At 45.0% G+C, this 69,959-nt stretch overlaps 1 protein-coding gene, 1 long non-coding RNA gene and 1 pseudogene across 5 annotated transcripts in view; 2 read left to right on the top strand and 1 right to left on the bottom strand.

Moving 5' to 3' along the window:
- LOC134482784 (sperm motility kinase 3A-like) overlaps positions 1 to 7,552 on the top strand; it is an 8,497-nt gene extending 945 nt beyond the window's left edge. Inside the window, exons 2-3 of one of the 2 annotated variants that reach the window (XR_015645465.1) lie at positions 6,493 to 6,752; positions 7,188 to 7,552. Coding sequence is in view for 1 of the 2 variants with exons in the window: in XM_087598652.1 (XP_087454778.1) it covers positions 5,202 to 6,707 (1,506 nt within the window). In the remaining variant the exon portion in view is untranslated. Of the gene's footprint in view, positions 1 to 5,175; positions 6,753 to 7,187 lie in introns of both variants that reach the window. The other variant, XM_087598652.1, reaches the window with a different exon arrangement.
- A 6,546-nt stretch (positions 7,553 to 14,098) lies between these two features.
- Positions 14,099 to 14,576, bottom strand: LOC148006983 (large ribosomal subunit protein eL24 pseudogene; annotated as a pseudogene).
- A 25,788-nt stretch (positions 14,577 to 40,364) lies between these two features.
- LOC148006982 (uncharacterized) lies at positions 40,365 to 68,617 on the top strand. 3 transcript variants are annotated; one of them, XR_015645661.1, is made up of 6 exons: positions 40,365 to 40,478; positions 43,573 to 43,677; positions 61,057 to 61,104; positions 65,021 to 65,121; positions 67,806 to 67,902; positions 68,339 to 68,617. It is a non-coding gene; the product is annotated as an uncharacterized LOC148006982 (long non-coding RNA). The 3 variants fall into 3 exon arrangements; XR_015645648.1 differs by having other exon boundaries at positions 40,398 to 40,478; positions 60,896 to 61,104; XR_015645655.1 differs by lacking the exon at positions 43,573 to 43,677 and having other exon boundaries at positions 40,432 to 40,478; positions 60,896 to 61,104.
- Positions 68,618 to 69,959: the final 1,342 nt, after the last annotated feature.

The following is a 69,959-nucleotide window of genomic DNA, read 5'->3' as shown; positions in this document are numbered from 1 at the left end:
TGGGTTGGTTAGTGTCCCCCTTCCCCTAGTGAAAATCCTTTCTACCTACAGGACATGGGTATGTCAGTCTCTCCAACCCCAGCTGCTAGTAGGCTCAGCTAGCATCACTCTGACTCCCTGGAACCTCCCACCCCCAGTCTCCTTCATGCCAGAGATGCATTGCCCAAACCCAGCCTTCTCCTTTCCCCTCCCTCTGTGCCCTGCCCTGTTCTTGTCCCCAATCCTCTCCCCATCAGTTGCCTCCCTCCACTCAACTTTTTGAATTTCCCTTTTGAATGAGATTCAAGCATCCTGCCTTGAGTCATCCTTATTCAGCTTTTTTGGGGTCTGTTGATTATAGCATGGTTATCCTGCACTTTGTAGCTAATATCCATTTATAAGTGTATACATACTAGGTTTGTCCTTCTGGGTCTGGGTTACGTCACTCCGGATGACATGTTCAGTTTCTAATCATTGGCGTTCAAGTTTCACGGTGTCCTCCTTTTAATAGCTGAGTAATATTCCATTGTGTAAATGAACCACATTTTCTTATCCATTCTTCATTGAGGGACATCTGGGTGGTTTCACGTTTCTGGCTGTTATGAATAAGGCTGTTATGAATACAGTTGAGGAAGTTGCCTGTGGTATGGTGAAACATCTTTTGGGTATATGCCTGGGAGTGGTATAGGTGGGTCTTGAGTTAGAACTATTCCCGATTTTCTAAGAAACGGCCAAATTGATTTCCAGAGTGGTTGTGCAAGTTGGTACTCCCAGCAACAATGGAAGAGTGTTCTTCTTGCTCCATATCCTCAACAGCATGTGATGTCACTTGAGTTTTAGATCTTACACATTCTGATGGGTGTAAAATGGAATTTCAGAGTCATTTTGATTTGTATTTCGTTGATGACTAAGTACGTTGAACTTTTCTTTAAGTGCTTCTCAGCCTTTAGAGATTCCTCACTTGAGAATTCTCTGGCTCTGTGCCCCTTTTCAATTGGGTTGTTTGCATTCACAATGTCTAGCTTCTTGGCTCCTTTATGTATTTTGGATATTAGCCCTCTGTCAGATGTAGGATCATGCAGATCTTTCCACACTCTTTAGGCTGTTGTTTTGTCCTAAAGACAGTGTCCTCTGCAACTTCAGAAGATTTCAGTTTCATGAGGTCCCATTGTTGATCTTAGTATCTGAGCTATTGGTGTTCTGTTCAGGAAGTTGTCTCCTGAACCAATGAGTTCTCAATACTATTTGTATTACATTTAGTGTGTCTGATTTTATGTTGAGATCTTTGATCTACTTCATAATCCAAAATTAAAATTTTACGGTTGACAGCTTTTATATGGGTTTTAAAGATCAGAACATTTTCCCTTGAGTTTTGCTAATTAACTACTGAACTATCTCCCTAGCCTGGGGATATTGGAGGGTTTGGGTTTGGACTTGGGTTTGGGTTTTTTCTTTGTTTATTTTCCTAAGGATAGGTTTTTCTGCTTAGCCCTGAGTACCCTGGAACTTTCTCTATAGACCAGGCAGTCCTCAAACTCAGAGATCTTCCTGCCTCTGCCTCCTGAGTGCTGGGAGGAAAGGTATGGACCATCACGACCCAGGGATTATCTGAGTTTTAACCTTTTATGCTTCTGATTTTATTTTTTGGTTTTCTTTGCTTGGATTGTTTTTGGCTTTCAGAGTTGTTGAGGTTGTTATTTTTTAATTCTCTTTTGTTTTTCTTATGTTTACAATTTGGAGAATTTTGTGCTAATGTTGGTTTCAATCTTGTATCTGTTGAGACCTGTTTTGTGACTAATTATATGGTCAGTTTGGGGGAAGGTATCTTGAGGTACTGAAAAGAAGGTATATTCTTTTGTTTTACGATGAAATATTCTATAAATATGTTAAATCCATTTGGTTCCTAAACTTCTGTCAGACTAGCTATGTCTCTGTTTAGTTTCTGTTTCCATGATCTGTCCATTGATGAGAGTGGGGTGTTGAAGTCTCCAATGATTATTGTGTGAGGTGCAATGTGTGCTTTGAGCTTGACTAAGTATACTTTTATGAATATAGGTGCCCTTGCATTTGAAGCAGAGATATTCAGGATTGAGAGTTCATCTTGGTGGATTTTTCCATTGATGAATATGAAAGTTTTTTGATAACTTTTGGTTGAAAGTCAATTTTGTTAGACGTTAGAATGGCGACTCCAGCTTGTTCCTTGGGACCATCTGCTTGGAAAATTGTTTTCCAGACTTTTACTCTGAGGTAGAGGCTGTCTTTGACACTGAGGTATGTTTCCTCAATGCAGCAAAATTCTGGGTCCTCTTTTACATGTCCAGCCTGTTGGACTATGTCTTTTTATTGGGGAATTGAGTCCATTGCTGGTACGAGATATTAAGGAATAGGATCTAAGGATTGCTGTCTCCTGTTGTTTTCGTTGCTAGAGGTGGAATTATGTTTGTATAGCTCTCTTTTGTGTGTGTTGCAAGGGGATTACGTTCTTCCTTTTTCTAAGGGGTAGTTTCGCTCCTTGTGTTGGAGTTTTCCATCTGTTATCCTTTTTAGGGATGGATTTGTGGAAAGATATTGTGTAAATTTGGTTTTGCCATGTAATATCTTCTTTTCTCCAGCTATGCTGGTTGAGAATTTTGCTGGATACAGTAACCTGGTCTGGCATTTTTGTTCTCTTAGGGTCTGTTTGACATCTGCCCAGGATCTTCTGGCTTTCAAGGTCTCTGGTGAGGAGTCTGCGGCAATTCTGATAGGTCTGCCTTTATATGTTACGTGACCTTTTACCCTTACTGCTTTTAATATTCTGTCTTTGTTTTGTGCATTTGGTGTTTCTTTTGTGGTCCAATCTATTTGGAGTTCTCTAGGCTTCCTGGATGTTTATGGGCATCTTTTATTTTAGGTTAGGGATGTTACCTTCAATAATTTTTTGAAGATATTTACTGGCCCTTTAAGTTGGGAATCTTTCTCTCTTCCATCCCTATTATCCTTAGGTTGCTGCAATTTTCAATTGCCATCCTGTTGTCTCTGGTGTTATCTGGTCTTGCTGACGATAACAGTGGCTTGACCCTCCTGTAAGCCTGTGTATCAGCAATCCTGGAGACCGGCTTTCACACAGTCATTTCTGGGTACAGAGAGCTTTGGGACTGGCTCAGCTCTGGTTGGAGGCAGGAACTGAAAGGGTTCTATCCCAGACTGCTCCTGGGTTGGTGTGTCCTGAGGGCTTCAGGCAGGACCCTTGGAGCAGAACTGATGGTCTTAGAACTGCTCTCTAGTATGTCTTCGCCCCTTGTGAATGGCTTTCAATTCTTGCACAGGGAGAGACTGCCTGACTGCTCCTAGGATCCTGGGTGCACGGGGCTCTAGGCAGGTTCCTCTTCTGCCAGGAACGTGAGGAGAATTGGTGGCCTCCCCCATGCTCCCAGAATTCTCCTCACTTCTGAGAGTCCAGCTGTCTCCCCCATGGGATTTGGGTACCTCTCATAGGACTCTTTATGCATGGGAGTTTTGGTTATTGCTGTTTTTACTCTAACTGGGGATTTGAGTTTGTGATTATTTGTGGTTTTTAAATGTTATATAAATTCTTGGAGAATTTCATCTTCCACTGAATGTATTTGGATCCTCTTCACTCCCTGCATCCTTCACCAACTCCTCCCACATCCATCTTCACAGTCACCTGCCACAACCCACAAATTCATGGTTTTTTAATAACCTGGTGTCCTGTGTTCCTGAGTGTGGGGAATGACTCTCTTCCCTATGTGTCATCAACTGTCAATGTTCCCACTCTGGGTTAGTCATGCAGGACTGCTTGATTTTGTGGAGATCTGATGCAGGCAGTCACAGCTGTTGGGAGTTTATGAATGAGGTGGTCATGTGTTGAGAAGATATTTTGATACGTCTCTTCCCAACCCCAGAATCTTACAATGTCTCTGCCCTTGTTTTCCATTATAGTCCCTGAGCCATGGAGGGAGGGAGGGAGGGAATGTGGACACACCACCACACCTGTTTTGCCTGAGCACTTTGTCAACAGGTATTCTCCAGTCTTTTAGCAGCTATGAGTTTCTGTGCAATTGCACCAAGAAATTTCTCTGAGATATGAGAGTTGTACTATTAAATCTGAAGACTTCTTGCAAGGATGTGCATATGAGTAAGAACATGCTGTGTTTGTTATCTTGAGTCTGGGTGAGCTCACTTAGTGTAACCTTGTCTAGCTCCAAGCATTTAGTTGGAAACTTGATAATTTCAGTTTCTTTTACATCTGAATGACATTCCACTGTGTGTAGGTACCACACTCGCATTAGTCATTCATCAGCTGGACGGATACCTAGGCTGTCTACATTCCCTGCACCGTGAACAAATGAAACAGTAGTGAACATGGATGAACAAGTGTCTTTGCAGCAGGAAATATTGTTCCTTGAGTATATCCCAGGAATGGCGTAGCTGTATCAGGTGGCACACCTATTTCTAGTTTTCTGAGGAACCCCCACACTCAACAGTGGCCACCTCAGTTTATATCCTCCCACGGACACTGTGCATGAGGGTCTCCATCCCCCACATGCACCCCAGCATTGTTGCCTTTGCCATTCTGATTAGAATAAGATGAAGTCTCAAACTAGTTTTAGTTTTCATCTCCCTAATGGCCCAAGATGGTGAACATATACATATATATTTCTTAGCCATACATTCCTTAGCCATGCATGACTTGTGAGAAAAACCCTTTGAAGACCCCTATCTCAATTAATCCCAATTGTTCACTGGGACGTTTCCTTAGAGTTGTCTCTTTAATACTTTCTATATTCTAGGAGTTTTGATGAGTGCGTTCTATTTTGTTTTAATCTCTAGGTTTTTAGCTTTTATGTAGTTTTGCTTGTTTGGAAGTTGATTTTGTTTCATTTCATTTTCTGTAGCTTGGGTTTTCTAACTGTTAATAGTTTTAATTTCTTTGATCGTTCATTTCATTGTACATTCTTTTTCTTACACAATCAGTGATGTTGATCTTAGTGTGGCTGAGCTGTGCTCCTCCCTCCTAGTGACTAGTATGTAGTTTTTTACTTAGGATTTCCTTGGCTTGGTACGTTGTTTTACTTTTGAGGGTTTCTGTTGTTGTTTTGGTTGGTTTTAGTTTTCTGTTTTTCTTATTTTTCACTATTTTACTTTCCATCTTAGCTCTCTTTCTTCCCTTTATTTCTTTTTCCTTCCTCTTAGGTAGCATTTATACTCTGTTACCTCCAATGAGCTTCCGGAGCAAACGGGAGTCAGAAAGGCTCCGATCTCAGGGCAGCTCTTGCACAGAGAGTTTCTGCTCTCAATATTTGGTTTTGAATACCATCGGCCATGGATTCCACGCGGCCGTGAAGTTGGCCGTGCACCGCCTCACAGGTACCCCCGTGGCTGTCAAAATGCTCCTCAAGAGACAACAGTGGTGCCAGCAGGTCACATCTGAGGTAGAAATCATGATGAGGATCAACCACCCAAATATTGTATCTCTCATACAAGTCATTGACACTGAAAAGATAACATACCTCATCATGGAGTTGGCCAAGGGGAACCAGCTTTATTCTCACATCAAAGAGGCTGGCCATCTGCAGGAGGATGAAGCACGGGGCATATTCAGACAATTATTAAGTGCTGTGGGATACTGCCATGAAGAAGGCATTATACACCGGGACCTTAAACCCGATAATCTGTTAGTCGATACCAAGGGAAGAATTAAAATCATTGATTTTGGTTCTGCCACTCAAGTGCGGCCTGGGCAAAAGTTGAGAAAGCCCTATGGGACTTATGCATTTTCTGCTCCTGAGCTGTTACTCGGGAAATTTTATGAGGGCCCCAAGGTCGACGTGTGGGCCCTAGGAGTAATTCTTTATTATATGACAGTTGGAAAGGTCCCATTTGAGGCTGCCAGCATACCGCTACTCCGAAGGCAAATTGTGTTAGGGACGTACGTTGTCCCACCTGGCCTGTCAGAAGAGCTACAAGACCTGCTGAGTCTTTTATTGAAAGTGAACTCCCAGCAGAGGCCCACAATTCCTGATCTTTTGACTCATCCCTGGCTTAAGATAGACTCAGAGGGGTTCCCAGAACCTTGTAAGGAACTCATCCCCCTCAGGCCAGACCCAGCCATTCTTAGAGCAATGCAGGACATTGGATTTGAAGCCCAAGAGGTTAAAGACTCCCTCGATCAGAAGAAATTCAACCAAAGTATGGCTTGTTATTACCTATTGGAAAAGCAGGCTCTTCAGGAGTGTGACAACCCAACCCGGCCTCATCCATGCATGACCCCATTCCCGACCCTTGATTACCCTGCTACTTCAGTGCGAGGGCTCAGAAGTCGAGGAAGCGAGCCCAGATGGCTCGGGTCATCCTCTGATAGTCAAGGTTCGGACCTCGGCCAGACTCCTAGTCATCGATTAGTCAAGAGGGCCAGTTGGCCTGGCGGTCTTCTCTGCAGGCCACGTCAGATAGCACCCACAGTGGAGCTAACCCACAGAATTTCTATTAGTGACCCCTGCTTTTCTTCAGTGCACAGCAGAGGCAAGAAGACCATCAACACTGAAAGCACAGAAGACAAATCCAGTGACTCAGCAGAGGTTAAGCCTGTCGCAAGCAGGCCCTGGCCCAAAAGATTTAGGGGGTGGCTCAAGAACATCCGAAATGGCCTGATGAACCTGTGTTGCTGCATTCCGTCCAGAAAAAAACCTCCCCTGGGGCACAACAGAGTTGTTCCCCAGAAATGAAGAACATGGAAGGAATCCAGAGAGCAAGCATCCAACACTGCCCAGGTACATTGCTGAATTTGTATCTATTTTGCTCGTGTCTGAGTCAACTGGCAGGTTATCATAGTGTGTATGTCTATGGGACGATGCACGGGGAAGCTAGGTCTAAAACACCGTGGGACGATGGTTAAGTCTAAGCTACCAGCACATCTGTCATTGCCGACAGTAACTCCCATGTTCATCCTGCTCATGGGAATACTAAAATACATTCAACTAGAAAGAGACAGCAGGATACTAACCAATGTAGGAGGATGAAGTTGGAGAAGGAAGAGAAGGAGATGCTGAGGGAGGAGAGGGTGGTATGGGGTGGGGGCTAGGAGATGAGGGGAAGAGGTTCCGAGAAGCTTGGAGAGCAGTTTGGAACAGGGTGACCACAGCTGGAGAGATGCCCTGTCCAGCAGAGGTCCCAGAGTCCCTCTCACATGTGTCATTGCCTTTTAGAAGATCACTAGAGGATGCCGGATGCTGCATCTCTGCAGTCCCAGTATTGAAGTGGACCCACGTGTGGACACGGACCTGCAGAAGGGAGCGCTGTGAGAGCTGTCACCTTCCAGGTCAGCTGTGGAAGGATGAAAGCAAATGAAGAGATGCCAGGTGGCAAGAGAGCACCTCAAAGGCATCACTCTTCCTGGTGGAGGTTGAAAACCAGTCCAAAGCTGGTAAAGACCAGAGCCCTTTTGCCGACCAGGGTCACATCACACACCTCCTCTTGGCACAAGTTCTCGCCTCACTCTTAGTGGAGAATATACGTCTTCTCAATGTGTTTATCCGACTCTGAGAATAAAATAGCTGTTTGTGAAAGATGACCTCGTAGATTTTTCTGCATCTTCTTCACATAGGGAAATTGGCCCTGTGGCATTCCAAGGCCCCAGGAAGCACTGGGTAATAGGGCCCACCTCAGGGTCAAGAAGGTCATGTGTCCTAATGGGGTCCTTACATGCTGGACCACTGTGTGCTGGTCATAGTCTGCCTCTAAGTGGCCTCCATAGGATTGGGCGCTGGGAGTTCCTGTCCCTTCTGTCAAATTTGTTACTCCTTCAGGTGCCTCACCGGCATGCTTCACTGTCACCAGTGACAAGGCAGAGCCCCCTCTTCCGGTATCGCCTCTATGGATGCCCAAAGGCCTCAAAGTGGCTCTGCATCCTCAATCGCCTCATCTGTCAGCCCAGTCTCTGCTCTCTCAGCACAGCTAGCAATGGTGAGACAACCATTGCACAGACCTAGGAGTCTAAAATGACTGAGGCCACGAGCATGGACAGACAGGGCCGTGGACGCAGGAACCCAGCACTGAGCCATGACAACGAACATTCTAAGAGCTCGGTAAGGACACTGTGCTCCTAAGGCCTTCAGTTTTTATAACAGGGTCTCTCCCTTTCTCACTCACAGCCCTCTGAGATCCAGCCTAAACTGGACAGACCCTGGAATTCTCTGAGAGACTGTTGGACTGGGTGTGGTGGGTTCCTCTGTGCAGAGCACTAGGTCCTCAACCCTGGACCCTTAGGTGGCTTCCTCCCAGGAAACCCCTCAGAGCCCCTCCTGACAGGCCCAGCTCTCATTCTTCTACATCAGCAGCTCTCAACCTGTAGGTCGTTCCCCTTTGGGGTTCAAGTCACAGGGGTCACCTAAGACCATCAGAAAACACAGATACTTAGATTAGGATTCATAACAGCAGGAAAATTACAGTTATGAAGTAGCACCAGAAATAGTTTTATGATTAGGGGGCCACCACAATTCAAGGAACGATATTAAAGGGCCGCAGCAATAGGATAGTTGAGAACCACATTATTCACCATCTGAGTCACAGCCTACCTAGGCCAAGTATTCATCTGGGTGAGACAGCACTCTCAGAGATGACCTAGCAGACAGTGGTGGTCGTGTTTAGAGACTGTACTCTGGCAAGGAGGAGGACGCTTGGATTTCTGGGCAATTCTCGAGTTGTAATTGTCCAGTTGAACAACCTTTGTAATAAAAATCTCAGGCAGGTAGAAACTGTCTTTGCTTGCATCAAGTGGCACAAGTTCCTCCGTTCTTTGGAAGTTTCAGGTCCCTTCCTCAGGGTCCCACCTGGGGACCTGCCCTGACAGGAAGACGGGGCAGACGATTCCCATCCTTTGAAAGGGACCACAGCTGGAGAGTGCTATGTGCACAGGAGGCAAGGACGATGGCAGTCTGGGGAGAGCTGGTTGCCTCTTGTCCCGGCTGGACATTTTTCATTAAGGTACAATGTAATGCCCCATCAAGTCGCTCTCTCCTATGTTTTCACAAAACGAATCAAGAGTTGGGAGCTTTTTATTGTTGATGTTGTTTGGCGAGGAACAGAAAGGATTCTCCTTTGCTCCTCTCAGAACTTAGGATTTTTAAATAAAAATTATTCTTTAAACATGTGTCCATTTTAATAATTCTTGACAGTTAAGACAACTATAAGATTTGGAAGTGTTTGCACATGTGTTGAATGGTGCCTACCACCATGTTTAAAACAGTTTTTCAAAATCTTCCCTATCAGGGTCTGGAGAGATGACTCAGTAACAAAGAGCCATTGCTGCTCTTGCAGAGGACCAAGGTTACCCAGCACGCATGGTGACTTACAGTCATCAGTAACTCTAGCCCCAGGATCCAGTGGCCTTTTCTGGCTTCTGTGGGTACTACATATACACATGTGCGCGCGCACGCACACACACACACACACACACACACACACACACACACAAACACTCATACACAAATTTTTTAAAATTATTTACAAATATTTACAGAGTCCTTCGTCAGTTACCAATTCTTCTGCCATCTCTTCCTTTCCTTAGTCCCAATTATTTTGTTTTGCGCCCTGAGACACACCCAGTCCCTCCCAGGCTGTAGCTCTTGGGAGAGTGGACCCAGAGCCTTGACTGAGCAGCACTTGGGAGCTGGCTCTGGACTCTAGAGTAGAGGTGAGCCTGCCCTGAGGGCAGGAGAGCAGGAGAGCTGACCCTGTGCTCTGCCAAGGGCAGCATTGGGTGGCCTATGGAGCAGCCTGGAGAGCTCTCCCTGGGACTGTGGATAAGGGAGAGCCTGTGACTGACCGGTTCATCCATCACAGCCACTTGGGATTGAGTTCCTTGGGTCAGCAGGAGGTTGGAAACACTGACTCCTGTCTTCACAGTCCCTGAGTTAGGTCACAACCTGAGCCAGGCTCCCTCGTGTGGTTAATGGTAAGGACCCGAGACAAGACTGTCTTCCATTGCTAATGAATGACTAGAACTCAGGAATTGCACTGGTAATGAATGACTCACCCTCAGTTCCACCCTCCTCACCATCTCATCCCCATATTCCCTATTAGGAAGCTCCAGCAAACCTCATTTCTAATGAAGTGTGTGGCTACACCATTCCTGGTCTTCCTTTTCCCTCCCCACATACCCTCCCTTTCTCCTTTTTTGTTTTTTGTTTTTTTGACATGAGGTCCTTCAATGACATCCCTGGCTGTCCTGAAATTCATTACATAGGTCAGATTGGCCTTAAACTGGAAGAGCTCCTCCTGCCTCTATCTCCAATGTGCTAGGATTAAAAGTGTGCACCACTACCTCCCAGACCCATTTCAGTTTTCTTCATGAAGCAAAAGCAGCTTGTACAAAGCAAGCACAGACACCCACTGAGACTAATCGTACCTAGAAATACATTGTTTCAAGTAACTTTTCCTTTTCCTGTGTATTGTGTGATACTTGAGAAAACTTCCTTCTCATAAACTTCAACACAAAAGGTTTTTTTTTAATAGCTTGTAAACTTCAAGTCATAAAAGATGCAATTAATTAGTTAATTTGGACACATAGATTTTCTGAAACATTTTATACAAAAGAAAAAATAGCATGTGTCAAAGTAAAGACGAAAAAAATATCATGAGGGGTCGGGGTGGTTGACTGTTCCCAGATAAAAAAGTAGTCTTCCCAGTATCTATGACCAAAAGTGGCCAAGAGGGAAAAAAGTGCTTCAATTACTCAATAGAAAATTAAAGGGGGTAAGAATGCATGGTTTACAGAAACAGCACCAGTCCATAAACATCCAGAAATGCCTGGGTGCACGCACAGTGCTGAGATGCCAATTAAAACACACAGATGGTTTTAATCAGCCGGATGGGTGAAGTCCAGGGCTGTACCACATGATGAGCCCTGTGCACCAGTTTGCACTCTGCTGGAGAACTCTTCGTGGGTACACACCCAGGAAAGCAATCAACACCGCTTACATATTACACATATGTGCCCTCTTTGTCATTCCATGAGCTGGCCAATCTCTTAGAAGCAGCAGCACATGGGAGAGAGGACCCTGAACCTTGATTGTGTGCAGGTGAGCGGGGCCTGAGGACATGAGTATAGAAATGCTGCCCCTGACTCCTGCCAATGGCAACACCAGTTGGCCTGGTCAGAGCATTAGACTGGCCATTTAGCCCCAGGGATTTGCCTGGCTCCATCTTGCCAGTGCCGGGATTGGAAGTGTGCACTACCATGCTTGGATCTTCTCTTCTCTTCTCTTCTCTTCTCTTCTCTTCTCTTCTCTTCTCTTCTCTTCTCTTCTCTTCTCTTCTCTTCTCTTCTCTTCTCTTCTCTTTTTTCTCTACCTCCTCCTCCTCCTCCTCCCCCTCCTCCCCCCTCCTCCCCCCTCCTCTTCCTCCTCCCCCTCCCCCTCCCCCTCCCCCTCTCAATCTTCATGGTGTATTTTGTAGCCACTGCTGTCCTGGAATACTCTCTGTAGACCAGGCTGGCCTCAGGCACACAGAGATCTGCCCGCATCTGCCCATCGAGTGTTGGGATTAAAGGCAGCTCTAGCCCCACCCAGCTGTTTTGCTTTATTAATATGTGTATTAGAGAGTGAACTCAGGTCTTCAGACTTACAAGGCGAGCACTTTACTGAGTATGCTATTCATTTCCCCAGCTTGCTAAAATGAGAAATTGAAAAGATATTTACTATATCATAAAATAAAAATAACTCCATCGCACGGCAATTACACTGTTAGAAATCGGTGGGAAGAGGGCACTGTTTTACATATTACAGTATGTTCATTGTTTGGCCTACTGAGACAGCTGGGTCCCAGTTTTGCTCCTGTCCACAGACAGCGATGTATTGTTTTAGTTGTCTGTAGAGAGAAAATATGGCCTTGCTTAGGATTGGAGCTGGAAAAGCAAACCCCATGAGGACGTCGAGGGATATGCTGGAATCAGATTTGAGAAGCTGAGTCTGGGCAGTTGACCATTTGTGAAATCATGGTATCCCTTGCACAATGGGGTTTAAAAGCAAAGGATTGGCAGCCATCCAAACATTCCTTAAAGGGGTCTGGCTGAATAGATTATAGCTCATTTGTAGAAGGGGATTCTATGCAATCGTTAAGACAGCAGAGCAGCAGTGTTCTCTCCAAAGGATGTGGCTCTGCTGTGTGGGGATGAAGGGAGCCTCATCCAGTACAAGCAGAGCACCAGCGGGGCCTGCCGCCCTTTATGTCAGCACCGAGTTCCCTGTGGGACTCCCTGGTGTTGGCAGTTTGTACACACACTGTTCCTTATGAGTCCTTTGTTTCTGCTAATTGTTTAATGTGTGGTGTGTGTGTGTGTGTGTGTGTGTGTGTGTGTGTGTATGTGTGTGTGTGATGTGTGTGTGGGTGTGTGTACTCAAAGAATTACCTAATTAAGTGATATAAATTAAAAACTTAATCTACATTGTAGCTTCTTCTAAAAATGAAGTTCATAAGTACGTGGGAAAGCACCCAGCCCATTGAATGCACTCCACAATGGAGAACTCCTATAGTAACAAAGGCAATCACTAAGTCTAAATAGCAGAACAGCTCTAACTCTGTTCTTTAACTTTCCCTCCTCAAGTTACATATTGGAATGGGCCCCTACTTGTCTCTCTTGAGGTGATCCTAAGGTGGTCTAAAAGCACTGTGTGGTCACATCCCCAAAGTAGCTGGTAAGCTGCTATTATCAAGTGCTAACCAGTCTGTGTGTACTGTTTGCTATTCATAGTCAGAGCACTGCCTTTTCTTTTGCCCTGGGGTTATAGTGTCAACCTCCATTGGAGAAAGCCCTCTGCAGTCCCAGGACCTTCCCACCCACTTCCATCACTGCTGGGTCTCCTCCCCTCCCCTCCCCTGGGATGTCCAATTCTCACTGAGGATTCGCCTCTCTCTTGAGGTTTTCATACTTGTGAATGTCCCGTGGACACTCTCTTGTCCCAAGAGCACACTAGTGCTCAAGTCCTCATTCTGTGCTTCAGCTGCTCTTAGTGACTGAAGCTCTCAGATAACACAGATGCTTCCCACCACACACAACACCCACATTTACATTTAAGATTCCGTCTGTGAAGAAAAATGTCACACAGAGAGAAACTGAAGTTTACCTTATTCCACAGTTAAAACAAATGAAGCAGGATTTAGTCTTCGCCAGCACACAGCTTAATATGCCAGGCTACTGTGTCCAGACTCCTGTGGGTCCTGCTCAGCTGTGGGAATTCCACCGCATCCCCACCCCCACCCATCCTACTGATGCACCTTCTGTCTTCGAGTGTGTTCACCCTCTGAAAGCCTGACGTGGGTTAAATTCATAAGGTCTTGGAATCTGACTGGCTGGTCCCTTAGTTTGTCTTGCCTGGTCCTATGTGTCGTTTGCTGAGATTTCTGGACTGTGCTAGCTGCATGCCTTGCTCTCTGCTGCTTGACTGTTACCTTTTTAAGGTAGAATACAGAGATGGAAGACAGAAAGACACAGGAGTCCGACCTTCACCAGATGGGACTGTGTTTATTACTGCACACAGAGAGGGGCAGCCTCTCTCCTGAGGAAGACTGAGGGGCCTGCCAGGGGGGAAACACTGACTATGAATCCTTACACGAGTCAGGTATGGGGCTTGGTACTAAGGAAATGCTGAAGCCATAACCCATGTCTCTCCCTCCTGAAACTGTTTGCCCACGGGTGACAGAAAGCCTCTACAGAGCTTCTTTTCTGTGCTGACCCATGAGGTTGAAAAAGTTGTCTGTAGTCCAGGAATCCGGCTGCTCTATTGTTGACTGTGGTTGCAATGTGACCAGATGAGCCTGCTCCTGCATCTGTGATTGTCCTGTAATAAGGAACGGTTACCTAGAACTGTGAGCAGGAATAAACCCACCGCACTCTGCTAAGGAGCTTCTGTCAGAGTGTTTATTCACAGAAAAGAAACAGAGACATGAAAGGAAGATGGAGGCACATCGACGAGGGGGAGATCTGACCCAACGCAAACCCAGGAACTACTCCAACATCTGATTCCTTTCTTTTTCTTTCTCTCTTTTTTCTTTTTTCTTTTCTTTTATTTTTTTTTTGAGTTAAAGACAAATCTTTATTTTTAAACTCTCATCTACCAAATTAGTATTTCCTACCAACTCGGGGAGCAGAGACCTTCACAGGCTTCACGATCTATTGTTTAGTGGTTGTCTTTGTGGGGGCCTTGGCAGCAGCCATTGCTGTCTTCTTTGATGCCTGCTTAGCCTTTTTTGCTTCCTTGGCAGCTCTGATAGCCTGTTCTCGCTGAGCTTTCCTAACTTCTGGTTTCTGATTCCTCTTGGCCATTATATCAGCCAGAGAAGCGCCCGTGATGGCCTGCTGGAATTTGACTGCAAGCGGGTTCCTTTCTTTTGAATTTCTTCCAACTGTCCTTCCTTGTGTTTTCTTCTGGACAGGACAGTCCAGTTAATTTGCCGAGGGTTCCTTTGGAAAGGAATGCAGACTCACATTTGGCATTAAGAAACTTGAAATCCTTCCCATCGGTCCTGGCATAGCGAGGCCCGTGTCCAGAGTAGATCTTGTACCTGCTAAAACTGCACAGCTCTACCTTCATGGTGACAGATGTCCCTGATTCCTTTCAAACACACCCTCTCTGTGTGCTTTTTCTGATAATGATTTTAAAAAATGCATTCCTTTCTTGGTGTGATTTTAAGTTTAAAATAAACACTGTTGCAAAAAGCCACATAAATTTAGATATTTCTAGCAGAAAATTATCTTGATTTTGAAAGATGTGTTTGATTTACTTTCAATATGAAACCAGCATGAGACTTGATCCCACTGATTCCACAGCTGAGGACAGCATAGACTACATAGTGAGATGTGGTCTCAAAAATAAATAAATAAATAAATAAATAAATAAATAAATAAATATTAATTCACAGCTGCATGCTTTATTAATTGTTACCATTATGTTGCTTGAGACTTATTTTTTAAATACAGAGAACTGTGTTTTGACTCTTCCCTCTCTCTTTTTATTTCTTTTCAACTTAATGGAAGATTTCCAATAAAAGATCAACTTGACTTCACATTGCTTTCATTTTCTTTTTACCGTTTCTCTGTTGTCTATTTTGTTCGGTTTCAACTTCTTTCTCTACTCATTAGGTATCAAGAAACTCACAGTAATTGGCCCTGTATTGGAACAAGGCAGAGAATGGATGGGTGGATAGACCGTGTGAAGAAGGGAGGGACTGAGTAATAAATGCTTGGATAGAGGATGAATGGATCACTGGATTGATGGATGGACTGGTGCGTGAGTTGGTGTATGAATGAATGGTGGATAATGATACATTGATGGATGGATGGATGGATGGATGGATGGATGGATGGATGGTTGGATGGATGGATGGCAGATGGATGGATGGATGATGGATGGATGATAGATGCATGGATGTGTGATGGAGAGATGGATGATGGATGGATTGATGATGAATGGAAGGGTAGTGGATGGAGAGGTGGATAGATGAATGGTCAGGGAGTGTAATGGTTACTACTGTTTGCTAACTGCATGGGATATAGAATCACTTAGGAAAGAACATTCTGGAAATATCTGTAAGGAGTTTCTAAACTGAGTTAACAGATATAGGAAGACCATGTAATAATGTCCTGAGATTCCTAAGATGAATTAAAAGGGAGAAAGCTAGCTGAGTGCTCACATTCATTAACTCTGATTCCTGAATGTGGACACAATGTGAGCAGCTCCCTAACCTGGATGATGGAAGATGGATGGGTGGATGCTTCCCTTTCTGTGATGGACTGTAGTCCAAAACTGTGAGCCAAAACAAATCTGTCCTTAAGTGGCTTTTGTCAGAACACAGAGGAAAGTAAACTAACAGACACAGGCCCAGAAATAAATGCAGTTTCCTATTTTATGCTTCTTAGTGTGTGTGGTCAGGTTGCTGATAGTGCCAGCATGCCACAGTAGCATGTCTTTCTGAGGGACTTGGGTTTACTACCATTGACAGGGTTCAGCAAAGACCCCAGCAGGCTCATTTTAACCAAGAATCTGAGCAAGGAAGGTCTTTAGCCTTCCAGGCCTCTAGCTCCTGAGGCCTAAAGTGTGCTCAGCAATTTCTTTGACGAAGGAAAGAATATCTTCTAAGAAAAACCCTGACTTTTCCAGTCTGGGCATTTATTTGACTTGTGGCAGTGCAGGTTGTTTTCAGGCTGTACACGTATATTTCAAGACAGTGAATCCCATGAGATTCCTCTCTGACAGAGGAAAGAGCTTTATCAGAACTGAAACAGAAGCTGTGCACAGGACTCCCCTGCCTGCTTAGCCTTGCTTCAGGGTGCAGGACCGTCGGGAAAACACAGGCCAGCTGGGGCAGCTCCACTGGGGTGGCCATCATCCCGGGCACTGTCTGCTGGCTTGTCTCAGGCCAGGCCTTGGGTGTTCTACCTGCCTGGGAGTGCTGCAGGTCACAGTGATGCCCACGGCTTCAAACCCAGAGGAAAGGAGCTCGAATGAGTGGCCTCCTGCAGAACACAGATGCTGCCTCTGCCCTGGAGAGCAGGCTCCCTTCTGAGCCTTCTGTCTGGCTTGTGCTGAGCTCTGGGAGGGGAAACTGTCAGAAGGCTTTTTTTTCCTGAAGCCTCAAACAACTGATTCAGCTTTTTTTCTGATGTTTTTGTTACTAAAAGATCAAAGTCTCCATTTCAGCCAAAGCCCTTCCTGGGCTGGGTAAAATCCTGTGAGGAGAACATTCCTCTGAGAAACAGTGAGTTGCCTGTGGGAAAGGCAGTTTCTTGGGCCAGGTGACAAAGGACCACTCCCTGGGCCCTCTTGAAGCCCACAAGTTGATTACATTTGCTCTGGTTCCTCAGTGATGCATCAGTTGCCAGCTGTGTCTCCTGCAGTCTAGGAACTGGAGCTCCCTGTGTTTGAAGTTAAGGAGTCTGAGGCCCTTTGAGCACTTTCTCCACCTTGGTCTCCAGATGTCAGAAGAGAAAACCCTGGCCAGCATGGTTTCTCTGCAAGTTAATGAAGTCATTGATGTCTCCAACCGAGAGAGCAGCAGTGTTTCCCTCTAGGAATGCTGCAGTGGCTGGCATTCACCCAACTTTGCATTGTGATCAAAACCACAGCTAGAACTAACAATGAAGAAAACCCATGAGCATCTAGCATAGAGCAAGCCCCAAGCCCAGTAAAGAATAACAGTCATTGTTCAGGAACATTTAGGGACTGTGTGCATATCTTATAAAACCAGGCACTCCAAATAGACATCAGCATGTGGACCACAGAACTAAGTGAGACACAAAAATGGAATTCCATTAAGTGGGATGTCATAACAGTGGTTCAACCCTCTTGAACCCTTCAGGTCAGTGTTGAAAGTACCTTGGTCCATTATGGCACGGGAATATGTACCACCAGAGAGAGCCAAGCCAACTTTTTCTCCTTATCTGCTCCCATATAGTAAAGAGCCAGTTTGAACATGTTTCTTAAAACCATCACCTGTGTGTGGAGATAGACAAGTCATTAGCAGGAGCCTGCTAGGCCTCAGCTCTTCTTGACCTGCTGAGGAAGTGAGTGCTCCATATCCTGACTCACATGCTCCCCAGCAGCTCAACACCTTCCCTCACACTGAAGACTTCAATTTGGCTATTCAAAGGTCCTTGAAGATTGAGAAGTCAGTCTCCAATGGAGGCTATAGCATTCTCCACAGCAGACTTTCATGTCAGTATTACTACTTTGTATGAAGAATTGTTTCCATCTTCCAAATGAGGAAGCAGTGATGGTCAAAAGGTAGAGAAATCGAGTCATCCCCAAAGCCTGCTTAGATTGGGCTCTACATACACACAAATGTGTGCATGAACACACACGCACGCACACACACACACACACACACACACACACACACACACACACACAAACGCACGCTCACCAACTACCCAGGGCATTTCTGCAGTCACCTGACCAGTGAGAGGAGACAGTTTTACACACACCCCACCCCAACACCCGCACACCACCTTCACCTGGACCCTGGCCCCACTTTTTGTACTAGTTACCACTCAAGGTGCTGTGCTGACAGACTCCGAGGGCTCTTTCTGACACTGAGGAAATCATTTAAGTGCTCACTTCAGTTGACCACAATGTCAGTTGTTGATTCTCTAATATTTTGCTTACTGCATCAGTTTTTTATTCCTGCTATAAGAATGTCCTGTGAGACCCAGTTGCTGCTCAGATCACAATATCTGCAGATGCCACCACTGCCTTTTTGAAGATACTGACAAGCATCCCACTGAGACCCTGTTTCTGGGGCCCTAAGCTGACAGAGTTCCCAGTATCAGGATCTCTCACCTGGGACATCAGGTTAAATCACAGGGCACATTAGAAGCCAGACATTCTATTCCCACCATTTTCCCTGACACCTGCCTAGGAATTAGAACGTATGGCAGCAGACTTGTACTGTGAGACATCCCCTATCTCCAGAAATCAGAAAAAGATATCCCTACTTCTGCAGTGAGGCCATAGTTTCCTCTCTTCCAAGACACCACCACACAGTCTGTCTCTGCTGCTGGGTCCTGAATGATCCTTGAAGCCACAGTGATGCATTTGCCTCTCTGTCTGTCCACAGCTATAATAACTTCTATGAAAAGTTCTTCACTCCCCAGAGATCCATTTCAGTGTCCCTCCCGACGACTCCCCATTCAAAACCTTTCACCTATTCCTTTAAAATCTCCATAAATGTAGAGGTTTAAAAACAAGAATAGTTTATACTTTACAGTCCTGGTAGAATGAATGATGAAATCAAGTCAATAGTGACTGTATTCCTAGATCTCTCTCCCACCTCACTCCCCCCCTCTCCCTTTTTCTCCCTCTCCCACCTGCTCTCTCTCTCTCTCTCTCTCTCTCTCTCTCTCTCTCTCTCTCTCTCTCTCTCTCTTTCCCCTTCCTTCCTTTGTTCCCACCATTTTTCTGTAATGTCCATACTAAATGCGATGTTTAATTTTGATGGTCCTTTTGACAGGATGTAGACTCACTTAGGACGCACACTTCTGGCCAACTTCTATGGATGTATCCAGAGAGGCTTAACTGATGAGAGAAGACTCCCTTCTTCCAATGAATGCAGCAGCATTCTATGAGTTAGGATCCCACCCTGAAGGAGAAAAGGAGAGGGAAAGAGAAGAACACCAGCACTCCATAGCCACTGTTTTGTGACTGCGGTCACCATCTGCCCAACCACTTTATGCTCCCATCACAGCGCCTTCTCTTCTAGATTGTGTTTCCTCAAACCATGAGCCAAAGCAAGCCCCCTCCCTTCCCTCAGCTGCCTTGGGCCATATTTCGTAATGAGAAAATAACTATACTCCAAGCAGTGATGTATGGCTCAGCCACAACCCAGTCCCAGTCATTCACTTCTTTTTTTAATCCCCCCCTTTTTTAATCTTTTTAAAAATTTCGTTCTTATTTACATTTCAATTGTTATTCCCTTTCCTGGTTTCCAGGTCAACATGCCCCTAACCCCTCCCGCTCCCATTCTATATGGGTGTTCCCCTCTCCATCCTCCCTCCATTACCACCCTCCCCAACAATCCCATTGACTGGGGGTTCAGTATTGGCAGGACCAAGGGCTTCCCCTTCCACTGGTGTCCTTTCTAGGCTATTCATTGCTACCTATGCAGTTGAAGCCCAGGGTCAGTCCATGTGTAGTCTTTGGGTAGTGGCTTAGTCCCTGGAAACTCTGGTTGGTTGGCATTGTTGTTCATATGGGGTCTTAAACCCCTTCAAGTTCTTTCAGTCTTTTCTTTGAATCCTTCAGTGGGGATCTCGATCTCAGTTCAGTGGCTTGATGCTGGCATTCGCCTATGTATTTGCCATATTCTGAATGTGTCTCTCAGGAGAGATTACATCCAATTCCTGTCAGCCTGCACTTCTTTGCTTCATCCATCTTATCTAGTTTGGTGACTGTATATGTATGGGTCACATGTGGGGCAGGCTCTGAATGGGCGTTCCTTCAGTCTCTGATATAAACTTTGCCTCCCTATCCCCTCCCAAGGGTATTCTTGATCCCCTTTTAGGTAAGCGCTCTACCACTGAGCTAAATCCCCAGCCCCTTGATCCCCTTTTAAAGAAGGAGTAAAGCATTCACATTTTCGTCATCCTTCTTGAGTTTCATGTGTTCTGTGCATCTAGTCTGGAAGCTGAGGAAGGGAACACGGACATCGTCTCAGTTAGGGGTTTACTGTTGTGAAGAGACACAACACAACCAATGCAGCTCTTATGAGGACAACATTAATGGACACAGGATTGCAGGTTCAGAGGTTCAGTCCAGTATCATCAAGCTGGGAGCATGGCAGCATCCAGGCAGGCATGGTGCCAGAGAGAGTGAGAGTTCCACATCTTTATCTGAAGGCTGCTTGCATGTGGATAGGAAAAGGGTCTTAAAGCCCATGCCCACAGTGACACACCTGCTTTAACAAGGCCATGCCTCCTAATAGTGCCACTCCCTGAGCTAAGCATATACAAACCATCACAGACATCTTGCAGGTGGGTGGCACTGTTCTATCAGACAGAAGTCTCAGCTCCCATTAATATTTTGAGATCAACCCTGGATAGGGCACAGAGCCCTCCACACATCCTTTGACTCAGGGAAGCATCATATGAATGAGATTTGTTTTCAGAAGCACACATGACTCTCCAGGCCTCACTTCCATCCAGGTCCTAGGGAGTCTCCAGGGCTAAATTCTGTCTCTTCTTTTGCAGAAGAAAAATAAAATAAAAATTCACACTTCACAATACAGCGAATAGCAAAAATGGTGAAAGGTTTAAATACAACAGATTAGTACCTGAGCATGAGGATTGACTTTATATGGAAAGTGTTTGGGTGCAGTGCAGTATCCTCTTACATCTACGTGGTGGCCTGTATGTCAGGGAGATGTGTGTGTGTGTGTGTGTGTGTGTGTGTGTGTGTGTGTGTGTGTGTCCATCCCCTTTTGCTCCTTGTATCTATATTATCTGCACCTCAGTGCAAGAGAGTGTAGAATCCAGAAGTCACCCCGGCTGCTGTTCCTGAGGTAGGTCCTCAACCTTATTTTCAAGACAGGCTCTCTCACTGGCCTGCAGCTGGCCAATTATCTGGGCTGGATGACCAGTCGCTTCCAGGCCTTTGGTATGCCAACCCATAATATCAGATTAAAGGCCTATGTAGATGGCTGGCTTCTTATTTATAGATTGACTGATTTTTGTATGAATACAAGAGATAGATTTAGGCCATATATTTGGAGGACCACTGGCTATTTCCTTACTGAGGTTTCGATTTTTTTTATGCTTTATTAGGGTGTCTGGTTTTATTTATTGTGGTAGTTTTTATGTTCTTATGTGGAATATTATTGTTTTGATTATTTACATGTGTAATTTTAGCTCCTGTATTGCTACATCTTTTTCACTATTTGATTCCTACTTTTTAATGTTATTTTTAGACAGCATCAGTACTGATCAAATGTCTACACAGAGTGAGGAGGAGTTACCACTCCATATCCCCAAGCCCAGTATCTCTGAGGAGGGAAACGTTCACTCCCAATACAAAGTATTGAGGACAATTGGGCAAGGGAGCCACGCCAAGGTCCACCACTGGCTCACAGGCACCCCGGTGGCTGTCAAAGTTCTCCTAAAGTACAAGCAGTGGTTCCAGCAAGCTATGACGGAAGCAAATATATAGAGAAAGACCAACCACCTGAACATCATCTCGCTCCTCCCAATCATTGAGAGCAAACCTAGAATATACCTCATAATGGAGCTGGTGGAAGGCCAACAGAGAGTCAGAGCACATAGAGGAGGACCAGGCCAGGGAAATATTTGAACAGATATTATCAGCAGTGAGCTACTGCCATGGGCCTGGTATAGTTCACAGGGACCTCAAACCAGATGATCTTATGATCGATAAAACGAAAAGGTCAAAGTCCTCGACTTTGGTCTTAGCACCCAATTTCAACCGGGACAAATGCTAACCCAGCACTGCTGTGCGTACTCTTTTTGTGCCCCTGAACTCTTCCTTGGCCATCTATAAGACGGGCCAAAGAATGACATGTGGACCATAGGAGTGGTCTTGTGTTATATGGTGGTGGGAAAGTTCGAATTAGATTCACTGATCATCCAAGAGCTTCAAAGACAAGCTGTGGCAAGAGTGTATGCTTCCTCATGTGGGGTTTCAGAAAAGCTGGAGGACCTCCTTAGTCTGTTACTGAGAGTAATTCCCAGCTATAGATCAAGAGCCACAGAGGTGATGAAACACTCCTGGTTGAAAGAATACTGGAAGGGTTTCCCAAGTCCTTATGGAGAACTACTCCCCCTCACACCAGACCCTGCAATTTTGGATGCGGTGGAATGTATTGGATTCCAAGCCTCTGTAATAAAATACTCTTTAATGAAAAGAAAATATAATGAGGCAATGGCAACTTATTGCTTCCTACAAGAGCAGGCTCTCCAAGGGTATGGTTGCATAGCCCAGGCACAGCAAGTGAGTCCAGTTACAGCCCCATTTCCCTAGCCTTGATGCTGCTGCTGCTTTCAGATTACAACTAAAGAGGAGTGGAATTGTGCTACTTCTTGTCACCTTGCTACTGTCATCCTCCCATGGTCAAGGTCTGGCTATGGCCAGAAGGCTACTCCAAGAGGAGGCAGAAGATCCATTGTCCCTGGTCTTCTCAGGCCATTCCTGAAGACACCTACACAGAACCACTATCACAAATGTGCCATGAGTATCCCATGCCTTCAACCAACAAGCATCTTCACTGAGAAAAGTAGCAGTAAGAAAATAAGACAATCTACTCTCCCACAGAGCCCCAGCAGAGGATGAGCCCATCCTGAGCAGGGTCTGGCCCAGAGGATTTAAGGGGTGGACCAGGAATAAAGGAAATGCCCTGATAAAGCTGTGTTGCTGCTTGCCAAGGTGAAAGAAACCTCGCGTGGGGGAGAACAGCAACTAGCCCTGGAAATGAGCCACAGGGAGAGTCCAGAGTACAAGCAGCAGGCACAGCCCAGGTACCTTTGTGCTTTGTCCTTTCCAGTTTGATCTATGCTGGTCCTTCCTCTGTCTCTGGTTTCCATTTTCCCCATAATTCTTACCTTGTTCCTTCTCTAATTTCTTTTGATGTTTCCCTAACAAAAAGCCTTCTCCCTCTTCTTGATTTCTCCTCTTCCCAGCAGGGACTCAATATAAATGATGTGTATGCCACTCTACAGAATTGTCTTGCTGCCCAATCCCTTTACATGGACTCTATCTCCCCCTTAGGACAATAACTCCCAAAGGGTGATGACTAGAGGGTCATGGGCTCATAGCCTCATCCTTGGGCTACTGGTCCTAGCACATGTGGTCATTAATTACAAGTGCCTCAGAACAGATTCTTATCTTTTCAAAAGTAACATCACATTTCAGTAAGTCTCAAAACTAATAACAAAGTTTGTCATTGAATAAGTATCAACAGCCTAGTTTGCTGGTTATTGTTGATGGTCAGAATCGTGCATGCATGCATAGTTTTGTGCATACTGATTTTTTGTTCCTAAGACCTAGTGATATATAGGATTTTATAGGTAACATTTCTAAATAATTTCTTTCAAAGATCTCAACTGGGAAGTAGAAAAGGAGAAATAATAAAATAGTAAGGCAATCAAAGCCCCAAATAGTAATCTAAGAATTCTAACTCATTATTTTTTTGTATTTTTTGGCTTGCAATAAATTGTCTTGTCTCTTTCACAGTGCCATCTGGAAATTCTGTCATGTCCTGAGTATAAACAGGAGGTGACATCAGAGACATGGCCAAGGAAAAGACACCAGCTGAAGCTACATCAGCAACAGGAGTAGAAGCAACAGCACCAGCAGCATTAGCAGTAGCAGAAGGAGGAAGAGTAGGAGGAAGATGAGGAGGAGAAGAGGGGGGAGCTGGAGGAAGAGAAGAGGAGGAGGAAGAGAGGAGGAGAAGGAGGAGAAGGAGAGAAATGTGGAGGAGAAGGAGGAGGAGGAAAAGGAGGAAAATGTGGAGAAGAAGGAGTAGGAGGAGAAGGAAGAGGAGGAGAAGGAAGAGGAGGAGGATGAGGATGAGGATGAGGAGGAGGAGGAGGAGGAGGAGGAGGAGGAGGAGGAGGATTTTGCTTCCTTTTCCCTGAGAGAATTGAAAATGACTTCTTGTGGATACACATACTCTGCTGAGCACTGTTTATGAGAACGACTTAACAGAATATTAACCATTCATAGAAGACATGTCAATATTCCTGAGGGGGTTCACCCATGGAAGATAGAGTCCGATGGCAGAGGCAAGCTGTGTGGAATGTTCTTAATGAGGAAGACCTTCTCAAAGCTGATGGTGTAATAGGTCTGAAGGAGCATTTTGTGGGAGTCAGGGTCCCATCCCCCTCTGTCAGGGCACACAGAGCTCCTAGCCTTACATCATGCCTAAGAGATGACATGGAATATTGGCTTCTCTGGTCCCCACAGGGTCCTGGATTGCTTGGTTCCCCCTCATTCCTGGTCTACCCTGTACCTCATGGTGTCTGGAGCTTCTATGGCCTGAAATTACATCAATGATTCACTGGAGCTGGACCTGAACCCAGATCACAGGGATGCCCTGGGCACTGAGGACATTAAGAGCAGCAGACACCATCTCCTCCACTGCTTCTGACTCCGCTCCACAAGCCAAGGCAGCTCCCACATAGTAGGCATCCAGCCTAACTCCCAGCAGGGAGAGTGTGAGATGTCTGTGGATGAACCCACAGCGACTGCATGATTGTGTGGGAAGATAACTGGCAGCGTCTGGAACAGCCTCACTGTACTGATAACCTGACCCAGTAACATGTGCCATTTACACATCTCCTACCTGTGGCTTGTGTAGGGTCCTCAGGGCAGATCCTAAAGTCCATCATGGCTGAACAGCAAAAGTTTGCACATCATTGCAATATGGAGGCTACTCTCAGCTGATGGGACCCACACAGACTATGGAAAAGTTTGTTTAAGTGAAAGTTGGCCGTCCTTGAACTCTCCAGTCTTCCAGGGTAGTGTGTGGTGAACATATCCAGAGCCATTCCTGAAAAACATAAGTGCCAAAATTCAACAATAAGGAGAGAATCCTGCACTGGAGGGAATCACTTGGCCCATTGAGGACACAAAGACATCCTATGCCATGGCATGGAGGCTCCCAAGAACTTCTAGGATGAATGTGAGGCACACAAGAGATCACAGGCATTCCTGGGAGAACATTAAAGTATCTGGAATTATCAGAGACCCTAAGGTAGGTTGGGGAAGATATGGAGCTGATGCATGCTGGGATGCTTGGAGGAGACAGCCTGAGGCAACATAGAGGGAAATGTGTTGTGAGACAGAGAAACCAACAGGATGGCTTATCTGGCCCAGGACAGATCGAATAGCCAGAATTAGGTGGTCTGTGAATACCTGGAGTCCTGGAATTGTAGAAGCATAGAAAGAACCAAAAGTCAGGGTGAAGACTACCTCCATGTTTTCGTATCTCCCTGTAGGTTGAAGAGGCAGAGAATGACCGCAGAGGTGACCAGTATGTCCTCAGCCTGGACAACAAGTGTCTGCTCAATCATACAGACAGCTCACGACTATCTCACCCAAAGCAACCTGAGACTGCACACTGGTGGACCAGCTGGGTCCTCAAGAGCTTCGCTCTCTCAATGGCATGAAGTTCAGGAACTACCTCTTCCTATACTTGCCTGGGGAAGACCCTACCCTTGAGGACATTGTGGTCTGGGCAAGAGCCATATAGCAGCCCTGTCTGTGCCAGCCAGCCTTGAAGGTGGTTTGGGAGCATTCCAGCATGATCAGCCTCCAGCCATTTCCATGCAAGTCAGTTGTTGGCCCTCAGCACTTCTGCCTACCACTTCAGTCCTTTCCCTGCCCACTTGTAGGAGACGGCGGGGTGGGGGGGAACCCTGCTCTGACATGAGCCTAGGGCTTGGGATTGACCCTATTTTTCTTGGTTCTGTCTCCAACTTCCTAGGATTCTCTGGAGCAAAAGTGTCTGAGAGAAACAAGTGTCTTGTTAGCCCTGAAGCAGCTTGGGCTCTTGTCTTATCTGCTAGAGACGGGGTCAGAATGGGACTTGGGCAGTAGATGGAGCTCTGTGACTGCAAAGCCTGCCTAGGCTCCAAGGACCCAGAGCTGGTTACTGCAGGGTCTCCTAGATCACAACTCTGCAGTTCCTTCTCATGTCTTGCTTTTAACTGTACCCAACACAAAGCCTCCCTTGCAGTATGTCTCAGTTCCACACGAGATCATACATACAAGACACCACTGCATGAAATGGAAAAAAGCCCTCACTGCACACCTCAGGCTATGGAGTCTGCTCCATCTGGTGTGACAGTGTTGCTGACGCACTGGTAAAGGGATGTTTGGGGTCTCCTCTCCTCACCTTAGCCAAGGAGGTCCAGGGGCATCAAGCAGGTTCAGTCCTGGGGTTCTGGGATGGTGCATGGTCCATTATTTACCCATGGAGTCTTCAAGATTTCTTGACTGCCCAAGGTCCAAAGAAGTATTTGATGTCCCTTTACTTGGATAAGAGGAAACTGAATGTCACTGCTGCTCACAGGTTCTTGCTAGTTGAGCCCAATAGTGGATGCATTTTTGTGAGTCACATCTGCACCTCTTCCTAACGTTTGTCAGAGTGGAACTTAAGTCTGACTGGCTGGGTAGTACAGCACCTCCTCATCTAGGCCTTCTTGTGTGCATCTTGAGCTCATCCAGAACATGTGAGTTTGGCACAACCATTGAGCATGTCAACTGAAGCAATGACCCACACAGAGGTGCTGACAGATCTGAGGGTTCTATTCCCTGGACATTGTGACACCGAACAGACTGGGAACAGTGGGAAGAGGAGGGCCCACAAGGCTAGCTCAGGATGCAATCCCAATAGATAAGTGTCCCCCATTCATACAAAATGTGGTGAACTAGCCCTGACGAGAAGCATATTACCTTCCATTAGAAAACCTTTGGGAACAAAAACCCTAGTGTTAAGTGGAGTCTGTGCCAACTGTGGGTATCTGGCATCAGTCAGGACAGGTGTCAAGACAGGCCCACCCACACACATACATGGACACACATTGAGGTACACACATATGCACACACACACACACACAGACACACACACACACACACACACACACACACACACACACACACACACACACACACACCACCTGCTACCATGGGGGTGTGTACAGCCTGCCTCGCCTTCCACCACATATGTCCCTGAAGTTTGTGAGTCAAAGGGTTCCCTATCCCTCAAGCTCAGTTTAGGTCACTCTGCTCCGTCTTGTCCTTGCCTGGCATCAAGCTTTTCACCTGACCCTGGGGGTTCACAAGTGCTCCCAAGGAAAAAAGTAGTCCATATCTCCACTTTTACATGATTGCCCATACTGCTGGCTTCTGGCAGGAGTCCAGTGTGGATAGGTACTTGGCAGGGTCTTGGTCCTTGGTTTGTCAGTCTCTCCATGACCACAGAGCTTCTGTGGAAACAAAGCACTGCAGACAGAACTTTTGAAATCCTGGGTGGCATGGTTGAGTATGCCGGTAAAGAGCAGACAGAACCAGCATGGCAACAGTACACACCTCTGGGCCTGGATGTGCCTGTCTGCCCTTTCAACCAGAGCATGGCCTGCTGTAACAGCTGCTTGTCATTATCTTGGGGAACACAGCAGTGAGAACCCTGCTGGGGCTTCTATCCTCAGGCAGGTGGCAGGAGCCTTGAGCTCACTTGTCCCCCATTATTCCCCTGGTCCAGGGATTATGTTTTTCAGTACTCCCAGAAGCAGCAGAGGCCAGCATAACTCATCCTTAGTGTGTGCAGCATGTGCATGGAGGTCAGGACCTGTGCCCTGTGTCTATAGAGAATAAAGGAGCCAAGACCTTTGACTGACCCTGAGAAGCCACGTGGGTCCCATAAAGATTCTATTTCTGCCTTTTCTCTGGGCCTATGGGGACACAAGGGGTGCAGAACTAAATTCTTCAGAGGAACTTCCAAGTGCCAGCAGCCACTTAAAGAACTGTTCACCATCCTTGGTCTTCAGGTATATCCAAATCAAAAGCACCCTGAGATTCCAACTTATGTGCATCAGAATGGCTAAAATAAAAATCTCAAGTGACATCCAGCACATGCTGATGAGGATGTGGAAAAAAGGGAACACTCCTCCATTGCTGCTTGGATTGCAAACTTGTACATCCACTTTCTAAGTCATTTGGCAGTTCCTCAGAAAACTGGGAATCGTTTTACCTCAGGACTTAGCTAAATAATCCCTGGACATAAACCCAAAAATGCCCCACCATCCCACAAAGACGCCTAATGAACTATGTTCATAGTGGTTTTATCTGCAATAGCCAAGAATTAAAAGCAACCTAGATGTCCCTCAACTGAAGATAAGATACAGAAAACATGTAATATCTGCACAAGGGAATACTCTTCAGCTATTAAAAATAAATACATTATGAATTTTGTAGGCAAATGGATGAAGTTGACAATGTCATCCTTAGGGAGGTAACCCAGAACCACAGAGAAATTTATGGTGTGTACTCACTTGTAAGTGCACATTAATCATAAAGTTCAAGATAACAGATTGATAGGAATGAAGGAAGAAGGAGGTCCTATCTGAGGAGTTGTGAATCTCACTCAGAAAGTGAAAAAAAAATAGTCCCAGTCCTCAGAAGGATGAAGTGATGGAACAGGACAAGAGAAGGGACAGGAAAGGAGATAGAAACGGTGATTAGGTCTAGGGAGAAGGAGTTGGGAGAGGAAAGGGATTGATAATGCAAACTGTCTTGGCAGGAAGGGGCAGGGATTTGTGGTGACTTGCCAGATGCCTGGTAAAGTAGAGGATAGGGGGAGTCTTCGAGGGTGACTCTACCTTAGATTAAAACCAGAGCAAGAGAGTGAAATGGCCACCTCTTGTAGCAAGAAAGAATTTCTAGAAAAGGAAGGCAACATCAATACACTCACGAAATGTTCAACTCAAAATCTGTCTTGCCAATAAATGTGCAGGGATAAAGACAGAGCAGAAATTGAGGGAAGAACCAAAGAGTGACTGCCCCAAAATGAGATCCATCTCATGTGACAGACACAAACTCTGACAGTATTTATGTTACTCTGATTTACTTGCAGACAGAAAAGTAGCACACCTGTCTCTGGAGAGGCTTCACTCAGCGGCTGAAAGCCACAGCCAAATGTCAGGTGGAGCTCAGGAAGTCTTGAGGAAGAGTGGGGGATAAGCAAATCAGAGGGGTCAAAGACCCTACAAGATGACCCCCAGAGTCAATTAGCCTTGGACCATGGAGAATGCTAGAGTCTGGGCAACCAACCCCAGAGCCTGATGTAGCTATCTGGAGCTGGTCTCCATGTGGGTCATTTGACAAGTAGATTTAGGGCTGTCTCATTCTCTGTTGCTGCCACTAGAACCCTACGCATTCTGGACTAACTGATTGTAAATCTGTGGGACAGGAGGTGGCTGATCCTGCTGGGACTAGATGCCCCAGGATGGGGTGGTACCAAAGGGAGTACCAAAGAGAAGGGAGAGCATTATGATGAAAAGGATTTGTAAGGTGGGACTGAGAAAGGAAGAGGGAGAGTGACTGGGATCAGGATGTAACCTGAATAAAGAAACCATTATTGGAATTAAAAAAAGTTAGCCTGGAAATTAGAAAGATTGCTCAGTGGTTAAGAGCACTGAATGTACTTCCAGAGGTACTGAGTTCCAATCCCAGCAACCACATGGTGGCTCACAAAATCTCTAATGACATCTGATGCCCTCTCTGGTGTTTCTGAAGACAGCTACGGTGTACTTATATATAACAAACAAACAAACAAATGAATTACCTGGTCTTAGTTTTATAGCAATGAATAAAATGTCCTGAGATTAAGTTCAAACCCATGTCATGGACTGCCTGGATCTTTTAGATCTGCAGGAAACTTATCAAGGAAGAACAAAGGAGGCTGGAGAAGGATGGGGAGGGGTCTGATCCGTGCAGCTCCTCAGTGTCCACTAGCACAGCACTTGCCCTTGGGAGATGACGTCTTTCACTCTTCCAGACTGTTGCACCAATCAGAATTACGTGCTCTGTGGATGAACCTGTGAAAGAGGACAATTGCTCTTGGGCCAATATGGAGGTTCCTGGCCTCTCAGCAACTTACTGCTGACTTTTGAGGTCTCTGGAGGGTGAGCAAAATGAAGACACACAGAGTAGCCTCAGGTTGAGTCAGCCAGGCCCAGAGGGCTCAGTGGTGTCTCTCAGATTCCCAGGCCCTCCCTGAGATTGAACACTCTACACAGTGTAAGAGGATTAGGGGATAACCAGGAAATGAAGTTGCTGAGGTGACTGGCTCTGTAGGAGGGAAAAAAATCACATTGGGAAGCTTCAGGACAGTCAGGAGACTTGAGCCCTCCACAGAGTCTACGTCCAGACTCACAGACATTCATTCTGTCCACAATTCTCCTAAACACAGTTCTTGTCTGACCGGCAGTCCAGACTATGGTATTATACAGTGTATCTTAGAGATAGGACAAACTTTCCAGGTAGGCCTCTTCTGGGTCACACTGTGACTGGGTCTGTGTTACAGCCAATACTGATAGGGACTGGCCAAAAATGGCATTCTATCCCACATCAAGCAATAAAGAAGTACAGAAAGAAAAACAAGAAGGAAAGAAGGAAGGAGAGAAAGAGAGAGAGAGAGAGAGAGAGAGAGAGAGAGAGAGAGAGAGAGAGAGAGAAACAAAGAAAGAAACAAAGATACAAAGATACAAAGGAAGAAATAACCCATCTCACGACATGCGATCTTCGTATTCACCACAAGGGGGCGCGGATGTGATCTTCTTACTACAAATAAAAGCTGACTTCCCTCAGGGAGATTAGATAGATAGATAGATAGATAGATAGATAGATAGATAGATAGATAGATAGATAGATAGATAGATAGATAGATAGATAGATAGATAGATAGATAGGTGATTTGACTTAACTGATTTCTTCAGGGCCTATTATCTGAGCAAAAACACCTTGGACATGGCCTGCGCAATTGCTTCTTATTCATTTCTGCTTTCTTTGGCTGTTTATTCAAGGCAGCCCCCTTAGAATCTGCTCATTTCAATAAAGGCCCATCTGTGCAATGTATAGTTTCTCAGTTAGGAGCTATGGCGTTCTTGAAAGGAGCTCCCAAAATCCCCTCTGGGGCTGTTGCCAGTGTTCTCTACTTCAGACAGCAGCTGCATGAAGCAAACACACACCTGTATGAACATTCTAGCTCGGGAACATGTCACAGTGCACCTGCCCCAGGGTCCCTGCCAGTTACACATGCCACAGGATCACTAATAAAAGGTCCCCTCCCCAGGACAACTTCCCCATTGCACCTCCCCCAGAGTCTTTGCTCCACTGAACCTCCACCAGGGTCCCTGCACTGTTGTACCTGTTCCAGTCTCCCTACACAATTTTACCTGCCTCAGGGTTCCTGGCCCACTGCACCAGCCTCAGGGATCCTGTCCCATTGTACCCACCATTCTACACCTTCCTGAGAGTACCTACTAACTGCCCTGAGGTTGTGTTTTATAAAATCTAACTCAAAGATCTTGCCAATCAGACCCCATTGTATTTGGTGGCACCAAGTAGATATTAGCAGGGCTTCATCACCTTCCCTTTCTCAATCCCTTCTCACAGTTGGACATGTGGAAGCAAAGAAACTGGCAGCAGAATATTCAATAGTCACCCAGAATATCACCACCCCTAGAATTCTCATGAGATGGGCTGATGTGACTGTGATACAGGGGTGGCATGTAGGCTTTGATATTGAACAAGCCTAGGCTGGTGCCTCTGCTCACATGTGTGCCACCACCTTAGTTTAAGTCTACATGTTGTAAACTCTGAGAGGAGGAAGGAGATCTTTCTACATAGAGGCTGTTCTCTGAACCTGTGTTGGCCAAGGTCAAGCCAGAGTGTATGAACATGCCAGTTCCAGCCCCTGAGGGTTCTCTGCCCCCCTGGTGTTTATTGTGCTTAATGTCTGGTGAGGTGAAGATGTGGTCCATGCTAGGAATATCTTTGAAGACAACTGCCCTGGCTTCCCATGCTAAAATTCAATTGAGGACTGACAGGGACCTAAATACCAACAAGACAGTGCCAGGACCATGAGTTTAAAAACCACAAGCCAACGGGACCTTGATTCCCTCCTGTGCTGATCTGACTAGACTCACCATACACAGTTCTCCTGCACATCCAATGCCCTTTAGTAAAATCCGCTGTCAAGGGCAGGTGATGCCTCATGAGAGTGAACTGTCAGACACTTGGGGCTACTGTCCTGAACTCACCAGTCTCAGATGAATGGGCTTTGAAACGTTTTCAGAACACAGGATAGGGGTGTGCAGGATGTCCTTACACTCTCAGATCAAGCAGATAGCCTAGAGCCTAGGGCCATAGTCCTAAGAGAATTCTGCTCATGTGTGAAGCTTCTAAAGTCTGGAAGCTGAAGAAAGGAACGTAGACATTGTGTCAGTTAGGGGTTTACTGTTGACAAGAGACACACCAAAACCAATACAGTTCTTATAAGGATAACATTAATGAACACAGGATTGCAGGTTCAGAGACTCAGTCCAGTATCATCAAGCTGGGAGCATGGCAGCAACCAGGCAGGCATGGTGCCAGAGAGAGTGAGAGTTCCACATCTTCATCTGAAGGCTGCTTGGGGAAGATTGGCTTGCATGTGGATAGGAAAAGGGTCTTAAAGCCCATGCACAATGTGACACACCTACCTTAACAAGGCCATGCCTCCTAATAGTGCCACTCCCTGAGCTAAGTATATGCAAACCATCACAAACATCTTCCAGGAGGGTGGTACTGTTCTATCAGAGAGAAGCATCAGCTCCCATTAATATATTGAGATCAACCCTGGATAGGGCATAGAGCCCTCCACACATCCTGGGATTCAACGAGGCATCCTATGAAAAAGCTTTTTCCGAGGAGCACACATGTGTGTCAAGGCCTCCCTTCCGGCCAGGCCCTAGGGAATCTCCAGTGCTAAACTCTGTCTCTTCCTTTGCAGAAGTGAAACATAATAAAAATTCACACTTCACAGTACAGTGAATAGCAGTAATGGCGAAAGGTGTAAATAGAACCGATTAGTACCAGAGTATGTGGATTGATGTTATATGAAATGTGTTTGGGTGCCGTGCAGTATCCTCTTCCATGTACCTACATACTGAGCAACGACCCTGTACAATTTCTCTCTAGACAGAACCATCTGGAATTCACTCACTGAGGGACTTATGCCCTGGAGTGGTAGCTACAGGTAGGACTTGTGCATCCATGTCACCTATCCCAGAGACAGAGATGCATGGATTAAATGGAGAGAAGCAGACTGGAATTGTGGAGAGGCTAACCTGCCAACAACCCCAAACCCCCAGCAGGATGACAAGGGAGAACAGTGAGCAGTTTCCCAGCCAGCCTCACTCTCCATAGACAGACTTCTTCCAGTCCTTCCTTTTTGCCAAGGGGAAAAAATCCAAAAAGCAGGGGCAGGGAAAGAAAAGCTGCTCTACTCCCAGGAGCTGAGGACAAGTCCCCTCCCACCCTCCTGTCTGAGCCCATAACCAGCCACAGCCCAGTCCTCCGCTCATCTCTAGAGGCACAGGGACCCAAGAAGATGACCCATTGTATCACAAATGGCTCCTCTACAGCATTCTATGGGTGTCAGTCCTGAGTCCCTGAGCCAGAGGTGCTCTGCACAGCTATTCAGAGCACTCTCTTGATTTCTATACAAAGATCTCCGTGTTGCATTTCAGAGGAGAGTGTCCACCCAGCATCAGTCCTGGGGCTCTAGCCCTCTAATCTATTGGGTCATGTTAACTTCACCACAGAGCCACCATGTGTCTTGTACAACTCCTCCTTGAAAACCTTTTGTCGGAAGATATTTAGAGTCCTTTGCAGGTGGTAGGGAATATGACACACAACAGAAGGTGGTAGACAAACCTGGGGACACATCAAATACTGGGATGCTGTGAGGCTCCCTAAGCCAGGCTTGGGCAGGCTTGTGCCAGGGCTCCCATAGGACCCTTTGATTCGGGGGTTGGGGATTTAGCTCAGTGGTAGAGCGCTTGCCTTGCAAGCGCAAGGCCCTGGGTTCGGGCCCTAGCTCAAAAAAAAAAAAAAAAAAAAAAAAAAAAAAAGGACCCTTTGGTTCTGTCCCCTATACACAGCAAGAACCAATTACCAGGCCCACATTCTGCCCAGAGCAGCGGAAGAAGGGAACTTGGATTCCAGCTCTGTCCCAGTCCTGTAATACCTGACCTTGTAGCCCTTGCTTCCTTAGGTGCTCAGCAGTTCCCGTAAAATTCAAACAGCAAGGTGTACATGGTGTTCATAGCTCCCTCGGCCTGAAACATTGCTGTGTTTGATACTACAAATCAGGCGGCTGTGACTTGGACTTGAGATCATTGACACAGACTAGGGAGGACTCCAGGACACCTGAGCTCAGCTGTTATTTCTCCCATTAAGTGTACTCTTTTCCTTACATAAGCTCCTCAGTTTCATCAAATTTCATTTATTAATTGTGGATCTCAATGTCTGAGCACCATGGGTGTTCTATCCAGGAAGTTGTCTCCTGTACAATGGGCTCAAGCGTATTTCCCACATTCTCTTGTATCAGATTTGATGGATAAGGTTTTATGTTGCGGTTTTTGATGCAATTGGACTTGAGTTTTGCACAGGTTTATAGATAAGGCTCATTGCATTCTTCCCTATGCCTATATCCAATTAGCCCAGACCATTTGTTAAAGATGCTTTCTTGTTTTTTGTCATATGATTTTGCCTACTTTGTTGACAATAAGCATCCATAGTTGTGTGGGTTTATTTCAGGGTCTTGGATTTCATTTTATTGATCAGCCTGTCTGTTCCTATACCAATACCATATAGTTTTATTGCTATAGCTCTGTAGGACAGCAGTAAATCAGAGATGGAGATTCCTCCCGAAATTCTGTTATTGTTCAGGAATGTTTTAGCTATCCTGGGTTTGTTAAATGTTTCACTTGAAGTTGAGAATTGCTCTTTTAAGGTCTGTAAAGACTTGTTTTCAGCTCTGACAGGTATTGCATTCACAATTTAGATTGGTTTTAGTAAGATGGTCATTTTTAAATTATTAATCCTACCTGTCCATGACCTTTCTTATGATATCTTCTTCAATTGCTTTAATCAGAAATTAAAATTTTTGTCATACAGATCTTTCATTTTCTTATAACTGCACTGAGACCTTTTTGTTATATTATTTGTCGCTATTGTAAAGAGTGGTGTTTCCCTAATTTATTTGTCAGCCCCTTTATAGTTTGTTTAAAAGAGTGATACTGAATTTTTTAGTTAATGTTGTATCCATTAACTTTGTTGAAGGTATATATCAAATGTAGGAGTTCTCTGATAGAATTTTTTGGGTCTCTTCTATATTCTATGATATCATCACAAATACCAATACGATGTCTTCTTCCCTTCCAATGTATATCTCCTTGTTCACCTTTAGTTGTCTTATTGCTCTGCCTGAACTTCAAGAACCATATTGAAATGATAGGGAGAGGGTGGACAGCCTTGCCCTGCCCCTGAGCCTAGGACAATTGCTTTGTTTCTCTCTATTTAATGTGATGTTGGCTAGTGGATTGCTGTATGTTACCTTAATTGTGTTCATGTACTCTTCTGTAACCCTCTCTCTCTGTGACTTTTAACATGAGGGACTGTCACATTTGGTCAAAGGCCTTTTCAGAATCTACTGAGATGATCATGAGATTTTTTTTAAATTAATCAATTCATTTATTTAATTTCAAATGATATCCCCCTTCTTTGTTGCCCCTCCACAACCACCCATTCCATCTTCCCCATGCCCCTCAGCTTGGCGTCTATGAGGGAGCTCCTCCACTCTCTCCCCTACTCCCGCCTGACTACTCTAACATCCCCCTAGGCTGGCACATCAAACCTCCACAGGACCAGGGTCCTCCTCTCCCATTGATGTCAGCGAAGGCCATGTATCTGGAGCCCTGGTTCCCTCCATGTGTACTCTTTAGTTTCTGTTTTGTCTATCAGAGCTCTGGGTGGTCTAGTTAGCTGATAATGTTCTTCCTATGGGGTTCAATTCCCTCAGCTACTTCAGTTTTTCACCTAGCTCTTCCTTTGGGGTCCCCAGGCTCAGGCTGATGGTTGGCTGTGAGTATCTGCAGGTGTATTGGTCAGATGCTGATATAACAGGGATCAGCAATACCAAGCTACTGTCAGTAAACACATCTTGGCATTAGGAATAATGTATAGAATTTGTATCTGCTGATGGGATGGAATCCTAGGTGGGGTAGTTTCTGTATGGCCTTTCCTTCAGTGTCTGTTCCAGTTTTTTATTTTTGTGTTTACTTTTGACAGGAATATATCTAAGCAAAAATTTTGAGATGGTCGTGTGTCCCAATCCTTCAACTTGGAGCCGTGTCTAGATTAGTGGAGGTGTCTCTACAGGTTGTATGTCCCTTTGTTGCATACTTCAGATAAAGCCATCCTTTTGCGTCCTAGGAGACTCTCAATGCCCTAACACCTGGGACCTTATACTGGCTACACCCAGTTCATCATCCCCCACTGCTACATATTTTTAATCAATTTTCTGAAACTCTAATTTGCCCATTTCCCTTCTAAAATCTGATCCTATCCTCCCCAACCCTTGCATATTTCTCTTCCCCTCCTCTCTTGCTCCCTGGTCCCTGCCTTGCTCCACCACCTGTTATTATTTTGTTCCCCCTACTATGTGGGACTGAAGCATCCACACTTTGGTCTTCCTTCTTCTTAAGCTCCATGTGGTTTGTGAGGGTTATTGTGGGCATTTTGAGCTTTTGGGCTAATATCAACTTATCAGTGAGTACATACCATGTGAGTCCTTTTGCGTCTTGTTTACTCAGTCAGGTTAATATATTCTAGTTCTATCCATTTCCCTGCAAATTTCATGAAGTCATGAAGTCACTGTTTATAATAGTTTGGTAGTACTCCATTGTGAAAATGTATCACAATTTCTATATCCATTCTTCCATTTTCGGACATCTGGATTGGCTACAAGTTCTGGGTATTATAAATAAGACTTGTATAAACATTAGGGATCATGTGCATTCTTCTACATGCTCACTGACATTTGAACCAGAACCTTTTGTTGAAACTGCTGTCTATTTTATACTGGATGGATTTGGTTACTTTGTCACACATTAGTGCCCATAGGTGTGTGGGGTTATTTTCTGGGTTGTACATTGTATTACCTTGATCTACCTGCCTGTCCCTGTATCAATAACTGTGGTTTTTTAAAATTATTTCTCTGTAGTACAGGTTGAGGTCAGGAATGCTGATTCTCCCAGAATTTCTTTTATTGTTGAGAATATTTTCTCTTTATCCTGTGTTTTTTGTCATTCTAGATGAATTTGAGAATTGCTCTAACTCTATGAAGAATTGAGTTGGAATTTTCATGGGGATTGCTTTGATCTATAGATTGGTTTAGGTAAGATGGCCATTTTACTATGTTTATCCTGCTGATCCAAGAACATGGGAGATCTTTCCATCTTCTGAGGTCTTCCGCAATTTCTTTTATCAGAGTCTTGTTCTTATTGTTCAGATCTTTCACTTGCTTTGTTAGAGTCACCCTGAGGTATTTTATATTATATGCGACTAATTTTAAGGGTGCTGTTTCCCTAATTTTTTTCAGCCCATTTTTCCTTTGAGTAGGGGAAGATTGCTGATTTGTTAGAGTGAATTTTTCTAACTAGCCACATTGCTTACATTGTTTATCAGCTGAAGGAGTTCTATGGTAGAATATTTTGTGGTCACCGGTTGATACTATCATATCATCCACCAATAGTGATATCTTAACTTCCTCCTTCCCAATTTGCATTCCTTTGATCTATTTTTGTTATCTAATTGTTCTGGCTAGAACCTCCCATAATATACTGTATAGATACTGGGAGAATGAGAAGGCTTGCCTTGTCCCTGATTTTAGTAGTATTGCTTCAAATTTCTCTCCATTTTGTTTGATATTGTCTGTTAGTTGTATATGGTTATATATCTACATAAGTATATATGTAAATAGTTAAACATCCATTCAGGTTAGATGTCCTCTGCCTTTGTAAAACTGAATTACATTAATCAGGGCTGTTCTGACTCTCCGTATTAGATTGGGGAAAGTTTTTGGAAACGCTGTACTTTTAAACAACCCCCGTAGTTATGCTTGCTTAGGTGGCACAAATTGCCTGCTTACTGAAATTGAGAACACTGTCTTCGTTATTTTCTTTCTCCATTTTTAGTGTGGGTTTGTTGCATTACCATATATATCTGTGTACATAGGTGCACGTGGAGGCTTACCCTGAGGTTGACAGAAATTATCCTCAAATTACTGTCTGTTACTCATTGAAAGAGGGTCTCTCAATGGCTAAGCTGTTTGCCTTGTCTTTCTAGCATTTATGTAATCTTCGGTTGACCACTGGGCCATCTGTAGTGTGCATATTTATTTTTGAAAGTTACTGTCAAGAAAATATATTGTCCCTTTTCTACATGGAATTGTTTCTTGGTTTATTAGACTTTTGTTATATTTTAAGTTGTATTCATAACTTTTTGGGAGACTGGTGATAGGCCTATGTCACAAACCCTGCCCTTTTCCTTGAACTTACATTTAGTTGATGAGCACAGATTGGGTTTTAAAGTTCTGCTCAGACCAAAGCGTAGGTGTAGCTTGTCTCAGCCGCAATACATAAAATTACTGAAATAATATGCAACAAAGAATAAATTTCACTGAAACATGAAAATTCTGATGAAAATTTAGTTAGGCAAGTTAGTTGTATTTTTATGCATGATCGTTTGTATTTTCTTCTTCTCCAGCCACGATGCAGACTTACCTGGCAGTTCTGGAGCCCCTGAAAACCTGATATTTAAAGAGCATCTGCCCCACTTTTCACAAGGTCCTGATGTGTCTGACAAAATGAAAGTCTCTCTTAAGTTAACAGAGCTTGAGAATGAACTGAACAGTAAGTGAGAAGAGACAGGTCACCTGTACTCAAGCAGGTCTGACCTAGGCAGTGGATTTGTGGGAGTGGGCCTGAAGAAGAAGGAACAAATGTACTTCTAAGTGATATTTAATTTCTTTTTCTGAAATGGTTGCAATTGTTCCAAATCCAAGAAACTTTGTTTTACTTTACCAAGAAAAACCCTGCCTAGTTCTTAGTGATCTGACTAAGGTGAAGGTACCCGTTCTTGTTAGCTGTGGGGAGTCTTGGACTTAGAGGGCAGAATGATGGGCTGTAAAGATGACAGGGTGTTTCCTCTACCCTACCTTTTCCATTGTCATTCCAAGGTCAGTAGGCCTAGACATTATCTTTCCCTTCTTTCTCCAAACTCCATTTGCCTACGGGAGATTGATATCCGAGAATTTCAGACCACTACTGTGTCATAGTGGACCCTGTCTGCAGGATAAAGTCTCTCAGTGCAGATGAAATGTTGGCTGTACCTTCTTTAATTTGCATGAGGTGGCTAGAAGGAGGTTTTTATGTAAGGTGCACAACATATCATTCTTCAAAAATGTGAGCCTCCCTATCTATTGTAACTATTTGAGATTGAATATCTAATTCATTATTTAATTTCAAAAATTCTAAAGAAAGATTTTGGATTTGATCCTAGGGATTTAATTTTAAAAATACAAATCATCATTAGACTAATCACTGGTGGAAATTAAAGATGACAATTCCGTTCTAAAGTTAACTAATATTTCAGAGGCCCCAAAGGCTCTAGAGCTCTCAAAGCATTACACAGCATTCTTGCAGGTAGGAGCAAAGACGTCTGAGAAGAATGGGAGCTCGTGGGTGGCAGGCAAACACAGCTATCTCAGAACTTGAACATTTAGTAAGGAGATGTAGATACACTGTCAGGAAAGGAAGAACCGTGTTGCTGTGCCTCCTGTGACTTAAGTGCTAGAAGAACACTTTGTCGCAGTTGAGTCTGCATCTCTTTCTCAGCATAACAGAGTTATTTAATTTTAATTTAATTAATGGTGTGAGAAATGAACATAGAACCTGTGTGGTTGACTGAAGGACCCTACAAAACATTATCTGTAAGGTATGCTCGCAAGATGGTAGAGGGGAATGGGAAGGGCCTGCTCTCTGGGAAGTCTGAGGCAGGATCTCGAGTGGGCTGGGAAAGAGATGCCTCCAGGTGAGATGGGTATTCAATGCCACAGTAAATTGATTTGTATTTTACAAGCACTGTGGGGACCTTGTATTTCTTGAGAGGACAGGAGCAAAATGAACCTGTGGGTTCAATGAACCGGTTCAATGAACCGGTAAGCTAGACTGGAAAATTCCTGTGGGTAGGCATAGTGCGCATGGGCATGAGTGGCCAATGAACGATACTAGCCCTCCCTCTCTAGGATTTAGCCACGCCCTTCATTCGTTACTGTGAGGATTTTCAGAACAGAGGTTGTGGCAGTTTCAGCATCAAATACCTGTGAGTATGAAGGGAGCCCAGGGAATTTGAAACCGCCCCTATCTGCTCTCAGGAATGTGGGAAAAATAAGAGAATTGGGATTGGCTTGGTAGCACTCTTTCGTGAGTCTTATCTTGAGTTCCCTTGGGATGGAGCCCAATTAGGTCTGCTTCTTTTCGGAATCTTAGGGAAGTTGACCTGTTTACTCCTCACTGTCTTTATGGCTCCTTTCTCCAATTGCCACTTGGGTCCTCTTTGACCTCTCATTTGCTGCATTAGCACCTCAAGGTCTCCTGACTTGGTACCTCCCTCAGCTATGCTGAACATCCACAGACTCCATACTGAGCAGGATTTGGGAGTACAGCTACTAACACCAAAAATTATGTAACCCTACGCGTTCCCTTCTTAGAGCACACAGTAGAAAAAATAGACCGATAAAGTGAACAAAAATATAAACACTATGCCTGATAATGGCTGCCAAGCAGAGAGTCTGAACATTACATGATCTAAACTCAGCCCCACCCTAAAGTTAGAGTCCTTGTCTGGGCTGCAGGGACAGAAAGCTCCTGTTCAACAGAGGAGACTGAGGGCTTAGAAGACAGAGGTCTCTGTGGAAAGTGATATGTGACCAGCCAGGGCTTGTGGTATACTGGAAAGAAGGTAGAGACTGAGGGAATGGGAGCTCAAGCCCCACCATCCTAGCCAACATATAAAGACTATGCTGTGACCTTAACCAGAGAGAAGACGATCTGTTCTGCCTCTTAAAGGTGAGTTTGTAGCAGGTTTTCTTCCTGACCAGAGACGTGAGATGACTGCATGAGAGCTCCTTATAAGAGAAGGCTTGACTTCCCAGTAGAAGACAAGGAACTCTGTGGGCATGCTCCAAGGGAAAGTGGTGAGAACCACAATCAGCATTTTTGATCTTTGCAAATTTGCCTAAGTGGACATTGAAAGAAGAAACCTTTGTTCCAGCAACAAGTGTTAAGTTTCCTGGGGACCGCACAGCTCTGTTTTGTTTCAAGGCCCAACTTAGCTATCCAGAAGCTTCACCCTGGGACTGTACCTTAGCACCCAACTCAGGACCACTTTATCTCACCTTGAGAAATAAATCTTAAGATCTAATGCTTAGTCCCATCTACCCCAAGATAGAACTGAGCTTACAGCAGTGAATTTCAGGCTCCAGGACACACCAAGAACGCACACTGTAATATTTTTGGGCTGCCTGCAGAACTGAGCAGAGGTTTCTGTGGGCTTGAGATTGGAAGTCTTGGGTCCAAGAATTGGCTCCAGTTCTCCTCAGTTTGTAGGTAGCTGATTCCTTTAGGTGTTCTGTGGTTTCTCCCTGCACCCTGTAAGTGTCTGTTGCTCTATGGTTCCCTTCATAAGACCCCAAAGACATTACAACAGAGCCCACCTTTCAGGCTTCCTTGAATCGATGACCTTGAAGGCACTGTCTTTAAGTGTCACCTGCTCAGTGTCAGGGACTTCATCCTTCACCATATGAATTGGGGTATATCTTATCCAACCTAAGGCACTCAAGAGAGACTCATATGGTCAGGGCAAACCTGACAGAAATTTCTCACAGAGCCCCATTCTAATTGGACCAGACTTTGTAAATGTGTCCCAGGTCTTTTTGGCACTGCTATCCAGCATTGTTCTCATGGTCTAACTTTGTCATTTATGGGGAGAAACTGCACAAAAGGCATCACATGAGAAAGGAAGAACAAGGCAGTCAACTTGTAGATGGAATCCTATTATAAATGGCAGAGACCCTAAGGAATCTGCTAAAGTTTAGCATTGAACAATTAGTTATACCAGAACAATGAATATGAGCTCTGTCAACAGAAATAAAGCATTTCTATATCCTAGCAGTAAACAAAACAATAGTTGGGAAAAATTCTATGTCGTACACCATCTTTAATAAAAATCAAAAATATTTTCAAATTACTTTGAGGAAGCACATACTAAACTTTTAACTATAGCTTCTATTATTGTTTGAAATCTAGGAAGTAAGTAAATTTCATCAAAATATTACAGAAATTTTCATACTCAACAGAATACATTTAGAAATTAACAGTGTATAACTCAGAGGTTTTCAAACTCATATCGTGGGTTCTCTTTACCAATCAGAGTTTAGAAGTGCAGATAATGCTGTCTCCAGGTAGTCACACATACTCTGTGAGAAGATTTAGAGAGTTAATTCTCTAACAGGAGGGTCCGCATCCCAATCTGGAGACAGAATTCCCTTCAAGAGGGTCTAAATCACCTGCAGATATGAGTAGCCCCCTCAGAGGAAGGACTGAAGCTCCTGCAGGCGAGAATGACAAAAATGAGAGGATCCATAGGAGGAGGGACTTAATTTCTTCTCTGATGAGACTGCAGCACCAGCAGGAATTTGACTCTGTAGTCTGAGAGATTATTTTCATCATGATGTTCTGAGTTCCCTGAATCCACAGCTGGAATACTGAGCCACCATCAAGAACACTGAACCTGGACCAGTTGTCTTAAGGGCATTAAATACGAATTTCACTTCTTTGGCTTATAAAACCCCACCATGCTCTAGCTTCCTTCCAACATCCACCCTTCATTCCCCACCATCTCAGCTTCTCAATAAATCCTTCCTCTCCTTGATTTTCCAAACCACGTATGTCTTATGATCACCTACACACACACGCACACACACACACACACACACACACACACACACACACACACACACACACACACACCTGGCTTTGAAGGGATCAGATTTTGATTTTTAAGGCTGAACTGTTTCTATGGCTTTCTCTGGAAACTCTGCTTCCCAGGTACTTTCCATGGTACCTTCCTGACCAAAGGTTAAAGAGTCCAGAGTGTAAAGCTTGCATCCCTGGTAGTCCTCAGGTCTGGAGCTGATGGGCTCAGAGCCATGGGGTGTGTGTGGGTAGCCGGCCAGGCCTTGCTGAGGCTGACTTGTCTTGTCTCTGCAGTATGTGAAGGAGTCTTCACAACCTGACAGTTGACTTTCTCCTTGCTGAGGCTGTTTCTACCATTTCTTGCACTCTGTCCATTCATGGTGTTTCAAAGTGGGCAGGTAAGTGCTGTGTTGATGCATTTTTTGGATCCTTGGTTGCAGGTTAAAGAAGAAAAGATAGTTGAACTAGAAACAGAAAATGCTGTTCTGTCCCTGAGATTGGCAGAGATAACGAAGTAATGTTTTGCTCTGACCAATGAGCCACAGGTGAGTGTTTGCTTTGCGTAGGCTACTGTGGTTGCAAAAAGGTGGAAAGGACTGCGGCTTTCCTTAGATGGTTGGTTTCTTCCACTGAGGTGCACACTTAGTGTGTCATCCAGAAGTGGAACAGAGATTAATCCTAAATTTTTCATCCCCGTGCTCAGAAGTATTTAAGGAATAATTCATTAATGATACGTCCAACAGTTGGTGGTTCTTGAGAGTGGGGTTGTACAATTTGTGCATCATGAATTCATTCATATAAGTTTTAATAAATCTATAGATATAGTAGTCACCTTCAACACCCAATGACTTGGTCTAAATAAGTGCAAACCCAGGTGTTCAGAAATGGTGTCTCAGACACCCCCACAGCATGCCACACTCCAGGATAGGGATGCTGCACAGTTCAGATGCAGACATTTCCAGTGTGGCTGGTTGTTCAGTATGCCCTTCGTCTTCTCACGGGCTCTTCTTGGGTGGCAGAACCTGCAGTGACACTCCTTTGAGTTATTTTCTTTCGATTTTTCTTTTGAAGTTTAGTGATCTTTTTTCAGGTCCCTAATCTTGGATGAATTGGATCCCCTGCAGACACATAGTCTTGTCTTAAACTGGTACGACTGTGTGTGTGTCTCTCTGTGTGTGTGTGTGTGTGTGTGTGTATGTGTCTGTGTGTTTTTCTGTGTGTTTCTCTCTCTCTCTCTCTCTCTCTCTCTCTCTCTCTCTCTCTCTCTCTGAGTGTGTGTGTGTGTGTGTGTGTGTGTGTTTAGAACCACAGATTTCATGATCCTACCCCATAGCTGATCCACTCAGAATACATGGAAGAGGTAGGAGCATGAAATAAAAATAAAGAAAAACCAGGGTGGAAGGCAGGGCCTTGGGAGCAGAGCATGAGAGGAGGAAGAATGCAGAGTGCATGGAAGCAGAGTGTGAAAGTACAGCAGCAGGCATGAAGGCCTTGCAAGTGCTTAGGGTGTGGGGATCAGGTGTGTTAGGAGCTCAGGGAGAAGTTGAATGTGATGAGCTTTCAGGTTTAACTACTGTCTGATCTCTGCAGTGCCATCCCTAGAAAAGTGACCCTTGCTGTTGATGATGTAAGCAGTCCCTAGTGCCTTAGTCACATCACAGACACATTGACTGTCAGAACCCAGTGTGCTGGCCCCTACACTGGGAAGCCCTCAGGGGTGTAAGGAGCATGCACTGGTTTTCTTTGTGCCATACTCACCCTGAGTGAGGAAATGTTTCTGCACTTCTGCTGTTACCAGAGATAATAAACATGGGTGACATTCCTGATAGCCTGTCTGTATGACGATTTTGCTTCAGCAGTGTTAGCTCTCTGGCTTAAAAGATCCAATCTAACAAGTGATAAGATTTCACCCAGTAGGGAAATATGAAAGCAGTTAACTGAAATACATACTTGGCAATTCTGAATTTGAAACAGGCCTCAACCTGACTCTGTTCCTCCTTACCCTCCTCAGATACCTTAGTTTTGTCTACATGCATTCCTGGTGGCAGCTTTGAGGACCCAATTCTGACTTGTGACTGGACATGGGTCATGTTCATGGGCTGGGGAAGTACCAGATGACCATTCTGTGGCCCCTGTATCCATGTAGTTAATGGAGTTCCACAGACCATGACAATAACTCAGGATACAGAACCCATTGCAACAGATGCTCAGCTGAAAACATGGAACTCAAGACTATAAAGACAGCTGACATGCAACATGATGCTAATCTTTCTAAGCTCCTCAATGTTTCACCAAATACCTATAAAGATCGAGTACCCTAGCACACACTGAGAAGTGCGGAGAGAAAGAATTCCATGCCTATGGTCCTCTGCTTATGAGAAATAGATTTCAGGACAGTAAATAGTTTTTGAGGGTAAGTTTCTCTTTTATAAACACCAGTCTCTCTCTCTTATATACTAGTTTAAAATTATTTATTTTTATTTCATTTGCATTGGTGTTTTACCTGCATGTGCATCTGTGAGTGGCTGTCAGATATCCTAGGAAGTGTGTTGTGTTGGGCAATTCCATTTAAAACAGTCAGAACAAAGAGGAAATGCAACATGAACAGTAGCAATCAGGTCCCTCTCCTTAGGTCCCTGTGGATGTAGCTGCTCTTGGTGCCTACAGCGTCTTCTTTGTGAATGCATGCCATGCTCTGAACTATAGCTGTGATGGCTTGTGTCCTATGGCTACTAGAGTACCAGCATCTCGCCTTGTTTCCAAAATACCTGCATCCACCCCTGTCTCCAGGCAAGCATTCTGAGCAAGAAACAATAGCCACATGTAAAGAATGTGGGATTTGTCAGTACACAAAGAATATAGTTTCCTTATCAAAGCTTCATTAGAAAGAGTGTAGTGTGAAGGAGAGAGATGCCATAGACTAGGACTCCAGTTACACAGTAGTCTCCATGTGGCTTTGTCAGACACAACTAGGAAGGGTGTTGGTGACCTGTGCAGACTTGGAAAAATATTTATCATGCTTCCCTATGATGAAAGCCAAGAAGAAAACTGGGACAGATGAGAGCTGCTTAGCTCAGGCTGACCTCTCTTCAGTGGGAAGACCAGAGTTATGTGTGGCTTCTATCTCTGTGTCTCAGGAGGAAAGTGAGGTCAGGTGTTCTTGTGCCTGCTGTTTTCACTGCTTTTAACAAGAAGGCTTCTTCCTTGAAAATGGTATGCTTGAGGGTAACAAGGTCTGTCCCTGTCATCATTTGATTATGGATGTCCCCAAAAGGCCTTGTGCTGGAAGCTCATGTAAGAACCATTAGGACTAACCAGCTGTGACTGTGGACTATATATGCCCATAATCCTAGAACTGTGGGACAGTGTGATACCAGCCTATTCTTGTAGCTGACAGTCAGCCTGGCTGAGATGACAGACTTGTGTTTCAGTGAGTGGCTTGACTTGAACTTGTAAGGGAGAGAGTGATGAAAAAAGGACTTAATCTTTTCATTTTGTCTCTTCATGCTCACACAACACACACACACACACAAACACACATACATGAACACACACTCATGACATATACATGCATACAGACACATATGTGCACACACAAATGCACACAGAGGCACACATGTGCACACACACATGCCCACACACATGCACATACTCACAAAAACACACATGGAACACACACACACACATACATGCATTCACACAACTCAGATGCCCACACACACGGGTGCGCACACACATTCACATACACATATACCACACCATACACATCATGCCATACCACACAGAGGCACACACACAAATAAACACATGGAAATCACACACACACAAGTGCACATGCACACAAAGACACACATATATAGATACGAACACACACAACCTACATTATACTACACATATCATAAACACACAAGCACACAGACACACACACAGGTGGTGCCTACTGCAAGATGGTTATGTCATGTCTAGAGGGAGCCTGTGTAGCAAAACCTGGTGGCTATGAAAAGATCCAAACTCTTCCCAAACCCCTCTCACTTCTCATCATGCCATGGGATCTTTCTCTCTAGCACACACTCCAACCATGATATCATATGGTACTATGACCAAAGCTGAGCCAGTGAGGTCACCCCAGCTTTCAATAACAAAACTGTCCCAAACAAACCTCTTCATGCATAAGCCAGCTTCAGTCATTTTGTTCTTGCAACAGAAAGTGGATTTGCTCAGGCACCCTTAAACAACACTCATTTCACAGTGTGACTACTGTCATGGGGTTATGTTTTAAGAGTGCTTGTGAGAGGAGGACAAGGCTGCAGCTGTAGAGGTGAACTGAGATGGCTTTAGCTTTGAAAGACCCCCAAACTTGGGGAGACTCTCTCCAGTCACAGGTTGAGGTGCCCCCAAGAAACGCGAGTAGCCGGTCTTGATGTAACAGCAAGAGGTAGCGTTTATTAACGAGATCCCGGACTGACACCTATCTCACACAGGAGACAGAGGAATCGGCCCCGAGCCTCTTCAGGCAGGGGTTTATATAGGAGAAGCCAGGGGGTTTCGCGTGGTTATCAGCAAGGGAAATGGGTACAAGGTCTCATCTGCAAGCAGTACGTGCGGGCTGGGGTGTTCTCAATATAGGAGAATGTCTTTATCTGTAGAGCAGGGAGTCATCCGTCCGGATGGCCCCCTTCCTGGAACAATCCCTCGACCTTGTTTATAGGCTTGGCCGGGCACATCTCAGGCCAGCTCTGTCCTGCCCCCTTATCTGCTGTTCTTTTGCAGTTTTTATGAAGTTTTTATTTTAACTCTTCAGCTTCAGTTTAGTATATTGCAGAAGAGAGAAGTTGGTTTGTGCAGGAATATCTTCAGATTGGAGAGGCTCAGCGTTTGATGCTGGGAAATGGTAGTAATAACTCTATCACTTATCAGTTGTTGTACATGTCAGAAAGTCTGCAGAAATAGTTATTTTGGTCACGTTTTGAATATATTTGGCTGTAATTTAATGTAGACATCACAAAATGAATTTAGAAAGCTGCTGACTGCTAATATTGGTAGTTATGGATTTAACTTCAAGTGTCAGGACACATGTTTTGGTATAGCCACTCTCCCATGTCATAAGATTTAGAATACCTGCTCTCTCTGGTCATGAAGGTTAGTTAATAGCTCCTCTTCAAGGTCATAAGAGCAAAGCTGGCCATTGTCTCATGTCACAAAAGTCAGTGTGTCCAACAGGGTATCATGAATCTGTTTGATGTCTCTGAAGGATTTATTTTCTTTTAGAGTTAGGTATTTTATTTTGTGTATATGCATGGTCCACATATATGTGGGTATGTGCACTGTATGTATTAGGCAGTGTCCCCAAAGTCATAAGAGGGTCAGATACCTGAGACCAGGAGTTGCAGATGGCTGTGAGCTGCCTATGGGTCCTGCAATACACGTGCAGGTCCTCTGCAAGGGCAGCCAGTGCTCTCAAACCCTGAACCATCTCTCTAGTTTCTGCTCTGTAGGTTTTCTCGTGTCCTGTTGATTACTGTCTGCTCCACTAGCCTGTTCCACAGGAATCAGTCTTATGATTGTGTAGCATCACAACACGAAAAACAGTTTAATCTCTGACTGGATGCCCTGACAGATTTTTAGAAAGAATACAAATTGACAGTACTTGTTTTTGAATATTAACAGTACCTCTGGAACTAAACTCAGATCGTCAGTAAGTTCCTTTCACCTCTGATCCATCTCACCAACGAACACAGTATATTCTATTCTGTTCTTAGTGCACCATGTATTGCCTCAAGAAGCAGCATTGTTAAGACAAGCAAAAGAAGACTTATAAAATCTTCAGAATTTGAGATTTAAAGTCACCCATAACTGGTGCTACACATCATTAATGGCACCACTTGGGAGAGAGAGGCTCTCTAAACTGTCTAAACTACTCTGGTCTACATGTTAAATATTAAGATAGCCACATTTTGTGGTGTGACCCTGCCTGAAAATAACCAACAAAAACCCAAACACACACACAGACCTCTACACAGGCACACACAGACACAAACACAGACACAGACAGACTGACAGACACACACACACACACACACACACACACACACACACACACACACACACACACAGAGCAATGTCCAGTTGCTACCTTTCTCATTCCTCAAGTGGGCTTTCAGTGTAACTATTTTAATCTCACCTACCTCAGTCCTTCCAGTCTGTAGGCTTCTGTTAAACCCTCAGGAATTGGCAACTGACATCAGGCCGGTTTCTGCTTGCTGGTGGGGAAATTGGGTGTTGTTGTTTTGTTATTCTGTACTCCCTTAGCCAACCACCCCAGGCCCTGAGAAGTTTCCATTTACCTCCTTCAGAGGACTCCTTCAGAGTTTTTAAGTCATACTTAACAAAGTAAGAAACCATTTGTTTTGATTGCAGCATTTAGGGTTGTGTTGAATAGGTACCAGCAGAATGTATGCTGTTTATAAGTAGGTCTGTGGGTTAGGACTAGGTGTAATTTTATCTGCTGAGTGAGTGAGTGTTTGCTCAATGTCCTTGCCCCTTTTGGCTTCTGTGGTATTTTTATTCCTGAAGACTAAAGGGTTTGAGTTTGCGTGGGATCCTTCTGTGATTTCCGTGTCCAGCACCTCTGGACTTATCCTATAAGTATTACCAGATTAAAAGGGCTGTTGATTTTCCATGGAGATGCTTGTTTACATTTTTACTTAATCCACAACTTATGTGAAAGAGGAGGGAGAGCAGCTTGCTGGCTCTGCAGCAACACACATTGACCCAGAGTGAAGGTTCTCTCTGTTACTGATTCGAATTCCTGAATCACCATGACATTTTGAATGAGCTATCCTCCACTGTCTCGGGCATTTGAGTACTCCTTTCCCAGTTGGTGAATCTGTTTGGGAAGATTCAGGAGGTGTGCCCTTGCTGGAGAAAGAATGTCATCTGGGCTGGACTTGAGGTTACTGTGATTTTCGTGACTCCCAGTGCACCTTCTGCTTTGTACTTGTGATTCTAGATGTGAGCCCTCAGTTTCCTGCTCCTTCCACCATGCCTTGTTTTTTTGGTTTTTGTTTGTTTGTTTGTTTGTTTTTTATTAACTTGAGTATTTCTTATTTACATTTTGAGTGTTATTCCCTTTCCCGGTTTCCGGGCAAACATCCCCCTAATCCCCCCCTTCTTTATGGGTGTTCCCCTCCCCCTCCCCCCCATTGCCGCCCTCCCCCCAACAATCACGTTCACTGGGGGTTCAGTCTTGGCAGGAGCAAGGGCTTCCCCTACTACTGGTGCTCTTACTAGGATATTCATTGCTACCTATGAGGTCAGAGTCCAGGGTCAGTCCATGTATAGTATTTAGGTAGTGGCTTAGTCCCTGGAAGCTCTGGTTGGTTGGCATTGTTGTTCATATGGATCTCGAACCCCTTCGAGCTCTTCCAGTTCTTTCTCTGATCCCTTCAACGGGGGTCCTATTCTCAGTTCAATGGTTTGCTGCTGGCTTTCGCCTCTGTATTTGCTGTATTCTGGCTGTGTCTCTCAGGAGCGATCTACATCCGGCTCCTGTCTGCCTGCACTTCTTTGCTTCATCCATCTTGTCTAATTGGGTGGCTGTATATGTATGGGCCACATGTGGGGCAAACTCTGAATGGGTGTTCCTTCAGTCTCTGTTTTAATCTTTGCCTCTCTCTTCCCTGCCAAGGGTATTCTTGTTCCCCTTTTAAAGAAGGAGTGAAGCATTCACATTTTCATCATCCATCTTGAGTTTCATTTGTTCTAGGTATCTGGGGTAATTCAAGCATTTGGGCTAATAGCCACTTACCAATGAGTGCATACCATGTATGTCTTTCTGTGATTGGGTTAGCTCACTCAGGATGATATTTTCCAGTTCCAACCATTTGCCTACAAATTTCATAAAGTCATCTTTTTTGATAGCTGAGTAATATTCCATTGTGTAGATGTACCACATTTTCTGTATCCATTCCTCTGTTGAAGGGCATCTGGGTTCTTTCCACCTTCTGGCTATTATAAATAAGGCTGCGATGAACATAGTGGAGCACATGTCTTTTTTATATGTTGGGGCATCTTTTGGATATATGCCCAAGAGAGGTATAGCTAGATCATCAGGCAGTTCAATGTCCAATTTTCTGAGGAACCTCCAGACTGATTTCCAGAATGGTTGTACCAGTCTGCAACCCCACCAACAATGGAGGAGTGTTCCTCTTTCTCTGCATCCTTGCCAGCATTTGCTGTCACCTGAGTTTTTGATCTTAGCCATTCTCACTGGTGTGAGGAGAAATCTCAGTGTTGTTTTGATTTGCATTTCCCTTATGACTAAAGATGTTGAACATTTCTTTAGGTGTTTCTCAGCCATTCGGCATTCCTCAACTGTGAATTCTTTGTTTAGCTCTGAACCCCATTTTTTAATAGGGTTATTTGTCTCCCTGCGGTCTAACTTCTTGAGTTCTTTGTATATTTTGGATATAAGGCCTCTATCTGTTGTAGGATTGGTAAAGATCTTTTCCCAATCTGTTGGTTGCCGTTTTGTCCTAACCACAGTGTCCTTTGCCTTACAGAAGCTTTGCAGTTTTATGAGATCCCATTTGTCGATTCTTGATCTTAGAGCATAAGCCATTGGTGTTTTGTTCAGGAAATTTTTTCCAGTGCCCATGTGTTCCAGATGTTTCCCTAGTTTTTCTTCTATTAGTTTGAGTGTGTCTGGTTTGATGTGGAGGTCCTTTATCCACTTGGACTTAAGCTTTGTACAGGGTGATAAGCATGGATCGATCTGCATTCTTCTACATGTTGCCCTCCAGTTGAACCAGCACCATTTGCTGAAAATGCTATCTTTGTTCCATTGGATGGTTTTGGCTCCTTTGTCAAAAATCAAGTGACCATAGGTGTGTGGGTTCATTTCTGGGTCTTCAATTCTATTCCATTGGTCTATCTGTCTGTCTCTGTACCAATACCATGCAGTTTTTTTTCACTATTGCTCTGTAATACTGCTTGAGTTCAGGGATAGTGATTCCCCCTGAAGTCCTTTTATTGTTGAGGATACTTTAGCCATCCTGGGTTTTTTGTTATTCCAGATGAACTTGCAAATTGTTCTGTCTAACTCTTTGAAGAATTGGATTGCTGTTTTGATGGGGATTGCATTGAATCTGTAGATGCTTTGGTAAAATGGCCATTTTTACTATATTAATCCTGCCAATCCATGAGCATGGGAGATCTTTCCATCTTCTGAGGTCTTCTTCAATTTCTTTCTTCAGTGTCTTGAAGTTCTTATTGTACAAATCTTTTACTTGCTTTGTTAAAGTCACACCGAGGTACTTTATATTATTTGGGTCTATTATGAAGGGTGTCGTTTCCCTAATTTCTTTCTCGGCTTGTTTCTCTTTTGTGTAGAGGAAGGCTACTGATTTATTTGAGTTAATTTTATATCCAGCCACTTTGCTGAAGTTGTTTATCAGCTTTAGTAGTTCTCTGGTGGAACTATTGGGATCACTTAAATATACTATCATATCATCTGCAAATAGTGATATTTTGACTTCTTCTTTTCCGATCTGTATCCCCTTGACCTCCTTTTGTTGTCTGATTTCTCTGGCCAGAACTTCAAGAACTATATTGAATAAGTAGGGAGACAGTGGGCAGCCTTGTCTAGTCACTGATTTTAGTGGAATTGCTTCAAGTTTCTCTTCATTTAGTATAATGTTAGCAACTGGTTTGCTGTATATGGCTTTTACTATGTTTAGGTATGGGCCTTGAATTCCTATTCTTTCCAGGACTTTTATCATGAAGGGGTGTTGTATTTTGTCAAATGCTTTCTCAGCATCTAATGAAATGATCATGTGGTTTTGTTCTTTCAGTTTGTTTATATAATGGATCACGTTGATGGTTCTCCATATATTAAACCATCCCTGCATGCCTGGGATGAAGCCTACGTGATCATGATGGATGATTGTTTTGATGTGCTCTTGGATTCGGTTTGCCAGAATTTTATTGAGTATTTTTGTGTCGATATTCATAAGGGAAATTGGTCTGAAGTTCTCTTTCTTTGTTGGGTCTTTGTGTGGTTTAGGTATAAGAGTAATTGTGGCTTCATAGAAGGAATTCAGTAGTGCTCCATCTGTTTCAATTTTGTGGAATAGTTTGGATAATATTGCTATGAGGTCTTCTATGAAGGTCTGATAGAATTCTGCACTAAACCTGTCTGGACATGGGCTCTTTTTGGTTGGGAGACCTTTAATGACTGCTTCTATTTCCTTAGGAGTTATGGGATTGGTTAACTGGTTTATCTGTTCCTGATTTAACTTCGGTACCTGGTATCTGTCTAGGAAATTGTCCATTTCCTGCAGATTTTCAAGTTTTGTTGAATATAGGCTTTTATAGTAAGATCTGATGATTTTTTGAATTTCCTCTGAATCTGTAGTTATGTCTCCCTTTTCATTTCTGATTTTGTTAATTTGGACACACTCTGTGTGTCCTCTCGTTAGTCTGGTTAAGGGTTTATCTATCTTGTTGATTTTCTCAAAGAACCAACTTTTGGTTCTGTTGTTTCTTTCTATGGTCCTTTTTGTTTCTACTTGGTTGATTTCAGCTCTGAGTTTGATTATTTCCTGCCTTCTACTCCTCCTGGGTGTATTTGTTTCTTTTGGCTGTAGAGCGTTTAGGTGTGCTGTCAAGCTGCTGACATATGCTCTTTACTGTTTCTTTCTGCAGGCACTCAGTGCTATGAGTTTTCCTCTTAGCACAGCTTACATTGTGTCCCATAAGTTTGGGTATGTTGTACCTTCATCTTCATTAAATTCTAAAAAGTTTTTAATTTCTTTCTTTATTTCTTCCTTGACCAGATTATCATTGAGTAGAGCATTGTTCAATTTCCACGTATATTTGGGCATTCTTCCCTTATTGTTATTGAAGACCAGTTTTAGGCCGTGGTGGTCTGATAGCATGCATGGGATTATCTCTATCTTTCTGTACATGTTGAGGCCCGTGTTTTGACCAATATATGGTCAGTTTTGGAGAAAGTACCATGAGGAGCTGAGAAGAAGGTATATCCTTTTGCTTTAGGATAGAATGTTCTATAAATATCTGTTAAGTCCATTTGGCTCATGACTTCTCTTAGTCTGTCTACGTCTCTGTTTAATTTCTGTTTCCATGATCTGTCCATTGATGAGAGTGGGGTGTTGAAATCTCCTACTATTATTGTGTGAGGTGCAATGTGTGTTTTGAGCTTTAGTAAGGTTTCTTTTACGTATGTAGGTGCCCTTGTATTTGGGGCATAGATATTTGGGATTGAGAGTTCATCTTGGTGGATTTTTCCTTTGATGAATATGAAGTGTCCTTCCTTATCTTTTTTGATGACTTTTAGTTGAAAATTGATTTTATTTGATATTAGAATGGCTACTCCAGCTTGCTTCTTCCGACCATTTGCTTGGAAATTTGTTTTCCAGCCTTTCACTCTGAGGTAGTGTCTGTCTTTGTCTCTGAGGTGTGTTTCCTGTAGGCAGCAGAATGCAGGGTCCTCATTGCGTATCCAGTTTGTTAATCTATGTCTTTTTATTGGGGAGTTGAGGCCATTGATGTTGCGAGATATTAAGGAATAGTGATTATTGCTTCCTGTAATATTCATATTTGGATATGAGGTTATGTTTGTGTGCTTTTCTTCTCTTTGTTTTGTTGCCAAGACGATTAGTTTCTTGCTTCTTCTAGGGTATAGCTTGCCTCCTTATGTTGGGCTTTACCATTCATTATCCTTTGTAGTGCTGGATTTGTAGAAAGATATTGTGTAAATTTGGTTTTGTCATGGAATATCTTGGTTTCTCCATCTATGTTAATTGAGAGTTTTGCAGGATACAGTAACCTGGGCTGGCATTTGTGTTCTCTTAGGGTCTGTATGACATCTGTCCAGGATCTTCTGGCTTTCATAGTTTCCGGCGAAAAGTCTGGTGTGATTCTGATAGGTCTGCCTTTATATGTCCACCATGCCTTGTAGTCATGGAACTTAACCTCTGGTAACAAGTGGTCTCTGTAATAGGATCACTAACTCCCTACTTCTTTTATAGTTTGCTGTGCTCATGGCATTTCTGTCACAGAAATACAAATGTAACTAATGCAGATGGTGATGTAATGGAGTGGACTCTTGCTGTGTGACACCTGATCCTGCCAGGTTGTGCTTGTTTGGTTCTTGTTTAGGGGAATATGGAAAACTTTGGAACTTTGAACTAGAAGTTGTTGAATGGTCTAAGAAGAGCTTAATGGTCTATACTGGCAGGAGCTTGGAATGCTCAGGAGTGCCAAGAACTATTCAGACTGGGGAAGCCCAGAACAAGGGGATTCGGAAGGGAACAATGTTTACGACTGGCTAATGATATTTCCTGTGATGCTCTTACAGAAATATGGGTTCCTTCTTCCCACACCCTAACACCTTACCTGAGGCTAAATTTAAAAGTAATAAACAAAATTATTTGGTGCAGATTTGAAGAGAGCCTTGTATAACCACTGTCATGTTGTTCTTAGCAATTACTCTTAACAGGTCTATAATGAATCAAAGCAAAGGAGGCAAAAAAGAAATAAAAAATTATAGTTTGGAGTGAAAAGGACACTGGGAAGATTAATATTATAATGAATGCCCATGCCAGAAGAGAGCCTGAAATTTCTTAGAAGAATAGCACCTTAATAAGAGGCCATCTCTCCTCAAGGAACGACATCACTAAACTAAGCTTCTATTCTGTAATCAGGAGTAACTGATTTAGGGTTTTACTGCTGTGAACAGACACCATGAACAGAGGTACTCTTAAAGAACACATTTGTGTCTGGCTTACAGATTCAGTGGTTTACTTTACTGTCATCAAGGTGGGAGCATGGCAGCATCTAGGCAGACATGGTGCAGGAGGATCTGAGAGTTCTACATCTTCATCTGAAGGCCTCTAGGAGAAAACTGATTTCCAGGCAGCTCAGACAAGAAACGTAAAGGTCACAGCCACAGTGACACATGTATTTCATCAAGGCCACACTTAGTCCACACCTCCAAATAGTCCCACTCCCTGGCCTTACTGTTTTCAAATCGCCACAGGAACATTAGACATTTTCAGTTCCTGGAATCACCTTTGATCAGAAGCTGTGGCTGCTGTGGTTCATGGGGCCCAGGTCTTTCCAGAATCAGGCATCTTCTCATGTATTCTCATTGGTCACTGGAAGTAAAGAAGCTCAGCAAAGGACTGCTGTGTGGGCTGAGACAGCTGAGAAAGTCTGCTTGGGAAGGTGTGTCAATTTTTGTCTCTACATAGAGACAGGATAGGGGTTACCTGACCTTCCCTGGCCAGTTTCCATTTGGGACCCCTGGACTGTAATCATTGTCTGGTAGGCAAGTGTCATTTGGCATTCAATGTCATGTTGTGCCTATTGTGTACCCAAAGTTGATACAAGACTTGAGAATGTAGGCTTGAAAGGTATCCAGTTCCTAATCTGGGGAGGAGAAGAGCAGGCCTGAGAGGAACAGGCTTCATGTGCAGAGGGAGGTCCATCTGTACATGGGTGAGAGAAATTCAGAGAATGTTAATCAAATCTGGCAATCTGGGGGAGGGTGCAAACAATCAATGACAGTAAAGTCAGCTTCAAACTTGGGAGAAGGTTTGTTGCCACTGTTTGCACACCATGCTTCAGAGATGGTGACTCACAGAGAAGCTCTGTCTTGAGTTCATGGCACTGAGCATGTGAGCTGAGCACTTGACATCTCAAGTTCTATATGTTGTCAGGGGCCTTACACAAAGGCCCTTATCTACCTGCCAGCATGTTGCTTTACTAGTAGTAGTCACATGAATTTAAATTTCCTACTTGTTTGTGTTCTTAAAAGCTCACCGATTAGTTTTAGCTGAGTCTCCGAGGAGACTTTGCTCTCACATGCTGTAAGTTTTAAAGATATGGTGATTAATATGAATAACTTTTCATAGGTCAATGCAGGGCCCACAGTGACCTCACCTTGCTATCTTGAGCTGTTAACTCCTGGGCAAAGTTTCTCAAGAGTCTCTGCCTCAGAAAGAAATGTGGTACTGTGATTTCATAATCTACCTACATTCCTTGTGTCACCCAATATATCAGCTAGAGTGAGGGGATCCTCCCCTGTTCAGGACAATTTAGATACTGCTTCCCCAGCAGGAATGGAAGGGCCACTTCCTGCCTCTGCAGGGGCAGTCCCTGGTGTTCACTGTAATGTTACTCATCACTTGCACCTTGAATCAGTTGTTCCACTGGAGCACGAAGCCTCCACTTTATTCTGGGAGATGACAAGGTGTCTCCAGCTAGGGACAGTGGTCCAAACATGAGTTTAAATGAGGGCAGTGAGGGTGGTGTACACACATTGTGGGTTTCATATTGAGTGCTACTGAAGTTCATGTACTTCCTACTAGATTCATCTGTGAGTGACATGTGATCTTTGTATTAAACTTTACCTTCAGGTTCAAGATTTCATGGTAGACCAAGGCCCTACTTTCTTTTTAAGATATCCTAGGAAGTGGATATAAAAGAGAAAATATAGTTCAGAAAACGGACCTAGGCGTACAGCACTTGCTTACATGTGCAAGTCCCTGTGCTCAACTCCAAGACCACACAATATGCCTTATAGATAGATGATGTAGGCCCTTAAGTTCTTCTGACAGCCCACATGTGGACGAGGTATACACAGGCCATAACCTGTCTTCTCAACTCTTGCATGATTATAGGGTCATATGAGACCTTTCTGACGACCGTGAAATATAAGGCTACTCCTATGTCCCATATGTCATTCTTTGGACTATTATGAAGTTTGCCTAGGCAGAGTTCAAAGGCAGCAAAGTGTAACCACCATAGTATTGGTTCAGCATTTGCCCTAGTTCAACTTGTGTACTGAAGCCAAAGTGCATAGCTGTGACTTTTCCATTCCTGTCCAACAAAACATCATCTGTTTTCAGGCACATTCACGCCCAGAGAAGGCTGTACTGTGGCTGTACTGGGCCTGTCTGCTATTCACAGGCATACTCAGCCATGCCACCCAGCACATCCCAAGCTCTATTTGGAGTGCTTTGGTACCACAGGAGACTTGTGTTGGTGGACACACTGACAAACGAAGTACCTAGACCCTACCAAGCTCCTGTCCACACTTGACTCATGACCAGAGCCAGCAGTATGAGCAGCTGGGTAAAAATGGAGACATTTGCACTTTCGTCCTTTTTTTTAATACAACAAAATGTTTAATGAGCAAATTCGTATTAGCAAATATGAAACTGCCACAAGGAGGAGCAGGACTGAGACCACTGGTTGAAGGTCAGGAAGACTAAAACGAACCAACTACTTAAGAAACCAGGGTGGAGAATGATGAGGACCAGAAGCCAGAGGACAGGAACTGTGGCCCTAAAAAAGGAGAGGGTAGGGTACTGAGGGCCAGACAACCAAATTCAAAGTAGTTTTGCCATAAAATACAAATATGCTATGTTCCTAGCATGCTGGCGGGGGGGTACTTTCTTCCTTGGTAGCACTTGTGAACCCCAGGACCAGGTGACAAGCTTGAGGCCAGGCAAGGAAAGAGGATCAGAGTGACCTTACCTGAGCTTGAGGGATAAAAACCTCAGAGAGGGGAGGGACTACCCTTGGCTCAGACTCTTCAGGGACATATGTGATGAGGGGAAGCTAAGGAAAGGCAAGGAGGACACACCCCCTTGGTACCAGGTGTGGTGTGTGTGTGTGTGTGTGTGTGTGTGTGTGTGTGTGTGTTTGCACATGCTCATGTGCATGTGTGCCTATATATGCACCTGCATGTGTGCCTGTGTGTGTGTCAGGGGGGCATGTCTTGACACCAGTCCTGCCCCATGCTGGTCATTCACAGTTGGCACAGTCCCCACTTAACACTAGGGTTTTTGTTCCCAAACTTTTTCTAATAGAAGCTAACATACCTCTTGGTCAGGGATAGTTAACGCACTTCATAAGAATGGGGAACACTGATCTTTTGGGATTGAAACCTGAGCTAGCTTGGGGGTCCTCCTCCTCCCATGGTTCCCAGTCTGTTTGTTATCACATTGTCCAGACAATAGAACGCTCAGCTCTGCCTGTGCCCCAGTGTGAGTCATTGCATCAACTGACATCCTGACTGGTTGTCCAAACTCCACGTTCTGGCTGAGCTCAGGACCCACAGGAGAAGGCCTAGATGAGGAGGTTCTGCCCTACCCAGCCAGGTAGACTTGAGCTCCACACTGACGAATGTTAGAAGGGATCCAGATGTGGCTCTCACACAATGCTGGCACAACTACCAAGAATCTGAGCTCAGCAGTGACATTCAAGTCTCCTCTTGCCCAAGTAAATGGACATCAAATACTTCTTTGGACCTTGGGCAGTAAAGGAATCATGAGGGCTCCATGGGTAGATAACGTACCATATACCTTCCCAGAGCCCATGAACTGCACCTGCTTACTGGCCCCTGAACCTGCTTGACTAAGGTGAGGAGAGGAGACCCCAAACAGCCCTATACCACTGCCGCAGGAACACTATCATGCCAGGTGGAGGCAGCCCCCACAGCCTGAGGAATGGGGTAAGGATTCTTTCCCATTGCATCCACTGGTGTTTTGTTTGCAAGGTTTGGGTGGAAGTGAGACATACTGCAAGGGAGGCCTTTGTGTTGCTTACTGTACTTAAAAGCAAGACATGGGAAAAGGACCTACAGAGTTTTGATCTAAGACATCCTGCAGTAGCCAGCTCTGGGTCCTTGGAGCTTAGGCAGGCTTTACAGTCATAGAGCTCCCTCTACTGCCCAAGTTTCACCATGACAACTCTTGCAGCTAAGACAGGAGCCCAAGCTGCTTCAGGGCTAACATAGACACTTGTTTCTCTCAGACACGTTTGCACCTGAGAATCCTAGGAGCTTAGTTTCAGTGAAGGAAGAATAGGGCCCACCACATGCCCTAAGCTAATGACAGAACTGGCTGCCTATCTTCTAAAAGTGGGCAGGCAAAAAGACCTTTATAGTGTGCATCAGGGTTGAGGGCCAAAAACTGCCTTGCCCAGACATGGCCAAAGGCTGCTGGTTCTGGAATGTTACCAAACAACCTTAAAGGCTGGCTGGCACAGACAGGGCTGCTGTATGGCTCTTGCCTACACTACAATATCTGGCAGGGGTGGATCTTTGCCAGGCTAGCACAGAATGAACTTCATGCCATTGAGAGGAGCTAACCAGTGTGCAGTCTCAGGTTTCGCTGGGTGATCTAGTCATGAACTGTCTGTATGACTGAGCAGACAGGCATTGTCCAGGCTGAGGACATACTGGTCACCTCTGTGGTTGTTCTCTTCCTCTTCAACCTGCAGAAAGATACAGCAACATGGTGGTAGTCCTCACCATGACTGTTGGTGCTTTCTATGCTCTTACAATCCCAGGGCTCCAGGTCTACCCAGACTGTTCTAATTCTGGCATAGACAATCTGTCCTGGGTGTGATAGGTCATCCTGTTGGTTCTCTGTCTTAGCTCTCATGGCACACTGCCCTCTATATTGCCCCATGCTGTTTCCTCCAACCTTTCCAGCATGCAACAGCTCCATGTCCTGCCCCACCTACTTTATGATCCCTGATAATTTCAGATATTTTAATGTTCTTCCAGGCTGGGCTGTGGCCTCGTGTGGGGCTCACATTCATCCTAGAGGTTCTTGGGAGCCTCCATGCCATGGCGTAGGACCTCTTTTTGTCCACACTGGGTCGAGTGATTCCATCCAGTGTAGTATTCTTTCCCTATTGTTGAATTTTAGCACTTATGTCTTTCAGGAATGGCTCTAGATGTGGTCATCGTATACTACCCTGAAAGAACCGCCAGAGTTCCAGGACGGCCACCTTTCACTTAAGCAAACTTGTCCACAGACTGTGTGGGTCCCATCAGCTGAGAGTAGCCTTCACATTGCAGTGATGTGCATATTTCTGCTTTTCAGCCACGATGGACTTTAGGATCTTCCCTGAGGACCCTACACGAACCACAGGTAGGAGATGTGTAAATGGGGCATGTTATTGGTTCAATTCTTCAGTGTGGTGCCTTAAGCTGACAGACTTTTGGGAGGGCATGTGCTTCTCTATTACATGAGTTAGTTCCATTGTTGGCCTGGATTCTGCTGTGACTGCCTCTTATGCTCTCTCCTCCCACTCTTTAACTGTTCCTAACTCTCAGTGAGTCCAGCATCGTGCTGGCTGGTCAATCAGCCTTCATGCCAGTCTAGATTCAGTCCAGAAACACAGAGCCCACACTGTCCTCTACCGGGGTTTCACAGGGCTGCTGGTTTAGTTTCTCCAGTGCCCTATGGTGGTACAAACTCAAGTTTCTTAGGTCCCTAGGGGTCTGGTAAAAACCCTTTAGTACAAGATAGAGGTAAAGAAGGGTAGAAATAAAGTCTTGCAGTTCTTCATGTACACCTCTCCAAGGCTCTACACTCTTCTGGTCCTGGTGTGCCACTCAGCAAGCCCTCCCACTAAGGCTCTGTGCCTGAAGCAGAGGACCACTGCTAAACCAGTGTTCCCAAGGAATTGGCTGTACCTGCAGCGTGACCTGTAGGGGATTCTCCACAACCCTGAGGACCCAATTTGAAAATCTTAGTTGGGCAGTGTGTGGGAGCCATCCAGGCTATATGGAGACCTTACCCAGAATTTGACCTCAAGCCCTGCACCCTGATTAGCTTGACCCACACTCCTGCAAAGGTCTCTGGGTGGCTGCTGAGATGAGTTGGAGGAGGATGAGGAAGAAAAGACAGGTAAATCAGGGCCAAGACAGGAGCACTGCCCGTACTCACTGTGGTGGCCCATCGTGTCCTGGGCTCATTCCTGCTGTAACTCTCAAGTAGGAACCACACATCCTTCCTCATGGGACTGTCCGTGATGAGGCCAGCTGAGGATCTGACCTGTCAGCAAGAAAGACAGGAGCTGTATGTGCCACAAACCAGAGCACAGTGTCCCATATAAGGCCATCTCACAAATGATGCCATGTCCTCCCCAGAGTGGCTCCAGTCAGGGTTAGGAGTGGCTCATGTATTCTGAGCTCTCTGCTACTCCTGCAGACACAGGAATGGTGCCTTCTCATGCTCATCTATCCTGAGCCCAGGGATCAGACAGAGGTCATACTCATGGGAATTCAGACTCAGTTCAATCTGCTATCCTGTAGCCCATGAGTCTGGACTCAACTTTAGTGGTCAAGGCCAGTGGTTTTTTCCTGGACAAGACTTTGAGAATGTAGCCACACACAGTGTTAGTGACACATTGCATGCCCTTGACTGGCCTTCACTGTAGTAGTCCTGAGTGACCATTCCAGCGTGCACCCAGGGATTCAGACTAGCAATGGCCAGATCAGGCTCTTTGCTACTTGGGCCTATAGCTCACCCCCAGTGTAGTTCCATGTGGCCTGGCTGCTGCAGCTCCTCCAGAAGCTACCAGATGTTTTCCCACAGAATCCTGCAGTCCCTGTGGGCTCTTCCACAGACATCTCACACTCTCTCTGAGGGGATTTAGCCTGGATGCCTGCTGTGTGGGAGCTGCCTTGGCTCGTGGAGCAGAGTGAGAGGCAGGGGAGATGTTGTCTGCTGGTCTTATTGTCCTCAGTGTCCAGGGCTTCCGTGCTCTTTGGGTCCAGGTCCAGCTCCAGTGGGTCACTAATGTAAATCCAGCCCATACAAGTTCCACACACCATGGGGTATAGGGTAGACCATGACTGAGGGGGAACCAATCAATCCAAGGACCCTGTGAGGACCAGGTCACCTCTCAGGCATGATGCAAGGCCAGGAGCTCTGTGTGCCCTGACAGAGGGGGATTGGACCCTGACTCCCATGAAATGCTTCTTCAGACCTATTACGTCATCAGCTCTGAGAGCATTAAGAACATATCACACTGCTTGCCTCTGCCATGTAACTCTATCTTCCAGGGCTGCAGGACCTCAGGAATATTAGCGGTCTTCTATGAACATTAATATTCTGTTAAATCACTTTGATAAATAGTTCTCAGCATGATACCTGTCTCCAGAAGTAGTCATTCAGCAATTCTCATGGGCACGGGGAAGCAAAATCTTCCTACTGCTCCTCCTCTTCCTCCTCCTCTTCCTCCTCCTCTTCTTCCTCCTCTTCCTCCTCTTCCTCCTCCTCCTCCTCCTCCTCCTGCTGCTGCTGCTGCTGCTGCTGCTGCTGCTGCTGCTGCTGCTGCTGCTGCTGTTACTCCTGTTGCTGCTGTAGCTTTGTTGGAAGCATCAGCAAAGCCCATAAGCTCAGCATCCATGGAATGAGGTGGGGTTGGGAATTGCAGACAGGTGCACATACCTGTCCAGATGATGACCTCTTACAGGACATAGGTGTAGGGTTGTGCATGGACACTTAGGCACAGAAGGAGGTATGCATACACATGCAAACACTCCCTCTTACACAGAGGTTAACATGATGTACAGAAAACCAAGTCCATCCTGAATGTGGGGCTCACTTTAGTTGTTACATTCCGATGGTAGAACAGACGTGTGTGAGGACAAGAAGCTCTGTGGTCCCTGGGGCCAGAAGGAAGAGAGTGGCTATGCTGACACAGTTAAAATAAACTCTCACAGTCTATGATAGCCAGGTCACAGGACCCAGGCAGCTGTGTTATTTGTGAGCACCGAGGGCAGCCAGAAGCTAACTATTGAGCACTGACTGGACCAAGCCCAGAAAGGGTCTCTGTTTTTCAGAGTGCTGCGGGCAGTGCAGTGTGTAGCACTTTCCTTTTGAAGACTCTTCTGGGGTTTTGAGTCCCCTGTAGAGGAGCCTCATGTCTGAAGACACTAAGCCTATGAGGAAAGATCCTCATGTGCAGAGTTCATTGAAAGGCCTGAGAGCAGAAAAGCAAAGAAAGAGCAAAATGTGCCACCTCTCCTCACTGTGGTTCAGCTTCTGCCTTTGCAGCTGAGCTCAGGTGCCCTGGAGTCCTCCCTAGCCTGAGTCAGTGGTCTAAAGTTCAAGTCACTGCTTTCTGGTTTGTAGTTTCAAACGCAGCACAGTTTCAGGCAAGAAAAGCTGTGAACACTATCTAGACCTTGCTGTCTACATTTGACGGGGACTGTTGAGCCCCAAAGAAAGCAAGGTCTATAAGGTCAGGTATTACAGGACTGGGCTAGGGCTGGAATCCAAGTTCCCTTCTCCCTCTGCTGTGGGCAGATGGTGAGCCTTGTAATTGGTTCTTACTCTGTACAGGGGTAGAAACAAAGGGTCTTATGGGAGCTCTGGCACAGGCCTGCCCAGGAATGGCTTAGAGAGCCTCGCACCAGCCCAATATTTGATATGTCCCCAGCTTTGTCTAACACCTTCAGCTGTGTGCCATTTTCCCTGCCTCTTGTAAAAGACTCTAAATGTTTTCTGACAAAAGGCAATCAAGGAGGAGTTTCACAAAGACAGGTGGGGATCTGTTGGGATGTTAACATGGGCTAACACATTAGAGGGCCAGAGCCACAGGACCGATGCTTGGTGGACATTCTCCTCTGACATCCAACACAGACATCTTTGTACAGAGATCAGGAGAAGTCTTCTCTGAATAACAGTGCAGAACACCTCAGGCTCAGGGAATCAGGACTGACACCCATAGAATGCTGTAGAATGTTTGTGATACAAGGGCTCATCAACCTGGGTCCATGTGCCTCTAGAGATGAGCACAGAACCGGGCTGTGGCTGGTTATGGTCTCAGACAGGAAGGCGGGAGGGAGCTGGTTCATGCAGTTTTTCTTTCCCTTGGCCAAAAGGAAGGACTGGAAGAAGTCTGTCTATGGAGAGTGAGGCTGGCTGGGAAACTGTATGCCGTTCTCCATTCTCACCCTGCTGGGGGCTTAGGGCTGTTGTCCAGTTAACCTCTCCACCATTCCAGTCTGCTTCTCTCCATTTAATCCATGCATCTCTGTCCCTTGGCTAGGTGACCTGGATGCAGAAGTCCTACCTGTAGCTGCCATCCAGGGCATAAGTCCCTCAGTGAGTGAATTCCAGATGGTTCTGTCTAAAGCAGCATCGAGCAGGGTAAGAACCGTGGTACATGGAAGAGGATACTGCATCCAAACGCATTTCATATAGAATCAACCCTCATGCTCAGAGACCTGATCAGTCCTATTTACCACTTTCATCATTTTTGTTATTCACTGTACTGTGAAGTGTGAATTTTTATTATATTTAACTTCGGCAAAGGGAGATAAAGAGTTTAGCACTGGAAACTCCCTAGAGCCTGGCTAGAAGGGAGGCCTGGAGACCCATGTGTGCTTCTGGGGAAAAAGCTCTTTCGTAGGATGCCTCCCTGAGTCCCAGGATGTGTGGAGGGCTCTGTGCCCTATCCAGGGTTGACCTCAGTATATTAATGGGAGCTGAGGCTTCTCTCTGATAGAACAGTGCTACCCTCCTGGAAGATGTCTGTGATGGTTTGTATATGCTTAGCTCAGGGAGTGGCACTATTAGGAGGCATGGTCTTGTTAAAGTAGGTGTTCATATTGGGCATGGGCTTTAAGACCCTTTTCCTATCCACATGCAAGCCAATCTTCCCCAACCAGCCTTCAGATGACGATGTGGAACTCTCACTCTCTCTGGCACCATGAATACCTGGTTGCTGCCATGCTCCCAGCTTGATGATACTGGACTGAGTCTCTGAACCTGCAATCCTGTGTTCATTAATGTTGTCCTTATAAGAGCTGCATTGGTTGTGTGTGCCTCTTCTCAACAGTAAACACTTAACTGAGACAGTGTTCATGTTCCCTTCTTCAGGTTCCAGGCTTTAGCAGCTTCAAAGATGAGCTGCATTCTCTTGGGACTATGGGACCAGAAGCCCCAGGCTGTCTGCTTGATCTGAGAGTGCTAGGACATCCTGCTCCTAAGGGAATTGTTACTGCTCCATTGCAATACTGTGAATAGCATCAGCAGGCTCCTGCTCTGTTACCCCCTGAACACAATGCTGTCTTCTCCAGGAGTGGATCCAACAGCTCTCAGAACCTCCCCAGGAACTGGGTGTTTCCCAAGGATTACCTGCACTTGGTTGCAAACCCCTATCCTGTGTTCTGAAAACTTTTCAAAGCCCATTCACCTGATACTGGTGCTTTCAGGACAGTATTCCCAAGTGTCATTTCCTACCCTGAGAGTTCACTCTCATGAGGCAACACGTGCCCTTGACAGATGATTTTCCCAAGGGGCATTGTATGTGCAGGTGAATTGTGTGTGCCGACTCCTGTCAGATCAGCACATGATGGCAGCAAGGCCCCATTTGCTCTTCGTTTTGAACTCATGATCCTGGCACTGTCTTGTTGTTATTTAGGTCCCTGTCAGTCCTGAATTGAATTTTAGCATGGGAACCCAGGGCAGTTGTCTTCAAACTTTTTCCTAGTATGAACCACATCTTCACCTCACCAGACATAAAGCACAACAAACACCAGGCAGGCAGAGAACCCTCAGGGGCTGGAGCTGGCATTTTCAAACACTCTGACTTGACCTTGGCCAGCACAGATTCAGAGGGCAGCCGCTATGTAGGAAGATCTCCTTCCTCCTCTCGGAGTTTAGAACATGTAGATTTAGGCTAAGGTGCTGGCACACATATGAGCAGAGGCAGCAGCATGGGCTTGTTCAATGTCAAAGCCTACCTGCCACCCCTGTATCACATGTCAGAGCAGCCCATCACATGAGAAGTCTAGAGGTGATGATATCCTGAGTGAATAGTCCGTGTTCTGCTGCCAGTTTCTTTGCTCCCACATGGCCAACTGGGAGAAGGGATTGAAAAAGGGAAGGTGATGAAGCCCTGCAAATATATACTTGGTGCCACCAAAGACCATGGGCTCTGACTGGCGAGATCTTTCAGTTAGATTTTAAAAAATGCCTCCTCAAGATAGGTAGTAGGTACTCTCAGGAAGGTGGACCATGGTGTGGTACAATGGGGCAGGATCCATGAGGCTGGTGCTGTGGGCCAGGGACATTGGGGCAGGTAAAACTGAGTAGGAACCCTGGGCCAGGTACAACAGGGCAGGGACCCTGGATCATTTACAACAGAGCAGGGACCCTGGGGCAGGTGCAGTGTAGCAGGGACTCTGGGGGTGGTGCAATGGGGCAGGAGTCCTGGGGAAGGGATCTTGTAGTTGTGACCCTGTGGAATGTGCAACCGGCAGGGACCCTGCTGGAGGTTCACTGAGGCATGCAGCCAAGGTGGAATGTTCGGAAAGTTGTCTGTTTGCTTCATGCAGCTGCTGTCTGAAGTAGAGAACACTGCCAACTGCCCCAGAAGGGATCTTGGGAGGGCCTTGCAAGAATGCCAGAGCTCCTAACTGAGGAGTTACACGTTCCACAGATGGGCCTTTATTGAGTTGAGCAGATTCTAAGAGAGCTGTCTTGAATGAACAGCCAAAAAAAGCGGGAATGAATAACAGGCATATTGCACCAGCCATGTACAAGGTGTTTTGCTCAGAAGAGTAGGACAGGAAGAAACTGATTAAGGCAATTCACTTGTCTGTCTGTCTGTCTGTCTATCCATCTGTCTGTCTATCCATCTGACTCTCCTTCCATCCATCCATCCATCCATCCATCCATCCATCCATCTCTCTGAGGGAAGTCAGCTTTTATGTGTAAGAAGAAGGTCACAGAAGCACTCCCATTTGGCAACAATGAGGTTTGTAGGGAGTGAGATAGATGGGTTATTTGTATGTTTGTTTGTTTGTTTGTTTGTTTGTTTAATGCAGGTGGTGGGATAGAATGACAGTTGTGAGCAGTTCCCATCGGCATCAACTGTACCACAGACCCAGTCTCAGTGTGACACAGAAGACAACTACCTGGAAAGTATGTCCTCTCTCTAAGGGGACAGTATAATACAATACTCTGGACTGCAGGTCAGACAAGGCCTGTGTTTAGGAGACTTGTGGACAGATGAATGTCTGTGAGTCTGGACTTAGACTCTGTGGAGGGCTCAGGTCACCTGACTGTACTGAAGCTTCCCACTGTGATTTATTTCCCTCCTACAGAGTCAGCCACCTGAGCAACTGCATTTCCTGGTTATCCCCTAATCCACTTACACTGTGTAGAGTGTCCAGTCTTAGGGAGGGCCTGGGAATCTGAGAGACACCACTGAGCCCTCTGGGCCTGGCTGACTCAACCTGAGGCTACTCTGTGTGTCTTCATTTTGCTCACCCACCAGAGACCTCAAAAGTCAGCAGTAAAGTTGCTGAGAGGCCAGGAACCTCCATATTGGCCCAAGAGCAACTGTCCTCTTTTACAGGTTCATCCACAGAGCACGTAATTCTGATTGGTGCAACAGTCTGGAAGAGTGAAAGACGTCATCTCCCAAGGGCACGTGCTGTGCTAGTGGACACTGAGGAGCTGCAGGGATCAGACCCCTCCCCATCCTTCTCCAGCCTCTCTTGTTCTTCCTTGAGATGTTTCCTGCAGACCTGAAAGATCCAGGCAGTCCATGACATGGGTTTGAATTTAATCTCAGGACATTTTATTCATTGCCCAAAAACTAAGACCAGATAAAATTTATTTATTCATTCATTCATTCATTCATTCATTCATTCATTTCTTATATATAAGTACAGGGTAGTTGTCTTTAGAAACAACAGAGAGGTCATCAGATCTAATTAGAGATATTTGTGAGCTGCCATGTGGTTGCTGGGATTTGAACTCAGGACCCCTGGAAGAGCATTCAGTGCTCTTAACCATTTATCAATCTTTCCCATTTCCAAGGTAACTTTTTTACTTTCAACAAGGTATTCTTTATTCAGGTTACATCCTGATCCCAGCTACTCTCCCTCTTCCCTTCCCAGTCCCACCATACAAATCCTTTCTAACAATGCTCTCCCTTCTCTTTGGAGATGGGGATACTCCCTGGGTACCACACCACCCTGGGACATCTAGTCCCAGGTGGACCGAGCACATTCTGCCCCACAGATTTACAATCAGGCAGTCCGGGTATGGGGAAGAGATCCAATGGCAGGCAACAAAGACTGAGACAGTCCTGGATCTACTTGTCAGAGGACCCACATGGAGACCAACTGCAGATAGCTACACCAGGCTCTGGAGTTGGTTGCACAGGCTCTAGTATACATGGTCCAAAGTATCTGACTGTAGGGGACTTCTTGTAGTGTTTTTGACCCCTCTAGTTTGCTCACAATTCTCCCTCACTCTTCCACAAGACTTCCCAAGCTCCATCTGATGTTTGGCTGTGGGTTTCAGCTTGTGGATGAAGCCTCTTCAGAGACAAGTATGTTTCTTTTCTGTCCACAAGTATATCAGAGTATCATAAATACTGTCAGAGGTTATCTCTGTCACATAGATGGATCTCACTTTGGGGCAATCATTGATTGGTTGTTCCCTCAATCTCTGCTATATCTTTATCCCTGCACATTCATTAGCAAGATAGATTTTGAGTTGGTGCTGTGAGTGCATTGATGTCCACTTCCTCGTCTAGAAGTTCTTTCTTGCAACAAGAGGTAGCCATTTCTGTCTCTTGCTCTGGTAGGATTCTAACCTAGGGTCACCCCCGTAGACTCCCCCTATGCTCTCCCTTACCAGCCATCCAGCAAGTCACCAGAGATCCCTGCTCCCTCCTGCCCAGAAAATTTGTATTCCCACTCCCATCCCTCTCCCAAACCCCTCTCCCTTGACCTGATCACTATTTCCGTCTCCTTTCCTGCCTCTTCTCTTAACCTGTTCCATCACTTCATCCTTCTGAGAACTATTTTGTTTTCCCTCTGAGTGAGATTCACACCTCCTCATTTAGGCCGTCCAGAATTCTTTCTTCTTGTCTATCTATCTGTTATCTTACACTGTATGATAATGTCCACCTATAAGTGAGTACACACCATACGTTTTTCTGTGGTTCTGGGTTTCCTCACTCA

This window comes from Rattus norvegicus, chromosome 1, assembly GCF_021556685.1.
Source record: "Rattus norvegicus strain SHRSP/BbbUtx chromosome 1, alternate assembly SHRSP_T2T, whole genome shotgun sequence".
NCBI classification, from domain to species: domain Eukaryota; kingdom Metazoa; phylum Chordata; class Mammalia; order Rodentia; family Muridae; genus Rattus; species Rattus norvegicus.
The sequence above is the reverse complement of the archived record's forward strand: the minus strand, read 5'-3'. Positions and strand labels throughout refer to the sequence as shown.